The sequence below is a fragment of the Bos taurus genome, chromosome 9 (assembly GCF_002263795.3).
Source record: "Bos taurus isolate L1 Dominette 01449 registration number 42190680 breed Hereford chromosome 9, ARS-UCD2.0, whole genome shotgun sequence".
Classification (NCBI taxonomy): Eukaryota; Metazoa; Chordata; class Mammalia; order Artiodactyla; family Bovidae; genus Bos; species Bos taurus.
Window position 1 is genome coordinate 16,916,665 of NC_037336.1, and position 72,089 is coordinate 16,988,753.

The 72,089-nt window shown below is 37.2% G+C and overlaps 1 long non-coding RNA gene across 1 annotated transcript; it reads right to left on the minus strand.

Moving 5' to 3' along the window:
- Positions 1–12,881: 12,881 nt before the first annotated feature.
- Positions 12,882–48,750, minus strand: LOC132346167 (uncharacterized). The gene is made up of 3 exons (XR_009495926.1): positions 48,581–48,750; positions 36,759–36,844; positions 12,882–12,967 (listed from the first exon to the last, which is right to left on the minus strand). It is a non-coding gene; the product is annotated as an uncharacterized lncRNA (long non-coding RNA).
- Positions 48,751–72,089: the final 23,339 nt, after the last annotated feature.

Below are 72,089 nucleotides of genomic sequence, written 5' to 3' on the forward strand. Positions count from 1 at the left end.
GACATTGACCAAGAGTAACTGAAAATACTGTATCTGGGAAAGTACTCGTGTAAACACAATGAACATTTTGTAAGGTAAAGCTAACTTTATAAAGTACTTCTTGGTCCAGAACAGTCTTGGAACTCTTTGCAGAAATATTCTTACAATATCTAGGAGAAAAAGTTAAAAGATAATAAAATATATAAAAAACATGCCTGTCAAAGGGATGTGATTTACAAAAATACAGCAGTTATCTGAAAAAAAGACAGCTCCTTTTACTGAGAAAGGTGAAGTGGGATCTGCCTCTGATGGATTTATGTATTGGCTAATTGACTTCAGCTAAAATTTCTCAAAATGGTTAATTTATTTTGTTTATATCACAGGCTGACTTTTACCATTTACTTGAATAAATGGTTTTCTTTAGCAAAACATCATTTGTTAAAACTGTATCCTCTCCAAATGATTTTCACAGTTGTCACAGCACCGTCCTCCCATCTCCTCTGATATTTTCTCCAATACTGCCAATTGTTGCCAATACTTTGAAACTATGCTTATTCTGAAATCAAATAATGATGAATATTTCCCTTCAACTAAAACACACAAAACAAAGTGTACAAATGAAATAAATTGGCATTAAAAAAATACGTCTGTCTAAGTATCCTAGCGGAGAAGGCAATGGCACCCACTCTTGCCTAGAAAATCCCAAGGACGGAGGAGCCTGGTGGGCTGCAGTCCATGGGGTCGCGAAGAGTCAGACATGACTGAACGACTTCACTTTCACTTTTCATTTTCATGCATTGGAGAAGTAAATGGCAACCCACTCCAGTGTTCTTGCTTGGAGAATCCCAAGGACGGGGGAGCCTGGTGGGCTGCCGTCTATGGGGTCGCACAGAGTTGGACACAACTGAAGTGACTTAGCAGCAGTAGCAGCAGCAAATATCCTAGGCTGAGGGAAAGAAATGCAGATCATGTCAGAAAACTAGATGTTATAGCCAAATCAATCATGGATAACATCACACAAGCTTGAGAATACACTATCAAGTATGTTTACTTCAATCCACAATAAAGTACAATATATTTTACATGTTTCAGATCTATTTTGCAGTATAATTTCGGGCATTAACAAAGGATTAAAATTGCTATTGTACTTAGTAAGGCACATATAATAACAGCTAATGAAGATGGACTGCTTACAATAAGCTAGGTACTTTGATAAGAGTTTTGCATGTGTTACTTCATAAGCAAACATAATAGACAAGGTACTTTTGTTATCTCTAAAATTCACAAACAAGGATGCTGCAGTTTAAAGTGTGTTATTAACTCGCCCAAGGTCATGGAGCTAGTAAGTAGATGAGCCAAAATTTCAGTCCGGCGTTTGATGAAAGAGCACACCCTTAACTGTTCATGATTATACTAAATTTACCCTGGCTTCATACTCTTTTATCTAATATCCTATGTAACACATTGCCCATATTTGCAGGAGAGTTTATATGATTTGAGGGTATAGAAAGTAGCCAAAAAACAGAATGCATTTCTGGGTGTAGCTAACTAATCTCTTCAGAAATCAAGAATGCAGCACCCTCTTGCTTCCTAAGCTTCCTGGCCTTGACAGTAGGAACAGATGGCATGCCTGAGACTACACAGTAGCCCATAAACATTCTGGCAGAGAATAAATGAGAACATATGAGTAAAAGCAGCATCCCCACCACTTGAGGACCAAATCTACTCTTTTTTCATTTTTTTTAACAATTTATTAGCTACATGAAGACATTATGAATGATACTTTCTGAAGATTTGGCAGATTTTGGCCATAAACACCTTCATAAAGGAATGTGTATTTAGACTGAGATTCAATGAGAACTTGTTTGATGGACCAAGCACTTGTTCTGTGACTTGGCTTTCTATACAGTTTATGAAGTGTACAAAGCACTGAGATAGATTAAGGAGAAAGAATGTAAACCCTTCCTCTCTGGAAATACAGAAAATATATCAATATGATTCTTTGCTAAGGATCAGACATATTCATCCTTTACATGAATATCCATTGGATTATATATATATATATATCCCAACACTAAAATACAAAGGGGCTTCCCTGGTGGCTGCAATGCAAGGGACACAGGAGACATGGGTTCAATCCCTGGGTCAAGAAGATCCCCTGGAGGAGGAAATGGCAACCCAGTCCTATATTCTTACCAGAAAAACCCAAAAACAGAAATCAAAAGGATCTCTTCAGAAATTCCTAGTTCAAGGTCTTGTTCTCTTCTATATTCCACAGCAACCAGTTAATATAAAAAAGGTACTCATTTTCAACTGAAAGTGAAAGTCACTCAGTCGTGTCTGACTCTTTGCAACCCCATGGACTGTATAGTCCATGGAATTCTCTAGGCCAGAATACTGGAGTGGGTAGCCTTTCCCATCTCCAGGGGATCTTCCCAACCCAGGGATCGAACTCAGGTCTCCCATATTGCAAGCGGATTGTTTACCAGCTGAGCCACAAGTGTGTCAGATTGCATTAATTCTTCTAATTCCAGTAATGTGTTCAACATGTTGGAGGAAGCTATATAAAAGTAAGTAATTGCTATACTGAAAGAACAAATAACAATACTTTATTTTTTCATATTTTATCCACCTTTTCTTTCTGCTCAGAACAAATGGTGTTATCCAGTTAATCAGAATCTACTTAATTGTACCCTAGTGTTATTTAACAGTTTCTCAGGGCTCTTGCATCTTTTTTTGTGAAAAGAGGATCAAAACAAAGAGTCAAATTTCAATGAAGATTCTAAAATTTGCACTTCTTTTCCAAGAAGACTTAAAAAATGAACAAGAAGAGGGCAATGCCTAAGTACTCTGGAAGATCTACAGAATACCCACCCACCTCTACAGTAATTAACTGACACTGTGGAATAATAGAATATGAATGAGACATATTAACTTCTTTTCCAGTTCTCTAGCATAAAACTTTGTATTACATGTAACTATATTTCAACTCATTGCTGCATATTTAAGATTTCATTTTATTACTTTAGGTTTCTGAAATGTGCAAGACTATTACACATATATTATTATAAAAATGTGTTGTGATATGATATGTTTTTTCATTTGAAAATTACTAGTATATGAATTAAAGAAAATTGAAGCTAACATCCAAAACCAAAGCTCCTTGGACTGAAACAACTTGGGGACAAATAAAATGCAGACTTGTAATTACTTGGTTAATTGTTAATTTGAGGATCAAAACTCAAATCCAAAATACTGTCTTAACTTCATCAATATATTTACCTTTATCTAATTTTACAAGAAAACATCTAATCATCTCAATAACACTAATTTAACTTAAAGCCAAGTAATCAAGACATAAAAATATCTTCATAGAATTATATAATCATACATTTTAGTAAGAGTGAAGGTAACAGGACATGATAAATGTTTTCAAAAATACCTACTAAAATCAGTGCTAATATTAATTAATCAAAGTATTGCTAGTTTTACACTACTAAGAAAACTGTCTTAAGAATTTCATACATGTGTCACATGTTCTTAAACAATATTCCTGTTTGGCATGGCTTCCCAGCTGGAAACAGTGGTAAAGAAAATCCACCTGCTAATGCAGGAGACACCAGAGATGTGGGTTCAATCCCTGGTTGAGGAAAATCCCATGGAGAAGGAAATGGCAACCCACTCCAGTATTTTTGTCTGGAAAATTCCATGGACAGAGGAGCCTAACGGGCTACAGTCCATGGGATTGCAGTGAGTCAGATATGCACACAAATACTTAAAAAGTAGCACTTTGAAATATGCTTGTAATCATGACTAGGTCATATCCCCAAATTACTCCCTAAATTTAGTGTAATTCTGATCAAATTCTCATTACATTAGACTTGTCTCTGTGCTGTACATGTGATGGTTTTTGATAAATGTATAACTGTTGTTTAGTGCTTAAGTCTTGTCTCTGAGAGAAAAAAAAGGGCTTCCCCAGCTGGCGCTAGTGGTAAAGAATCAGCCTGCAATGCAGGAGATGGCAGAGATGCGAGTTCCATCCCTGGGTCAGGAAGATCCCCTGGAGAAGGAAATAGCAACCGCTCCAGTATTCTTGCCTGGGAAATCCCTTGGACAGAGGAGCCTGGTGGGCTTACAGTCCATGGGGTTGCAAAGAGTCAAACATGATTGAGCAAGCACACATCTACTATTATAGTACTATACCAAACCGAATAGTTTTACAGTCCTAAAAATCTCTTGTGTGACACCTACCCTGCCCCCACAAATCCCTGTCAACCACTGATCTTTTCACTGTCTCCACAGGCTTGCCTTTACCAGAATGTCATATAGTTGGAATCATACAGTACATAGCTTTCTCAGAGTAGATCCTTTTATTAGCAATATATATTTGAGATTCCTCTATGTTTTTTTTTCCCTGAATTGATAGCTTATTTATTTTTATCACTGAATAATAGTTCACTATCTGGGTTTATTTATTCATTCACTTACTGAAGGATATCGCTCTCTTTTATGCTTTGGCAATTATGAATAGAGATGCTATATCCATTCGTACACAGGTTTGTAGGTAGACAAAAGTTTTCAACTCATTTAGGTAAGTACCAGGGAGTGACTGCAGGATCCTATGGTAAAAGTATGATCGCTTTAGTAAGAAAGCACCAAACTATATTCCAGTGACTGTACCAGCTTGTATTCCCAGCAACAGTGAGCTAAAGTTCCTGTTGCTCAACATCCTCACAAGCATTTAGTGTTATTAGTGTTTTAGCCTTTTTGATAGGAATATAATAGCATCTCATTGTTGTTAATTTATAATTCTCTCATAATATATGATGTTAAGCATCTTCTCATATGCTTATTTTCCCCTTAGGTATCTTCTTTCATGAGGTGCTTGTTCAGATCTCCCCACTCTTTAATTGTCACTTTCAATATTTTTTTCATCTTTTTCTTTCTGCAGTTTTATATCGTTGGGTGTTGTTGGTTAAGCATTAAGCTTAAGCATTCAGCTTAAGATTAACTAAGTTTCCTGAATTTATAGACATGCTTTTCACCAAATTTAGGAATTTGGAAGGCATTATCATTTCAAACTGGAAAAGGGCATGGCAACCCACTCCAGTATTCTTGCCTGGAGAACCCCACAGATAGAGGAACCTGGCACGAAACATTCCATAGGGTCACAAAGAGTCGGACATGACCAAGTAACTTAGCACAGCACATTATTTCAAATAATTTTCTCATTCTTTTCTCATTTAATTCAGAGACTCTAGTAATATACATTTATATTTCTGAAACTGGCACATAGGTGCCAGGGTCCAGCCCCAGTGGATCCAGGGAATTTGAAGGGGAGACAGCAGCCGGCATCCATGATCAGGAAACAACAGCTGATTTAAATGTTAATTAAAGATATAAAGAGTGGTTAAATAAGGAAAGCTCAGTGAGGAAATTCAGTGGAGAAAAGAGGCTGAATAATTCAGCCAGAAGGTGAGAGAAAGAACGACATGGGGAGACCAAGTTTCAGTGAACAAGGCCCGCACTTTATTTTCCAAAGTAATTTTTATACTTAAGTTATGCATAGAGGATAATGGGGGAAGGGGTAGAGTCATGCAGCAAGCCAGGTTTTCTTCCTGCAAACTTATCATATGCAGAAGTTTAGGTGATTTGCATCATCTTCTGGCCCGGAGGCCTGTTAACACTTTAAGACCCTTTCTTCAGAAAACTTATTTTTCTCTAAAGGTGATTAGTCAGGCGCCACCCTCCAAAAGCATTAGATAAAGTTGCATTCCTATAGGGCAAGGGTGTGGTGGGCTATAACAAGAAAAAGAATTAACTCAAGGGTCCCAGGTTACAAACATTAAAGCTACTACTTACACCAATTATATTAATCGATATACTGCCAGGGACACAGCAGATAAGGGATATGGAAACTTAGCAGCAAACATTGGCCCAACAAGTGAAAAACCCTTCACCAATACAATTTCTAATCAATCTTTTAACTGCTCAAAGGAATCTGTATTTAGACAGTTTAGAACATCTCATGCCTCTCACAGTTGGGAGGCTCTGAACAATCACATGTGGCCAGAAAAACCTATTCAGGCAGGCTAGAGGACTTCCAAAGGAGTTTTTAGGTTGAAACACTGTCACACCCAGGAATTATTAACTGGAGCTGTAAGTTAACTCTTTTTTCAGAGAGAGGTAGTGGGGGACAGCCCCCCGTAAAGTCAGAGGTGTAGGTGAAAGCACAAAGCAGAAAGTAGGCATACTCTGGTTTTGGGGGTAGATGTTCGAGAGTTTCCAGGGGGACTCTTGAGCCTCCTTCCTCATGACCTTTGCCATGGGCGGAGCTCCTGCTCCCGGCACATAGGATTCTGAATATTTTTAAATTTGTCTCTGCCTTGGCAATTTTTTTCATTATGTCCTGAAATTTATTGCCTTTTTGTTCATCACCAATCTGCTATTAGGTCCATCCAGATATTTATTTCAGATATGACATTTTCTGTTCTAGAATTTCCATTTGTTCTCCATTTAAAGTTTCTATTGATGATCTGAGATTTTCTATCTCTCTCATTTATTAGGGGCAAATTTTCCTTCATACCCATGATCTTAGATGCAATAGCTGCTTTAATAATCCTTGTCAGCTAATACTGCTGTATCATCCCAGTTTTCATTGTCTTTTCTCCAGAATTTAAATAATAATTTCCTATTTCTTTTTATTTGGCAGGGTATATAGTAGATTTTATCCACAGTCTTGTGAAGTATACATTGTATTAATAGACACTCCAGACTTTGTTACATTTCTCCAAAGAAAAACTTTGTGCAGGGAGCTATCTTGTCTTAACTCAGATTCAAATTGGAAATAGTCATGTCTGTAGTGAGTGGTTATTGAAATTTCGCCTCAGATCTTTTAGCTTAACTGGGCTGCTTGAAATATTTCTAGTATCTGTGAGGTTCATGGGTCATACAGAGAGATCTGCATAGAGACTACACAAACAATTTTGGTCTTCCCTTTTTGTCTCCCTCCTTTCCATTATTTCTACCCTCATTTTTCAGTTGCAGTAATTGTCTGAAAGTCTATCCTCTGAACAATGAAAGTTGCTTTTTTTTTTTTTTTTAATGTCTGTGTTGCCCACCTAGGATAACACATACTGTCTGTATGCCTTTTAGACCTGTCTTGGTCTAAAACTCATTAAAGCTCACATGGTACAGTTTCCTTCTTCCCATGTGGAACCCATGCTTGCTTTTGGCCACTTACCAGTGTCCCCAAATGGTTACTTTTTATATTGTGTCCAGAGGAGTTCAAAGTTGTTATCTGTAGGAGACTTGGTCCAATAGGAGTTATTTTGCCATTATATTGAAAACTTTGAAGCAAGATTTTTAGTAGCAGAAAAGCACCAAAAAACAAAGGAAGAATTATTTCCAAGAATGTTTATGTGATTAAAAGTTATAAACACAGCCCCAAACAATATCCACTGCAGCTGCTATTCTCATAATTGACTAGAAGCACCCCCAATCCAATCCACCCCCAACGGTAGTAAGGACTCAAAAACTTAATTGCTTCCAGGAATATCTCTAAGGACTCCAGACCTCTTATTTTATTTTTAAAAGCAATATCATATTATAATGTTTACTACCCGTAAAGGCACCATTATATAAAACTCTTACTACTTCACAAAACAGTCAGAAGAAACTGTTGGCCAACAAAAAATAAAGCACACATCCTACATGATTTTATCTATCATGGTCTCACAGCAAATTAATCTGATTCCAATCTGTTAAGATTTAATTTAGACTCATACATTGGGCACTAGTATAAGAGTTGTGGTAGGATTTGGTCTTCAATCCACATAAAACAACAAGACTCCTCCTCTTAAGATGAGCATTATTCTTCCAAATCTCCATATAAGCTATATCCTGGGATGTTCCATCCTTTGTATTCCCTAAACTTTGGGACTGCCAACTGATCATATGCATTTTTATAGGCATAATTTTAAAACTGCTTAATTATTCCACTTAAAAATTGGTATTTTCTAAAGGCAGACTTGTTTTATTTACAGTCAAAAGTTTTTCAGGTTTCACCCTGTTCAGCAAAGTGGTAAACAATCTGCTTAATAATGCAGGAGACTAAGGTTTGACCCCTGAGTCAGGAAGATCACCTGGAGAACGAAATAACAACCAGCTCCAGTATTCTTGCCTGGAAAATGCCTTTAAATAATGACACTGATTTTCCTCAGCAATTTGTATAGCTATTAAGAAGGCTTTTAACAGACATATTTAACAATGATACTTTGCTAAAATAAAGGACTAATTTCCCAAAATGTTTCCTTTGAAGGACGATATTCCTTAGTGTGTATGTTCTGGCATATTCAGTTTAAAGGAAGATCAATATCATCATTACAGCCGCACATCTGACATTTTTGGATACATGGATGATCAAAGTAGCAATCACACTAAACTTTTTCCCGCCTCCTACTTCTCCCTCACCTTTCTAATCTTCCTGATGCAGATGAATTTCCTGAAAAAAAAAAATAGATTGCTTCAGAAAATGTGGTACTGAAGCTTTGTACTATAGAACACTTCAGTTCATTACTGAACCTATGTGACTTCATATTCTTGATGTTCTCAGGTTTCAGTTTCAAATTAATTCTTTACCCAGAGAAAGGGACTGTATTTAATCAAATCAGCAGAATTCCCAGCATCAGACCATGCACAGGGGATCCCTTTAACAGAGCCTTGTTGAAGAGAAATGTAATGACGTCTACTCAAAAACTTTCAAGTTTGAGTATTCACACTGGAATCAGAGCTCTGACTACAACTAAATGAAGAATAAATACCAGAAATTGAAGTAAAAACTGATTTTGGAAAATTATGGACGCTTGTAAGAGAGACCTCTAATAGCTATGGTGACAAGCACCCCTTCTTTTCAGGAGCTCTCATTAGTGAAGCCACCATGCGCCCCCCGGTTTGGAAAGTCCATCTTCAGAAGGACAGGCAAACCACTCGTGTGTCCTGGTTTCTGTTGGCCTCTGCTCGGTTTTTGGCACGCGGCACACTATAAGTCACATTCCTACTGTTCTTTCATTTATAGGATTTTCTCTCTTGGGACTCGATGAATGTGTCTGGCCTAAAAACATCCATTTCCAGCCTGAAAATTATTTTGCAGGATCTGAAATGGATTGACTGCTTAGAGCTTCATTTGGCATCATCAGTAATAATGTGGGATATGCTATTCCTCATTGCTTTTCTTGCTCTGTTCTGGTTCCATTCATGAGCTTCGTCCAGGAAGTCAGGATTGAACTCAAAGACATTATCTTCCCTGGAAAAAGAAAATCTGTGCCAAAGATCAGAGCCCTGGAAAAGTCCTGCTGCAATTGTCTAGCCAGTGCAGTTTTCCCAGAGCCATGAGGAGGAGGTAGGAGGAGGTAAGGATGTTTCTGAAAGCTGTGGTGGCCCGAGGTGCCCTACGGGTGGGGGTTGGCAGGAGAGGGGAGTGTTTGTGGCCTCTTGTCCATAGAGTGGGGACTGGTTATATGAGTGTTGTGTTCCTTTTCCTGGAGACCCAGACCTCTTATTTCAGCACACACCTGTTCATTTCCAGAAGAAAAAAAGGACCAAGTCCATTTTATAAAATGCTAAATGGAAGAAAAATATAAACCTGAACTGTGTGGAAGAGAAGCAGTAAAATGCTTGACAAAGTAAGCATTTTTTTTTTTTTAAGATCAGGGAATGTAGAAACAAATTGGGGATGTTGTGTAATTGGTAGTTATTATTTAAACACATGGAGAAAGGAAATGGAGATTTAAAACCTTTGGGGATTGTAAAAAGAAAAATATACATTTAAAAATAAACAATGTATTTTGAATGATGAGAGCACAGTAATTTACTTCATTTTAATATAAGGGAAAACACTAGAACAAAAAAATAAATTTCCTTTATAGAGACAAAATGCACGACACATTCACCATGGCTTTGTGCTCAGGTCAGACTCAATTTAATGTCCAACTATTATATAAAAGTAGAGTAGCTATTTAATGGAGAAATGGGAAATGACATCCAACTGGCTCTTGCTTGTGATTTTTAACTAATATCTGTTATCCTCAAAAGGCCAAGATGAAATGGTCTTGGCTAGAGGTTTTCAAAATATGGGAAGCAAAGAATTCTTCCTTCAGGTTAAATCTTATTCCAAAGACCCAAATTTAAAATGGCTAAAATTATTGATCTGTCAGTTAAAGATGATGTATAAGCCACTGGCTATGGTCCTGGATCCCTCTCCCCACATACACCCAGTATCAATTAAGCCTCAGTGTGACTCTGCACAGTCATTCATAAAGGGTGATTGAAATGTGGGTAGAACACGGAAGGAGAGATTGCTGCCTCAAGGCTTTACAAAGATATATATTGATGGTACCTCCCCCTTCTGTTTTTAAAGGTGTTTATGCAAAATATATCTTTATGAATCCGTGATCTCATAATTTGCCTATTTTAAATCATATAATTAGGGTTAGGGTACCTACTTTACTATGTACCAAACTCTAGCCACATGCACTTTACATAAGATTTATGAACTTGCAAGATAGGTATTTCCATTTCTAATTGAAGATTCATAAATGAAAGTTCAGAAAAGTTAAATCTCTTGCCTGAGTCAAAAATAAATAAATAAATAAACAAAGCCAGTGGCAGATCCCTACGCCAAATTTGGACTCTCAGATATAACATGTTGCCTTCTAATGAAATTTTTCTAGAATCACATCTTATCATCTTTAAACATAAAAAATAATCTTATCTAGCATAAATTAATGAAAGGCAGATTTTTTTCCTCTTTTAAGCATTTGAGCAAAGTGATAAATAGCTACTTGCAGTGTCTAAGTTGTTAACATAAAAAATATATATATTTAATTAGTTGATGTCTTCATGAGTGAGATTTTCTTTTCCAATTAAGAATTACTGATGGAAATCCTGCTTAGATATTAACCAAGTGACAGAGGTAAAGGCATAACACTTTTAGAGATAATTGGTAAATCAATATTAAAAGTAGCTTGTTTGGCTGTTTTGTTGACCTGTCAATCCACTGAACAGAATTTTAAATCTTTTCTGTGTATTATGACTGTATAAAAGAAATTTTGGATTTTCTTCATTCCATTTTAAAGTTACATTTAATTAATTCTGTTATGATATCACTTAAATGACAGAATCACATTAATATGATTTCCAGCTTATCCTTTGGAATTAAAATATGATTGATTTCTTAGTAATGAGATGAAAAATAATATTAGTAGTAGGCAAGTTTATTAAAAGCTAGTTGATCTTATAATAATTTCCCCCAGGGTAAGATGTTAGAAGATCATAGAGAACAGAATTGTACACATTAAATCTTGGACATGATTGAAGAAAGATCTTGTTCTAATAACAGAATCTTGAGCTACAGATTTTATCCTGATTTTCCCCAAAAGGTCCAACAGACATTTACAGGAGCACTCATTCACCCCAATTAGAAAAATCCATATATTTCATGGTCAGTTTGGATTATCCCTGTCTCTCTACTAATATCTCTAGGAATCTAGAACACTTTAGTCCATTGGTCAAAGGGGTAACTTATTGAAATCATCTGCTGAATGAAGACTATATTAAGTGTTTATGTGGCCCATTGGCTGTGTGACTAAACAAGTAGTTGTTACTCTGGCTCCTGAATTAAGATGAGAATAAATAAAATCAGCAACTGAGAGAGTTTCATAACTCTCTGTCCTGTGGTTAACATGGTGGAAAAAGCCAAGTAGACGATTATGATCCTCACTTCTCCTATTAGTCAGGATTCTCCAGCTGAACAGAAGATGATAGATACATGCATACACACAGAAATAAGGAGATTTATTATAGGAATTGACTCACATTTGGAGACTGAGAAGTCCTACAGTATCCTGTTCATAAGCCAGAGAATAAGGAAAGTTGATGGTGTACTCAGTATAAGCCTGAAGGCCTGAGAACTGGGGGGAACAATAGAATAATTTCTGGAGTCCTAAGTCTCAGAAGGATTTCCATGGTGGCTCAGTGGTAAGGAATTTGCCTGCGAATGCAGAAAACACAAGAGACACAGGTTGGATCCCTGGGTTGGAAAGATCTCCTGGACTAGGAAAAAGCAACTCACTCCAGCATTATTTCCTGAAAGTTCCATGGACAGAGGAGCCTAGTGGACTATAGTCCATGGGGTCACAAAGAGCTGAACACACACACACACACAAATCCCAAGAATGAGCAGTTTTGATGTCTGAGAACAGGAAAAAATTGATATCTCCGTTCAAAAAGAGAGAAGAAATTTACCCTTTCTTCAAATTTTATCTATTTCAGTCTTCAGTGGATTGTCTGATGCCTACCCACACTGGTAAGGGTGGGTTTTCTTTACTTAGTCTACTCAATCAGAAGCTAATCTCTTCCAGAAACACCCTCACAGAAAAAACACCCTTACATACCCAGAAAAAGTATCTTACCAGGTATCGGGGTATCCCGTTCCCAGTCAAGTTGATAACATAAAATTAACCATCACATATTTCATTTCAAAAAAGTAAAACAAATCACAATATCACATGTCTGGCTGAGTCCTGGAGATTAGTGCCACCAGTGAAGACAATATATATAGAAGCGATCATTCCAAACACATCATGAGTTAATGTACTTGTTGTCTTGAGCAGAAGATAGGTAGATCTTAGAGAATGAGTGGATTGTCATAAACTCAAATACCTAGCAATTCCACTTGCTGATAGTGTTTCATATTATATGCATTATCATTTTGCATTTTATATATTTAAACATTTTATATTTATTTATAAATATGTATTATTTCTCCATCTCAAAGGTCAGTAAACACCAGTCTTTGTGTTAGTTTAATAGGAGTAATATCATATCTTTATTAATTTGCTTTAATGGCTCTTTACCTCTCAAATCCTTTTATCTTCTTCTCAAATCTGTATGAGGCTTTGCAACCTTGACTGCATAAGTCTGATAGAACCTGGTGAATAGAAAACAGTAGGTCTGCAAGATGACATGGTAAGTTCCTATTGCCAGAAGGTGGGAAATGATTCTGATTAAAAGCCAGGGGCCTGACTCCTCAGTAATGTTCTGGGGAATTTAGAAGCCTGGAAATTTCAGGATATTCCTTCTAAAATGAATATAGTCTGAAGCTCCTCATACTCTTTACCACTAAGAATGAGACACCACATATGATATATCCTTTTGTATTTTGCAGGAAAATATAATTGTCTGGGGCGTGCTGCTCTGGTTCACTTATTGAGTAGCTCAAAATTCTACTATTAAGATAAAAATAGAAAACAGTAGGTATTTTAACTGATTTGGGCTGTATGACTATATATGCATTTTTTTTTAAACTGGGACCCTATGACTATGAAATTCAGCATTATTCATAGTACCTGTGGCATACCTGGAAGTTAGGTGGCATTTGTGATGAGCCATGACATGGAGAATTCTATGTTTTTGCGTAAAGCCAGGTAACAAGTAATTCCCCAGTAATTATTTTCCCTTAGAGAAATAATTATTGGCTTGCTGCTGAGCCCTGTAGAGATTGAATGCCTGATTATAGAGCTAGGTACCACAGTAATCTGAGCTGCCCCTCATGAACTGGGAGTTATCAAATGTTACAAAGCAGAAAAATCAGGCATGTTCCTTGAACTAAATCATAAAATGTTATTGTGGGCAGTATCTGAAGGCACAAGCGTGTCACTTTCACGAGCAATTCACGCTCCCACTGTGTTTCCCTTTGCCACATGTCCACTGCTCCTCAAACCACAACTGCTGATAAAGGGACAAGCTGTCAGTAAGAGCCAAAGATTTCCTGAAGACCTTTCATAGCACTCTGGAAACAGGAATTCAAGAGTTGAGGAACTACAGCTCCACTCACAAGTTGAATTATATGGCACCTAATTCTTTTAGCAAAAGAGAAGACGGCTAGAAAAGACAAAGATGAGGATCTACATGAGAAAGTGGTGAATAATTGTTTGGACAGAAAAGAACTTGGAAAAATTGGTATCAGGAGTGGGTTTCTAGGATGTTTTGGAAAGAAGCATATGGATGGAACTTTTGGAATGGATTCCGAGTGTGAGGATGTACCGTGTGAATGTTTACCAAAAGGCTCCCAGTGCAATGGGGACTCTGAATACTCCGGTAGTTTTCAATCACCTCTTTCCCAAGCCTCCTTTCTGCTTGGCCAAAGGATTCCATGACCTTGATGGCAAGGTCAGAGACAGTGTAACAACAAATATTTCCCCACTCCATGGCCCCACTGGGTCCCCTTTCTGCTGAGTATCCAATTTTCCAGCACCAGTAAACGAAAGTAAAGTTATTACTTCCTAGGGAGTTAGCTCAGAGAAGGCAATGGCACCCTGCTCCAGTACTCTTGCCTGGAAAATCCCATGGACAGAGGAGCCTGGTAGGCTGCAATCCATGGGGTAGCTAAGAGTCAGACACGACTGAGCGACTTCACTTTCACTTTTCACTTTCATGCATTGGAGAAGAAAATGGCAACCCACTCCAGTGTTCTTGCCTGGAGAATCCCAGGGACGGAGGAGCCTGGTGGGCTGCCATCTCTGGGGTCGCACAGAGTCGGACACGACTGAAGCGACTTAGCAGCAGCAGCAGCAGCGGCAGCAGGGAGCTAGCTAGCTATCTGATTGTGGACTGAACATTAGACCTTTTCCATCATGAAAGGAAGAATAATTTTCCCTAACTGGACCAAATATATACTCTGGATTAGGTTTTCCTTCCATTTGTGACACCCTTCTCCCACCAACCCCACCTCTGAGTTTGCTGAATGCCTTATTCACAGCATTGTGGCTGATCAAAGAGCTAATTTCATGCAGACAAATTAAGAACTAATTAAGCTAACACTCACGGAATTTACTGCTAACTGTGTATCTTATCACCCCAAATCAGCTGACCTTACAGAAAGTTGAAGCTGTCTGAATGGAAATAAGATAGAAGATAACATCTGATAAAATTAGGGTGCTATCCTATGTGTATATTCCCTGAACCAGATCTGGAATATAAAAAACAAAGACTAGAAGCAGGTTGTACACCTCTCACTCTCATACCTAGTGAACCCCTCAAAGTTCGTGGTTTCCTTTATGGTTTTGTGTCCAACTCTCTTGTCTTAGAATCCCCCCCAGGAGATTTTATAACACACGTTAAGTTCTTCTATCAGGGGTCTCTACAATAGTTTCAATGAAGTGGGGGCTGTTGCTTCCGTTTGTCCAGCTCAAGCTTTTCTTATCATAAGACAAAGATGCAAAATACAGGGTTATTGATCTCTTCAAGGGAAAAGAAGTCTGCTTGAGGTAAGGCTGTAATATTTTTAAAATCCAAAGTCTTCTCTAGGGTTCCTTCTAATATAACAGCAAAACTTATTGGGAGACTCCAGAAAGTTCAGAAAGACCACAGAAACATCATAGAGATAAGACCACCAATTAATTCTCTTCCCCAGAAATGGTTGTTTGCTTCACCTTATGAAAACAATCTCAGTCACCTGAAATACTGGCTGAGAGCAAATGAAATATTTAATGATTCAGAGGGTCAGAAATCATAAATACTAGTGATGGCTTTGTGACAACTGTACGTACATAATGCCTTCATCTGGGTGCCCTCGAAAATATAACTTAAGGAAAACTTCACGTGCTAATATTTTTGGATTGACGTTCAATTCAATGATGCAATAGTAAACTGTACAAACATTTTGAGGCAAATTTCATTGTGTAGGTATATATTTTAAATTTGTTCAGTTGTTATATACTCTAATTCCTTTGTCTTCTCTTGTTTCTCAAGGATTTAATTATTTGAATACAGAATACAAAACAAAGCAAAAATTCAGCTGCTTTACTGCTAGTGTTGCTCAAAGGCATATTTCTACTGTCTTCCTAAATATTTCATCAAAATATGCCTGACTGTATTTTATAGAATATTTTATTTACACTCTGCTGTGGCTGCTTTTTGATTTTTTAAAAAATACACTTTTTCTTCCTTTTTAAGACAATTTATTTTAAAATAATTCTGCTTTTCAAGTTCATTTCATAAAATAATGCTAATTTCGTTTTTAGGATTGTTTACAATTCCCCACCAAGGCAATTCCACTTTGGAATAGCTTTATCCCAGTTTTAAAGCAATCATGAAATGTAGGTTTTTCCCTTGGAAGTCTAGGTTGTTGTTGTTCAGTCACTAAGTCGTGTCCAACTCTCTGTGACGCCATAGACCGCAGCACACCAGGCTTCCCTGTCCTTCACTATCTCCCGGAGTTTGCTCACTCATGTCCATTGAGTCAGTGATGCCATCTAACCACCTCAGATGCTTTACTGAAAGATATCTAAATAAGAAAGAGCAAAATAAGAATGATCCATTCTTTATTAAAGCCAAAATGAGAGAACAAAAAATTACTGTAAGGCAACAAAGTGTGGAATGTGGTGTCTACAATTTAATTGTCAAAGGTGTATATGAATTCAAGCTAGTCAGTAGATCGCACATGTAAATTATCTTCCCACAAGCATCAGGGCAGGGCAATCTAATGGTTAAAGGGAAAGGCACAATAGGTTGGCCCACTTATTTGTGTCATCTTGCCAATCTCTGCCATTGTACTTTTTTTCTCGGTGATGACATGTTACCGTTTTTGCATAAATTGTTTGTTCTGCTTTCCATGGACATTTCCTAACAAACCATTAGCCTGTCTCAGATTTCTAAGTAATACCCCCAAATGAGTAATAGACCATACTCTATCTGCATGGCCTTTTATGATTATTCTTTATTTTAGATGATGGCTGTTGTGTGCATTATTTTAAATTAGAGACGGAAGCAATGTGGAATAAATTAGTGAACATTCCTTTTCTACCAAAACAGCTTTTAATTAAACAAATATTTACTAAGATTCTGCCTTTGCTTTCCAATATTTTAAGCGTCAAAGGTAATAAATCTTATTCTTTGGTTGTCTTTTCACAACTTATATGTCTTTTCACATGTAAGAAATGGAAGATCTTGTAATAAAGGGAAAAAAATAAGGAAGAAATTTCCATTTATTAATCGTCTAAATTAAATCATGTCAAACCTTCTCCCTTGTGAGTTTAAGGACATACTATGTACCTTGCTGGTATCCTTTATCATCAACCCAAGATACTTTGGGGTGTGAAATGGAATGCTTTAATAATTACTCTAGGAAAACCAGGACTATCCCAGGCAAAGCAGGAAATACTGTTACCCCATAATATTTTTTCTTCCAAAAACTTTATTTTGTTCACTTTTTAAGAAATATTGGAAAAAATGGGAAAAAATTCATTCTACTATTCTTTCTTTTCCGTAATTTTTTCCCTTACATGGCTTTGCAACAAAAATTCTTAATGTTCTGTTATTGTTATTCATGGACCACTTCTTTAACATGTTTGAAATGTATAAAATGTATAGAATTATAAATAAAACTGTTTTTATTTTGAGATGCAAGAACTAAAATATTATTAGAAAATGAATTTGTGGTGTAGTGACGTATACACTGTTTTATAAATGCATTCAATTATGAGATAGAGCAGGTAGTTTACAATAACTTTAAAATAGTTATAACAGTATTTTGAGTTTTATATTATAAAAATACTTATAATTTCTTCTGGTAACAAAATCATAGATACCACTAATATTACTGAAATATGTTGCCTAGGTAATAAAGGAAGAGACCTAAATTTCAATTAGGTATTAATGACTATAAATGTGCATTTCTTCCCTTCCAAATTCGAGAATCTCTTAAATAATCTAACACAAGTTAAGGACACTTAGCTTAGAAAGCCAATATAGTAAAATAAACTATTTTACCAGTTGGGCCCTTATAATTATTATGGCCTTACAAATTAACTTTCCTAGAAGTTGTGTCTTCACTTTTTAAATCACAGGAAAAAAAGTAAAAGTTACGTAGACATGAGTTTTACATAACATTTTACTAAGATATTGTATTTATAGCAGTGTTCAAGAGCAACATGATCCTGAAAATTAATTATGTGACATATTCCACTTATAGATTATACCCCTCATTTACCACACTGCAATAAAGTGGATGTTACTTTTCTTTAATCTTTTTTTTTTCCCTTATTGAGCTACAACTATTATATAAGTGGCTAACAATAGGACTCAGATCTGTGTCAATCAGGGTTTCTAATTTTTTATAGTATGGCACATTTTTCTGAACTTAAATGACACAGTGCTTTGCTTTTAGTGAAACTGCATTGTTTATGTCAAATGGTAACGAACTATTAATACAACAGTTCAACTTTGGTTGCATTTCAAATAAAAGTACCCTTGGTACTTCTAAATGGAGTTATTTAAGATCAGAGCTGCTCGTCCTTATTTTCAGAAATGTATTCGGTGCAATTAAAGCATGAAATTAAATCATTCTTGTTCCTTGGAAGAAAAGCTGCGACAAACCTGCTGTTGCTGCTGCTGCTAAGTCGCTTCAGTCGTGTCCGACTCTGTGCGACCCCATAGACGGCAGTCCACCAGGCTCCTCTGTCCCTGGGATTCTCCAGGCAAGAACACCGGAGTGGGTTGCCATTTCCTTCTCCAATATGACAAACCTAGCCAGCATATTAAAAACCAGAGACATCACTTTGCTAACAAAGGTCCTTAGAGTCAGACCTATAGTTTTTCCAGTAGTCATGTATGGATGTGAGAGTTGGACCATAAAGAAAGCTGAGCAGGGAAAAATTGATGCTTTCAAACAGTCTTTCTGGAGAATACTCTTGAGTGTCCCTGGGACAACAAGGAGATCAAACAAGTCAATCCTAAAAGAAATCAACCCTGAATATTAATTGGAAAGACTGATGCTGAAGCTGAAGCTCCAGTACTTTGGTCACCTGATACAAAGAGCAGATCATTGGAAAAGACCCTGATGCTGGGAAAGATTGAAAAGATGAGGAGAAGGGAATGACAGAGGATGAGATGGTTGGATGGCATCACCAACTCAATAGACATGAATCTGAGGAAACTCCAGGAGGTGGTGAAAAACAGGGAAGCCTAGTGTGCTGCAGTTTATGGAGTTGCAAACAGTCAGGCATGTGTTAGCAACTGAACAACAACAGCAAAGGATGAATAAATTCTGTTCATCTAATAAATTTGCTCAGTATTTTTTTATACCATCTTAAACGTCTTCAACCTATCAGCTTTCTAAGAAGCAAAATGATTCACATTTCACTTGATACTCTATAATGAAAGAAGAAGCAGTTAAACTGAATACCCTTTGCCTAAACAGACATGGAGATTGGGATAAAGGAATTGTAGGCTGAAGCAGCTATATAAATGATAAAGCAAACACAGTGTGATACCCATGATATTATTTGGTTTAAAGTGTTCTCTTTCAAATTACCTTTAATATATGCTAAGTACATAGAAAAGGCAAAGAAAGAAATAAAAGCAACAAAAATACTCTCATAATATTTCTCAAAGTCCTAGAATAATTTCCTCCATGGAGTCAATGGAAAAAATTGAAAAACCCACTTTTGGCCAAAGTGCCCTATGTTGTTAGAAAGTGTGCTTTTTAACAGAAAGTAGAATGCATGTCTTTTTATTTTGCTTCCTCACTGTTATTGGGTCATACAATAACCTTTGAGCATACTAAGTTTTAACCAACATGTTATTCTTGAGATTTTTTTTCTAAAGAATTTAGAGGCCTCTTCAACCTCTGCTGCCCCCAGTCAGATGCCCTCTTTTCCTGTTCAGTCTAGAGAATTGACTGGATGGCCAATACAGCTTCAATAAAGTCAGAGAAACAGCTGGAACTCAGGGACATCAGGAGCTCGGGGGCCAAACACCAACAGGACCACATTTTCATCTGTCTCTGGGGCTTTCTGCTTGCCCTATTTCTTCTCTGAGGCTAGCATCTTTTCTGAAGATCTGGAAACATAGGCCTTCACTCTTTCCATAGTTCATAGCTCATATGTCTGTCACTCTAAAACATTTTATGCATCAAATGTCAAAGATTATTATTTAACATTATCTTTTGACACAGTTCTACTCCAAAACTCTCTGTGGAAGGACTCAGGTTAGCCTAGCTTTGGTCAGGGCCAACTGCTGTGCAAAGCAACTCTGACTATCCAGACAAAACACAGGAAATGGCATCCCCATTGGAAAGACACATTTGGAGGGTACAAAGAAGAAATTACCAAAATTTAAAAAGTTACCCTTTTAAAGTGAGCAGTACTTTAAAAGATAGTACAATATGTGCCCACTGTAAGATATGCAATGTAAGAATGATGATGTAATGGTGGTAATTCACGATGTTTTAAAAAGCAGGTTATATTATAGACTATCAAAAACTAGAAAGGACCTATTGTGTAGCAAAAGGAACTGTACTCAGTATCTTGTAATAAAATATAATGGGAAAGAATCTAATACACACACACACACACACATATATCTGGAGAAGAAAATGGCAACCCACTCCAGTGTTCTTGCCTGGGAAATCCCATGGACAGAGGAGCCTGGTGGGCTACAATCTGCTACTGCTGCTGCTAAGTCACTTCAGTCGTGTCCGACTCTGTGCGACCCCATAGACGGCAGCCCACCAGGCTCCCCCGTCCCTGGGATTCTCCAGGCAGGAACACTGGAGTGGGTTGCCATTTCCTTCTCCAATGCATGAAAGTGAAAAGTGAAAGTGAAGTCACTCAGTCATGTCTGACCCTCAGCAACCCCATGGACTGCAGCCTTCCAGGTTCCTCCATCCATGGGATTCTCCAGGCAAGAGTACTGGAGTGGGGTGCCATTGCCTTCTCTGGGCTACAATCTATGGGGTCACAAAAGAGTCAGACATGATTTAGTGACTAAACAAAAACAACAACACAAGTGTATATGTAAAACTGAATCACTTTGTTATATATCTGAAACTAACACAACATTGTAAATCAACTATATTTTAATAACTTTTTAAGTTAGAAAACTAAAATGAGTTTACATTTTCATTTATATTGGCCCACATGCCATGAAAAGGAAGAGTTTATCATGATGTTTAAGAAAGATTACAACTAAATAAAAATGATTCAAATAATGTACTTTAGAAACTCATAGAAAGCAAATAAAATATTAATAGAAAGTTTTGTAAGAGTACTTAAACTACAGTTCAAACAAGTGTGCATAATATGCATGCAATATATGAAATACAAAGAATGCAAATAATATAGTAAACTTGGAAATTCATTTTAAAAAATTAAAGCTTTTCTTTTCAAGCAGTCCCTATGTAAAAAGAATGGATGGCATATTAGGCCACAGGGGTAACACCAGTAATTTCCTGAAAAAGTAAATCATATGAACTATAATATTTCTACACCATACAATAAACCAGAAACAAAGGGATAATAAGCAATTTAAACTCAAGAAAAAACTGTTAAATGCTACTATATTACATAAAGTTCAGAATTATGATTCCAGAATTTTACAGAATAGCTAAAATTAGAATATCATATTAGATCTCATGGGAGATGAAAACACCAAACTTAAAATCATTACTGTCAATATTTTCATTTTTAAACAGAAATAAAGCAAATATACTGAATGTTCAATTCTGAGAAAAACAAAACAAATTTATATAAAGGATAACATAATAAGAACCACAGAGGAAATCAGTAAATTATAAAATGGAGTACAAATATAAATGAATACAATAAATTATACTTATGAGAAGTTAGCAATAACCGCTGGCAATTCCAAATAAGAGAAAAGACAAACACAAGAAAATCAAATTAGGAATGAGATAAAAGATACAATGACCTGCATTGTATAAGATTGCAGATTTTGTAAGAGAATATATGAAATTTATCCCTGTATTTCTCAAGGCACAGTTTTCAGCTCTTCTATTTAAGAATTTCCTGGAATATTAAAGGTACAAAAGTTTAGGTCTATCAGAATTAGAGCTAATGGGTCAGAATATTTGGAGAAGGAGCCAGGAATCTGCATATCTATCAAGTCATACTTATTCATATTAAAGTATGAAAATTACTGCTCTCCTCTAAAAAAGTTAGGTTTCTATTTGTCTATAAAATTGCATTATAAAAACTGAATAAATAATAATGGTTAAGACATGGAAATGCCCCAAGAATTTTATCTTCATAAACTATCTGAGCAAAACAAAGTCTTTTATAAGAAGGTTAAATAAAGTCTAGTTACAAGAAGGTTTCTGATATCAAAACAGGATAAAAACAGTATTGCAAGCTATCCCAACCAAGTTCACTTTAGACTATAACACAAGAACTCTAAATTATTAAGAAATAAAATTCAAAAGCACATTAAAGGAATTAGCCACAACAAAAATGTGGGCCTTGAAAAAGGATTGATCATTTAATAAAATAATATCCTGTGCAGGATAAAAGCAATAGAAAACATCATAAAAGAAAATATTATGAATTTAGCTACATAAGATGGAAAATAAATTAGGGAAAACATGAAGCATAGCTGGGAATATAAATATAGTAAAGATGACAAGAATGGTTTATAGACTCAATAAATATGAAAATTTTAATAGAGAATTCAGGAAACACTGCAATTGAAATTTTGGTGTGGAAAAAACACAAAAATCCAGAGGAAATATACAAATGAAATAATGATAAATGAAAATTTCTCAACTTATATAGTATTCAAAGTATTACATATTTTTAAAAGATAATAAAGCTGTTAAAATATGAAAATCACCATCCAGCTAGCAAAGATTATGAAGATGCTGATTGGTAGTAATATAGTAATCTACCTCAAGCACAAGCTTGAAAGAAAGATTCTGAAAAAAAAAAATGTATCCATCATGTAAAAATTCTTTTATTAGGCACGCCTAGGTGAAACCAGCTCAGAAGGAGTCAACTTACCTGGGCACCTAGCAGAATCTGTTTTCAGGAATGGTGATGGTGGAGCTTTGGAGTCCTATTCACAGCATCATTGGAACTGGTAACGTGTCTGAACTAGGCTAAGCGACCTCCGTGGGGTTTCCTTGCTGAACAAACTCTGTTGTATAGTTAGATTGTTCCTGTTTTCATTTTCTGAGATTAACTATCAGACGTTACTTTTTATCAGAGACAATCTTGAGTGAATTCTGTTTGTTGCAACTAGGAGCACAGATTGATTCAGAAGCTAGTATGATGAACATTGGGGTACATGTGTCTCTTTCAGTTCTGGTTTTCTCAGTGTGTATGCCCAGCAGTAGGATTTCTGGGTTGTATGGCAGTTCTATTTCCAGCTTTTTAAGGAATCTCCATACATTTTAATCAGTTCTGATGAGGTGGATGAAACTGTAGCCTATTATACAGAGTGAAGTAAGCCAGAAAGAAAAACACCAATACAGTATATTAACACATATATATGAAATTTAGAAAGATGGTAACAATGACCCAATATTTGAGACAGCAAAAGAGACACAGATGTAAAGAACAGACTTTTGGACTCTGTGGGACAAGGCGAGGGTAGGATGATCTGTGTGAATAGCACTGAAACATGTATATTATCATATATGAAATAGATCACAAGTCCAGGTTCAATGCATGAGATAGGGTGCTCAAGGCTGGTGCACTGGAATGACCCTGAGGGATGGGAAGCGGAGGGAGGTGGGAGGGGGATTCAGGATGGGGGACACATGTACACCCATGGCTGATGTCAATGTATGGCAAAAACCACTACAAAATATTAATTTACATACAATTTAAAAATGAATTAAAAAAAAAAGCTAGTATGTGTTGCAGACAGCTGAACTTGAAGGAGTATATCTAGGATTATTTTTCCTGTTTGATTGGTTCTGAGGTGGTAAGGTTATAACTTATACTATAAACTGTTAACACTCTCTGGCCCAACAGATGGCTCATTACTCTCACCTGTGGTCACCTGGCATTAAGTGCGCATTGATGGAAAGACTTTGAAGGACCCAGTATCCACTTCTATAAAGCACTATGATGACCATGAAGGCTGTGAGACAGACCAATGGCCTCTAAGTGAATTGGAATGTTCCAGAAATAAAATGACAAATTCAAAGTTCTATTTTTTTTTTCAGGCAGTCAGAAAATCAGGAATTTTCTGTGATTGTGCTAAACAAATTTCTTATTACTGGTAGCCACAGGGCTGAAAGTGCAATACATAAAAGTAAACATGAAATCCTATGACTTGACAATTTATCACATCAGTTGAATTATAACTTGTAATGAATAAGGCACCAAATTGTAATGAAAAAGGCACCAAGAACTGGCATAAGGACTCACGGAAAGCTATACATGGTTTAAAGCAGTAGTTCTCAACCTGAGATGTGGCCAGCCCCAGGGAGTTTCCATAAGAATTTGTAGGTGCTTTCACTGGTGGATGCTACTAGCATTTATCACTTGAGTATGAATGACTTTAAATTCCCTAAAACACGTGGAAAAACCCTGCACACACACACACACACAAATTGTCTCGCCTAAAATATACTTAGCACTCCTATTGAAAAGCACTACATTTGAATGGTAAGTACTCTTCAGTCAACTGAGTCCCCTTTGTCTACAAAAGCATCCCCTGGTCTCCTGGCAGTTATGGTTGAAGTCCACCATATAGTCTTGCTTGAAGACCACCCATGAACAACCCTACCAATATATTCACCTGAAAATATGAAACAGGATCAAGTCTAGCTGTTTTATCAGGAAAAGATATTAGCAGTGCTTTAAAGCCTAATACTCTATCTCACTTAAGAGTATTAAAACATTTAGTGTTAATAGTCCCAAACAGGTAGTCCGAACTTGGAATGGGTCCTCCATAGTCACCAACACACCAGCTCCAACTACCTTTCTAGTTCCCATCTTTAGTGTCCTGTCACATTGTCCTAGTTCTAAAATTCCAGTCAGGAAGAGAATAAGAGTGAACTCCATTCTATAAGGAACTTCTCAGAAAGACCATGCAACTTATGCCTCTCATTGGAAGGACTTGATTATGCAATAAAGCCAGATGAAAATGGAGGGGTATGGTTTTCCTTAAGGCATATGGTTGTTCCTATAAAAAGTGGGTTCTGAGATTAATGTAGAAAGAGAAAATGAGTATCAATGTAGTGGGCTGCAACTAACAATTTCTGCCACACAAAAGGAATTCAATACTTCCATGTCCCTTCCCAAGTTATCCTTTTTCATAGACTCTGGAGTGTAAAGGATTATGCACCAAGCAAAATTCAATGTTACTTCCTAATTGATATCAGTTAGCATTTGTAAAAATGTATGAGAATGGGATCCAATGGTGCTAAATAGAGAGAAACATTGTTACATCTGGCTGAATTTACTGAGATAGATGTATTGACCAGAAATTTTATATTCAGTTTTCTCAATGAGGTACATAGAAGTAGTTTTAACCTCCTCTATCATCTTAGTGAAGTATGTACTTCATGGTATACTAGACTAAACAAGTTTAAAATGCAAGAAATTTCTTTTTATACCAAAGATAAAAGAATCCACAAGTTTATGGAGAAAAATGTTATGTAAATATATTATGTGAAATTTACTGTGATTTTGAAGGTAAGAATACCAAGTTATGACCGAATTGGTACCAGTCATAATCCAGAAGATAATATTTGGCCATAACACAGAAAAATACATTGGATCTGAAAGGCTTCTAAATCTTTGAAAAATATCACAGTGGCTAACTCTTTTATGACAAGAATATTGATAGAATTGCTGGACATTTAAAATGGGCTTGTTAATTTCAAAGATGATGAAGGTATCATGGACTGGCAGAGGTGACATTGTACTACTTAACAGAATTGGGCATGCTTACTGTGATACACTGCAGGGTAGAGTGGTCATCAGAATGATAGAAACAAGAAAAAAGTCAAATAAATAACCTAACTCTACACCTAAAGCAACTAGAAAAGGAAGAAATGAAGAACCCCAGGGTTAGTAAAAGGAAAGAAATCTTAAAAATAGGGCAGAAATAAATGCAAAATAAACAAAAAAGATCATAGCAAAAATCAAAAAAGCCAAAAGCTGGTTATTTGAAAGGATAAATAAGATTGACAAATCATTAGCCAGACTTATCAAGAAACAAAGGGAGAAAAATCAAATCAATAAAATTAGAAATGAAATTGGAGAGATCACAACAGACAACACAGAAATACAAAGGATCATAAGAGACTACTATCAGCAATTATATGCCAATAAAATGGACAACTTGGAAGAAATGGACAAATTCTTAGAAAAGTACAACTTTCCAAAACTGAACCAGGAAGAAATAGAAAATCTTAACAGACCCATCACAAGCACAGAAATTGAAACTGTAATCAGAAATCTTCCAGCAAACAAAAGCCCAGGTCCAGATGGCTTCACAGCTGAATTCTACCAAAAATTTAGAGAAGAGCTAACACCTATCCTACTCAAACTCTTCCAGAAAATTGCAGAGGAAGGTAAACTTCCAAACTCATTCTATGAGGCCACCATCACCCTCACACCAAAACCTGACAAAGATGCCACAAAAAAAGAAAACTACAGGCCAATATCACTGATGAACATAGATGCAAAAATCCTTAACAAAATTCTAGCAATCAGAGTCCAACAACACATTAAAAAGACCATACATCATGACCAAGTGGGCTTTATCCCAGGGATGCAAGGATTCTTCAATATCCGCAAATCAATCACTGTAATACACCACATTAACGAATTGAAAAATAAAAGCCATATGATTATCTCAATAGATGCAGAGAAAGCCTTTGACAAGATCCAACATCCATTTATGATAAAAACCCTCCAGAAAGCAGGAATAGAGGAACATACCTCAACATAATAAAGCCTATATATGACAAACCCACAACAAACATTATCCTTAATGGTGAAAAATTAAAAGCATTTCCCCTAAAGTCAGGAACAAGACAAGGGTGCCCACTTTCACCACTACTATTCAACATAGTTTTGGAAGTTTTGGCCACAGCAATCAGAGCAGAAAAAGAAATAAAAGGAATCCAAATTGGAAAAGAAGAAGTAAAACTCTCACTGTTTGCAGATGACATGATCCTCTACATAGCAAACCCTAAAGACTCCACCAGAAAATTACTAGAGCTAATCAATGAATATAGTAAAGTTGCAGGGTATAAAATCAACATACAGAAATCCCTTGTATTCCTATACACTAATAATGAGAAAATAGAGAAATTAAGGAAACAATTCCATTCACCATTGCAACGGAAAGAATAAAATACTTAGGAATATATCTACCTAAAGAAGCTAAAGACCTATATATAGAAAACTATAAAACACTGGTGAAAGAAATCAAAGAGGACACTAATTGATGGAGAAATATACCATGTTCATGGATCGGAAGAATCAATATAGTGAAAATGAGTATACTACCCAAAGCAATCTATAGATTCAGTGCAATCCCTATCAAGCTACCAACGGTATTTTTCACAGAGCTAGAACAAATAATTTCACAATTTGTATGGAAATACAAAAAACCTCTAATAGCCAAAGCTATCTTGAGAAAGAAGAATGGAACTGGAGGAATCAACCTGTCTGACTTCAGGCTCTACTACAAAGCCACAGTCATCAAGACAGTATGGTACTGGCACAAAGACAGAAATATAGCCGAATGGAACAAAATAGAAAGCCCAGAGATAAATCCACACACCTATGGACACCTTATCTTTGACAAAGGAGGCAAGGATATACAATGGAGAAAAGACAATCTTTTTAACAAGTGGTGCTGGGAAAACTGGTCAACCACTTGTAAAAGAATGAAGCTAGAACACTTTCTAACACCATACACAAAAATAAACTCAAAATGGATTAAAGATCTAAACATAAGACCAGAAACTATAAAACTCCTAGAGGAGAACATAGGCAAAACACTCTCTGACAAACCGCACAGCAGGATCCTCTATGACCCACCTCCCATAATATTGGAAATAAAAGTAAACATAAACAAATGGGATCTAATTAAAATTAAAAGCTCCTGCACAACAAAGGAAACTATAACCAAGGTGAAAAGAAAGCCTTCAGAATGGGAGAAAATAATAGCAAATGAAGCAATGGACAAAGAACTAATCTCAAAAATATACAAGCAACCACTGTAGCTCAATTCCAGAAAAATAAACAACCCAATCCAAAAATGAGCCAAAGAACTAAACAGACATTTCTCCAAAGAAGACATACAGATGGCTAACAAACACATGAAAAGATGCTCAACATCACTCATTATCAGAGAAATGCAAATCAAGACCACAATGAGGTACCACTTCAAGCCAGTCAGAATGGCTGCTATCCAGAAGTCTACAATCAATAAATGCTGGAGAGGGTGTGGAGAAAAGGGAACCCTCTTACACTGTTGATGGGAATGCAAAATAGTACAGCAACTATGGGGAAAAGTGTGGAGATTCCTTAAAAAACTAGAAAGAGAACTGCCTTATGACCCAGCAATCCCACTACTGGGCATACACACAGAGGAAACCAGAATTGAAAGGGACACGTGTACCTCAATGTTCATCGCAGCACTGTTTATAATAGCCAGGACATGGAAGAAACCTAGATGTCCATCAGCAGATGAATGGACAAGAAAGCCATGGTACATATACCAAATGGAGTATTACTCAGCCATTAAAAAGAATACATTTGAATTAGTTCTAATGAGGTGGATGAAACTGTAGCCTATTATACAGAGTGAAGTAAGCCAGAAAGAAAAACACCAATACAGTATACTAACGCATATATATGGAATTTAGAAAGATGGTAACAATAACCCTGTATGTGAGACAGCAAAAGAGACACAGATGTATAGAACAGTCTTTTGGACTCTGTGGGAGAGGGAGAGGGTGGGATGATTTTGGATAATGGCATTGAAACATGTATAATATCATATATTAAATTAATCGCTAGTCCAGGTTCGATGCAGGATACAGGATACTTGGGGCTGGTGCACTGGGATGACCCAGAAGGATGGTACAAGGAGGGAGGTTGGAGGGTGGTTCAGGATGGGGAACATGTATACACCCGTGGCAGATTCATGTTGATGTATGGCAAAATCAATACAATATTGTAAAGTAATTAGCCTCCAATTAAAATAAATAAATTTATATTTAAAAAAAATAATAAAGAAAAATTATTGAATGCATTATTGAACATGAAATGTGTAAGTTCAAATAGATGCAAAGTGAACTAAGGTCTGTGTGCTTTGCATAAACAAATACATTCTAAGTCTAATGACAAAGAGATAACATTAACATCATAGCAAAAGAGCCCGGCCCCTCCCCAATCCCAGATCTGAGTCAGGTAAAGACTGAGAGTCATTTGCATACAGTATGGGAAAGAAGAATTGCAATAATATCCTGGTCTATATGGTAAAATTTTATTATATCCTTTTTCATGCAACTTCTGCCCCTAACTGTGAAATGGGAAATACTTATATTATTCCAAGGGGCTTCATCTTCATGGTTACTGCTCAGAGTACAGCTCATATGAATTGTGTGGTCTATCTGCTTAACTCTGTGAATCATGAGTATGAGAAATACCCACCAAACTCATTTTTTTTTTTTTAAGTAATGAGACGTTTAGGAGGTAGCAGACCAGAGTGTTGTATTTCTGGGCACTAACTTTAGGCAAGAAAAAGAAGGTGGCAAAAGAAAATGTTAGTTGTTTTTTTTTTTTTTTCCAGAAGGCTTTGCCAGATTTTTCTCAGGAAGTAAAGTCCTAACATCTGATTTCCATTAACCAGAACTATGTCACATAGTCATAGCTACAGAAAAGCTAGGAATTTGAGCACAATATGGCCAGTCTCTAGAAGAAAACAGCATGACTGAAGCAGGCGTGAATGGGTATTCAGGCAGGCAAATCTTCTTAGCTCAATTGTAATATGGAAATTGATCAAATTCCATCTCATTTGGGGCCTCATAGGAGTCCATGCCCATCTTGTGATAGCCCTAGTTTCTAAGGATGCAGGTTTAAAAGCTAAATTTAGGAAACACTATTGACTAATGAAGAAAAGGTTACAATTTTAGAGGACTTCCCTGGTGGTTCAATTGGTAAAGAATTTGCCTTCAAAGCAGGAGACCTGGGTTCAATCCCTGAGTTGAGAAGATCCCCTGGAGGAAGTCATGGCAACCTGTTTCAGTATTCTTGCCCGGAGAATCCATGGACAGAGGAACATGGTGGGCTGAAATCCATGGGGTCACAAAGAGTAGGATACCACTGAGCGACTAAGCACACAGCACATGTGAGGCCTCTTGAGGGGGAAGGAATTAGGGGCAAATGAGGAGGTTGGAATTAGCATATATGGGCTTCCCTGGTGGCTCAAATGGTAAAGAATCTGCCTGTAATGTGGGTGACCCAGGTTTGATCCCTCGATTGGGCTGTCCCCTGTAGAAGGGAATGGCAACCCACTCTTGTATTCTTGACTGGAGAATTCCATGGACAGAGGAGCCTGGTGGGTTACAGTCCATGGGGTCACAGCTGAGAGACTAACACTAAGACACTAAGATTAGCATATACACACTGCTACATATAAAATAGATAACCAACAAGGACCTACTATACAGCACAGAGAAATCTCAATATTCTGTAATAATCTATATGAAACAAGAATCTGAAAAAGAAGATAGATAGAGACATAGATACAGGTATATCTGAATCTCTTTGCTGTACACCTGAAACTAACACAATATTGTAAATCAACTATGGTTTAGTCACTAAGTCGTGTCCGACTCTTGCAACTCCATGGACTGTAGCCCTGCAGGTTACTCTGTCCATGGGATTCTCCAGGTAAGAATACTTGAGTGGGTTGCCATTTCCTTCTCCAGGGGATCTTCCCAACCCAGGAATCAAACCCAGGACTCCTGCATTGCAGGCAGATTCTTTACCGACTGAGCTACAAAGGAAGCTGCAAAAATCAACTATACTCCAATTAAAAAAAAAAGAAAAAGAAAGGCCTCTTGAGTGTCCCCTCCTTATCAAAATAATACACCAAAAACAATACCACCTTTTTGGGGGAATCACCACCAAAGACCAAGAAAACAAGATTGATGATTCCTATCATATCACCATTTACCTGGACTGTCCTGTGTAGACAGAGGACTGTTGGAAATAATATTTGATTAGCATAGTTTAATCAGGTGGTGAATGCAATTGCAGCTGCTCTTCCAGATGGAAACTCTTTCTTGGAGCAAATCACCATGGCTCTGAATACCTGGAATATATTTATTGTCTGTTTTTTTTTTTTTTATCACTTCTATCACAGTTATCAGGAAACCCCAGAAGTGATTTACTTTCACATGGACAGCTGCACACATTCAGCATCCCACAGTGGGGCTATGCCAGCTTATCAGCACTGAGACACAATTTAGTCCACGGGAACCTCAGTTACCTCATCACCTCCAAGGCATCATTGTGAATCTACTTAAGTGAGAACACTGTGCTCAAATAACATGGTGAAAATGGAACTTGAGACATCTTTGTAAGACACATGTCTGAAAGCAAGAGATAAATGGTATTTGCCACTTAAGTAATGGGAATGGCCCAGAGCCCCAAGACATGATGGAAGATCCCCTTTTTTCTTAGAAGGTGCTCTCCAAAATGCAGAGCTGGATACAAAAAAAGGTAAGAGTAGTGTATTTGGAAAGTGATTCCAAGAAACAGAAATAAGGGGAATAGGGAGAGTAAAACAGGAAAAAAACAAGAACCAACTTATTGAGTCTTGTCAATTCCACCCAACCTTGTGAATTGCAGAGAACGTACCTCAGAAGTGTCCACCTAAGGGAAGACAAGAGGGTGATTTATTCATCAGCTCCATCTTCCACTAGTCAAAATTTGTAATTTTCTAAACTGTGACTGCATGAACCCTGAATGGGTTTCCACAGAGCCCCATAGGATAGGAAGTAAGAAATATATAGTTAACATTGGACTTTCTGTGTAACAGTACAATATGCCTCAAACTTTTCTGCTTGAGCATGTATTCTGCATTTTTATATGCTGCCCATGGAGCATAATTCCTCTGTACTTCCAGACTGCCCATGCATAAACACCCTGTTAACACCAAGTGAGGTTCTGCGAGTCTCCCACACCAACACATCAGGGGCGCCCAGAGACAAGAAGCAAGGACTGTGCGAATGCGGCTGAGGCAACAGTGTTTGCTGCCACTGGTTGTGAAAGCCATATCAGAAGCAAAATGCAGGCTAAGAGAATGTGAAGTGATGTAATGGAAGTTTTAGATAAATGCTCCACAAAGCATTTGCCTTGCATACTCCAAAGCATAATACTCGAAACTCTTAGGACTTTCACAGTAACAAAAAATCCATTTGGATATGTTATTGCAACCATTGGCTGAATGACCCAAAGGCTGCCAGTTTTAACTATGCCCTGAACAAAAGAAGGCTCTCTGGTATGACTGGTATTACTACACAGATGCACTGTTCTTGAAATATTTATGGCAGATTGTGATGATGGGTAATGACTCTTACAAACCTCAGTAGGAAATTAATAGCAGATGTCTCTAAAGTTTGAAAGTAAATAATTTCCTCTTGAGAGGAAGCTTTTGTCTTCCTTTGAGCTCTAATAAGATCAGAAGGCCTAACTCTAAAATTAAAGACACCATGAGCCTGATCTGCCTTTCATGAACCGAGCAGCATCTGATCAAGCCATAAAATTTGGGGTCAACAGCAGCATGCCAACTGGATTTTGTGTATATGAGATTGAATGTAGGTAGGTGCACAAGTGAGTTCCATAAGCAAGTTTCTCCTGTAAATTTTGGCTCTGCACTTCCTTTACCATCCTGCCTCTACCCTCAGGTCAATCTCGTGGAGTTCTCTACAACCAGATGATTCAGAAGAAAGCGTTTGAGCCTGTTTTCCATATTGCTGAGCAGTACACACTGGCACTTTATTGAAGTAGGTTTTGGGAGAAAGTCCCACTTGTGTGACTCTGAAGGGCATTGGAGATAAGAAGTAGTCATGATAAGCAGAAATTCCAACAGTCATTCTTATGATTCATCGATTCCTTTATAATGGCTACTAGTTTGATGAACAATCAATTGTTCAGAATGAACAAGGTTAGAGGATGGAAGACAAGGATGTTTGAGGACAGCTTATGTAGATAGAATGGGTCTTGAGTGTTAGATTATTTTTACTAATGTGTTTGCTAAAAATGTCTCCACTGCAAATAAAGCTTTCATAATCAAGCTTTCATAATGATCAGCTCTGTGGATGTCAAACTGGCTCATTGTGCAGCCAACTCAATGATTTTTCATTAAGCTTATTAGCAAGGAGTGCATGTTGGTAGGAACAGATGTCATGTGTAGGCTCAATGACATGAATTTTCTCGTTCCAAGACTCACCTGGTTGTTATTAGAATTGAATATTCAATTTGCCAGTGGCTGGATTTGCCCCTGATCCTCTGATAAGTAACAAACCCTAAGGGGATCCTTCGACCAGCTTGTGGAAGATTAATTATACTAGACACATTTTACTTTCATAAATGAGGTAGTAATTTGTCCTCCCTGCAACAGACGCTTCATATAGATTTGGATTTTTTTCTTCTTGACTTACCAATCTTCTGACAGTAATACCATCTGTGGGTTTTATTTAGTTCTGCATCAAACATCATAACATCCTAATGCATCATCTTTAGAGCCTAGGAACTTATTTTTCAGCAAAACAAGTAACTAATTAAGATATATATATATATAATATATTTTATATATATTACATATATTTATTTATATATTATATATATATATACATATTTCACTGCTTTTAATGTTCAAATTGTATTTTCTCCCTAGAAAACATCTTTGCTATCTTTTCAAGAGATTTTTTCTGAATTTCAATATGTTGCTTAACCAAATATACAGATATGATAAAGGTACAGAGAATGTTAAAATATATGTTAAATTTCCTTGGCCCATTGAAAAGTTATCTTTACAAAGGTAATGAAATGTAAAATGATAGGATTGTAGGATGTCCCAGAAAACTCTTAGCTATCTCCAAACACCAGGATATTGTAAATTTCCCACTGGGATTCTGATGCATAGGCATGAGTCTCCTCCATGGTCACAAGCATCTTTTGAACACCATTTCCTTAAGATGGTTTCTATGGTAATGTAACGGAGAGAGCAATAGAGTGATATAGATGCTGTTAAATGCATTTTTTAATGGTGGCACATCTGATACTATTAAAATAAACAGCTTCAATGTTATCACTTAAAGAGACACAAAACTTGGCCTCATTGGCTTAGAACACTGCAAACATGTAAGGCAACATTACAAGCTGGGGAACACCCATGTTAATTAAAGTCTATTATTTTATTTTAGATAATATTAATTAACTATATTGCTAAAAAGGAGAAATAAAAGTATTCCATTTTCTCTCTCTCCTCTCTGAAGAGTATGCAGCAGGGGTGGGCATGGTAAGTCAAAAAAGGTGAAAATTATTTGTGCCATCTGTTGGTGAAAAATGTTGATTTGATTGCAAAGTCTATTCCTTTCAAACTTCTAATGGCAAAAACTTGGAATTGTTCATTCTTTCATAATGATTTTACACTTTTATGACTATAGCCTGCTGTTTATATGCTTTAACTATATCTAAGCTTTCTATACTATTTAGAAAACCACCAGATGCCTTTGAAGCATATATTAATAAAAGCAGAGTAGGATTATTCATATTCACAAGCTAAAAAACTGAATAAGCTTAATTGTTTTCTCATAAAACACTTGATTCAGTCCATTTAACACACGTTTACCTAGCCAAGTGTCTGGTACTTCCCAAGATTCTATTGGTTGTTTTGTTAATTTATCCAAAAGCAGCTCTCAAATTGGTTACTGGTTCACTAAATAAATGATTCTATTTCCTTCTCCAGATCATCCACATAACAAAAAAAAACCACCATACCATTTTCTGAAAGGAGCCAGAACTGGACGTGACTGGTTGAGATGGAGAGGAGTAGCTAGAAAGTGGGGGGAAAAAAAACTAGATAATCTTTCTGCACTAGATTATAAAACTCCCAGAGTAGTAGGTGATCCTGTCAGATTAGGGTTTCAATCCAAGCTCTGCCAAAACTTACTTTCTTGAGGTTGGGAAGATGTTTATCCTTTTGGACAACTAGAATGTATCTTTATATGGAATATAATGAATCTCAGCCCATCAGCTAAGGTAAACAAAATAATAATACATGTATTAGGTCCTAATACACATGCATGCATCAGTTAATGGAGCAAAAATCATTGGATTGAAATTCTACACGTTGATGTTTGAGGTTGATATCACTGTCATTCCCTTTGATAGTAACCCTTACAAGTATTTGACTACTCTGTCATTAGATTCCAGGGATATTGTATTGACATTTTGGACCAAACAATTCTTCGTTTTGAGAGGTCTACTCTGTCCATTGTAGAAATTTAGCATCATCTCTGGCTTCTACTCAACAGATGCATGTAAAAGAGAAAGAATAAGAGGAGCTGAGAATGATCTTGATGGTTTCTAAGCTGGGGAATTACTATTACCTGACACAGAATTCCTATTTACCAAAGATATCTTGTTGACTAATCTCCTCTTGAAAAATGACAAGTACTTGGGATTGGAGAGAAAATAGCAATCTATGTGTTCTGGAGTGGTGACAAGAAGTTAAAATATTAAGAGATACACTTAGTGTCTTAGCTATCATCTAAGAGTCAAGGTGTGGAAAATTCTGAAAGAGATGGGAATACCAGACCACCTGACCTGCCTCTTGAGAAACCTATATGCAGGTCAGGAAGCAACAGTTAGAACTGGACATGGAACAACAGACTGGTTCCCAATAGGAAAAGGAGTATGTCAAGGCTGTATACTGTCACCCTGCTTATTAAACTTATATGCAGAGTACATCATGAGAAACGCTGGGCTGGAAGAAGCACAAGCTGGAATCAAGATTGCCAGGAGAAATATCAATAACCTCAGATATGCAGATGACACCACCCTTATGGCAGAAAGTGAAGAGGAACTAAAAAGCCTCTTGATGAAAGTGAAAGTGGAGAGTGAAAAAGTTGGCTTAAAGCTCAAGATTGAGAAAACTAAGATCATGGTATCTGGTCCCATCACTTCATGGGAAATAGATGGGGAAACAGTGGCAGACTTTATTTTGGGGGGCTCCAAAATCACTGCAGATAGTGTCTGTAGCCATGAAATTAAAAGATGCTTACTCCTTGGAAGGAGAGTTATGACCGATCTAGATAGCATACTGAAAAGCAGAGACATTACTTTGCCAACACATGTTCATCTAGTCAAGGCTATGGTTTTTCCTGTGGTCATGTATGGATGTGAGAGTTGGACTGCGAAGAAAGCTGAGCGCCGAAGAATTGATGCTTTTGAACTGTTTTGTTGGAGAAGACGCTTGAGAGTCCTTGGACTGCAAGGAGATCCAACCAGTCCATTCTAAAGGAGATCAGTCCTGGGTGTTCTTTGGAAGGACTGATGCTGAAGCTGAAACTCCAATATTTTGGCCACCTCATGAGTTGACTCATTGGAAAAGACTCTTATGCTGGGAGGGATTGGGGGCAGGAGGAGAAGGGGACAACAGAGGATGAGATGGCTGGATGGTATCACCGACTCGATGCACATGAGTTTGAGTGAACTCCGAGAGTTGGTGATGGACAGGGAGGCCTGGCGTGCTGCAATTCATGGGGTCACAAAGAGTCAGACACAACTGAGCAACTGAACTGAACTGAATTGAGTAGTCAAGGTAGTTATGCTTTGACTGCAGACCATTCTCTGGTCTACAGTGGGGTATAGAGATCAATATCTCTCAAGGTGTACTTGCACCTTGAGAAGATTTGTGATTTTACTGACCTTGAATGACAGAAGACTCATGTCCAGTTGGAACAGATACTAAAAGTCATGTGATTTCTTATTGTTGTTGTTTTAAGGAATCCTTCCTGGAAACCAGAAAAAAGAAGCTTGTCATTTCATCATTATGGCCTCTTGACTTTAGAGATGGGGGTTCAACCTGCCTGAAGACATACATTCAAGCCCATCTCTCTGCCAAACCCCTCATCATGCCCTATATGCACTTATAGTCACTCTGCCCATATCACAGGTGGGTTTTCCATTCTCCCTCCCAAAACAGAGGTTATATCAACAAGTTCTGACTGTTTCCACTCTTGGGACTCTCTTGTCACTTCTATCTTCATCATTTCCCATCTTATTTTCCTCTATAGTTTGTTCTATAGTTAAATGCCAGCTCCAAGATAAATTCCCAATTGTCCTAAACTTTGATCAACATCCTCTAAAATATTCTTGAATGAAATAGAAATTGACCATTTTCTAGAATTCACTATATTCCAGTACATCTCTTACCTTTACTCAAGAAAGACTCAAGCTTTTCCAATGGCTCCAACTCTCTAAGAGATGAGGAAAATACAATTTCTTGCCCCAGTAAACCTTTCAGATGAAAAGCTGTCTTTTTGTACAGAGATGCTGAAGAAAGGGACAGAGCACTACTCACGCCAACCATTTTTTGTTTACCTTCTTCTTGGTCTCTCCTACCTACTTTTCATCGCATTTTCCACTGTATCTCTTATAAAATTTCTTTTTCATGCAATACATACATATTTCCTTACCTTCTTAATCTCAGTGAATTATCTCACTTAATGTTTTCTAGATACATGACATATACATACATAAATATTTTTGAATCATTCATACCTGAGAAATGCATTTTAAAAAAAAAATAACTTGCTGCAGAACAAAATATATATTTTCAAAAAATTTACAGTGGGAATTGTTGACTAAAAAATATATTCACATTCTAAAGTTGAGATCTATATTTTATTTGGCAGGAATTTTTAGGACTTCTAGCCTGAAAGGCAGCATCTTCAGTCACCCTGAGTGAACTGTTCCAAGGAGGCAATGGGGGAAACCAAGATATATAGCATTTTTGTAACAGAAGTCAGGTAGTCTAAACATCAAAAGATTATTGTTAATGAAAGAAAACAAAATATCTCAAGGAATTTAGCACATTTTTATGTGTGCAAAGATTCAAGAGTCAGGGTTCACTGAAATCATTCCTTTGATATGCGCCTTAGACATGTCAGGCCGCTGTTCTGTTTTCACATCCTGAGTTTTTTCAGAGCTCACTGTTGGGGTTGGCTGCAGTTCTGATGGCTGCTAGATGGCAAACATTCTTTACTTTCTTTTGTTTTCTCGGGGCTCACCAGCTCATCATGGTTATGGCTGCAATTGCTGATAACTCTGAAATTCTTTGCTTACTGATATGGCACCAATAATCCATTTCTCAAGCTCAGTTCAATTCAGTTCAGAGTCACTCAGTCTTGTCCGACTCTTTGCCATGCCATGAACCACAGCATGCCAGGCCTCCCTGTCTCAGGCTAAAGACAGCTCGTTATAACATACTCAACTATTGACACAGAGCCTGAGATTGAGCAGGTAATCAGTAATTGTCTTCTCAGGGAGACTAGATGGGAGAGGGGTGGTGAATAAACTCACAAGCCACTGAAAACATGAAGTAAGGTAATTTTCAAGGACATAATGAAACCAAAAACACTCTAACCTTCAATTTGCCCATTAATTTTCAGAAATTTGGCCATAGTCAAGGGAAATTAAGACTCTACTTCTTAATGAGCAAAAGGAAATGAGTAAAGAACAACTTTTCATGGAGGACTTCTCAGAAAAAGTTAAGATCCAGGCCCCTGCTGGAAAAACAAAGCATACAAATAGGATGCCCCTCATCATTGTCAGACAGATGCATATCATGTAACTGCTTGCACATAACTATGATCTTGACTGATCAAGAAAATAAACCATTTAGAGTGTGTTATGCCTAGCGTGGGTCCAATTAGAATATACTCCACTATTCACACATATTCTATATCTTATTACTCAAAATATTCATTTTCATTTCTTAAAAAATAAGACAAATGAACTATTAAATGAAAGTAAGTAAAGGGAATGCCCACTCATTAATATCACACGTGGCTTTAACTTGAGAGTTACAGGACCCTTAGGTGAACTTCACTAAAAAAGTCTGACAAGCTTCCATGTAGATCTTTTGACTCTCCAATTTTATGATCATTTTCATAGCAAAATGTTATGTATTAAAAATGCAACAGCACTCTAAAATTTTACTACTTAAAACAAATTTTATATTACTATTCAGGGTAGCTGAAATGTATAAATATGTCACTTTGTAAACAAAGATTAAGCAAAATTTTTAAACTAACTACTAAGTGACAGAGAAGGTTCTACAACAAACAAAATAAATAAAACCCTTGCTTCTTTCATTCTAATTTAGAGAGACAACCAAGCTTCAAATATATAAGTATATACATTTTTTAGCTAATAGATAATACTACAGGTTCTCTTTTACTTCTGATATTTTTGACTCAGCTCTCTTTTTTTTTCTTAGCCTAAGATTTTTCTTCACATAAACAAATGAAAAAAGTAAAACAAACACACACACACAACTCTTAGTTTCACTGATTTTTCTATTGTTCTTCTGTTCTCTAGTTCATTTATTTATTCTCTAATTTTTATTATTATTTTTTCCTTTTGCTAACTTTAGGCTTACTTTGTTATTTTTATAATTTCCTCAAACATGAATCTATGTGGTTTACTTGAGAAATGCAATTTAAAAAGAAAATTTTAATTTTTAAGTAAATGTTTGTTGTTATCAACTTTCCTCCTATTATTGCCTTTGTTGCGTCCTACAAGTTTTACTAGGTTGCATTTTCACTTTTGTCTGTTCTCAGGTATTTTTAAAATTCTCTTTTGATTTTCTCTTTGATGCAATGGTTTTTAGAGTGTGTTGTGTAGTTTCCATGTGCTTGTGATTTTAGTTTTCTTTCTGTTATTGATTTCTAGCTTCATTCCACTGTCGTCACAAGTTCCTTGATATATTTCAAACTTCTTTACTTTTCTGTGATTTATTTTATGGCCTATTATGTAATCTATCCTGAAGATTTTTAAGTGTATGTTTGAAAACAGTGTATATTCTGCTCCTAGAAAGTTCTAGGAACAGAATACACACACATACATATATGTGTGTATATATGTTATGGACATATCAGTTATGTCCATTTGGTCTATAGTGTTGTTTAATGTCAGTTTCATGATTGGCTTTCTGCTTGGATATTCTATACAGCATTGTAAGTATTGAGGACTTCCCTGGTGGCTCACATGGTGAAGCATCTGTGTGCAACGAGGGAGACCCAGGTTCAATCCCTGGGTTGGGAAGATTCGCTGGAGAAGGAAATGGCAACCCACTCCAGTACTATTGCCTGGAAAATCCCATGGTTGGAGGAGCCTGATAGACTACAGTCCTTGGGGTCGCAAAGAGTTGGACACAACTGAGCAACTTCACTCACTTCACTATTAATTGTTCCCTTTGATTTTTTGTATTTGTTATATATATTTAGGAGTTCTGACATGGGGTATGTATATATTTAAAATTGTTATATGTTCTTTGAATTAACTCTTTTTATAAATATATAGTGAATTTCTTTGTCTCTAGTGACAGTTTAATTCTTAGAGTCCCTTCTGTGTAATATAATTATATTCACCTTCTTTTTGTGAATTATCATATTCATAGAATTTTTTTTTACCCTTCCACTTTCAGTCTATATATCTGCAGTACATCTTTATATCTGCAGTGACTCTCTAGAAGACATGATAGCAATAGATTATTTTAATCCGTTCAGCTACTCTATGTCTTTTAATTGGGGATTTTAATTCATTTACATTTAAAGCAATTATTGATTGATAAGGACTTACAATTGTCTTTTTCTTAAGTGTCATCTTTTATACAGATCTTTTGTTCTTGCATTCCTCTCTTAATGTCTTCTTTTGTTTTTTGATATTTTTAGTGGCAATTTTGTTTGATTCTTTTCTCTTTATTTTTTTGCATAGTTTTTCCTTTGTGGTTGCCATGAAAGCACAGAAATTAAAATTGAACGGTTGTGAAAAATTATTCACCAAAAAAATGATATCTTGGGAGAATGGATATATTCCTAGAGATAGACAATCTGCCAAGACTGAAACAAGAAGAAATAGACTGCCTGAACAATCGAATAGTAACAAGGATACTGGATAATAATAAAAAGTCTTCCAACAAAGAAAACCAAAGGACTGGATGGCTACATGTTTATATTCTACTAAACATCTCAAAAAGAACTAATAACATTTAACTCTTTCAAAATAAAAGAACACCCCCCAAACTCAATTCATTAGGAAAATATAACCCTGATTCCAAAGCCAGTCAAAAAACACAAGAAAAGTACATTCCAGTATCCCTGATAAATATTGATATAAAAATCCTCAATAAAATACTAGCATATTGAATTCAACAGTACTTTAAAAGGATCATACACTGATCAAGTGGGGTTTATCCCTGGAATGCAAGTATGGTTCAACCTATGCAAATCAATAAGCATGATAAACCACATTAACAGAATTCAAAACAAAAACATACAATCATTTCAATAGATGCATAGAAAGGATTTGAAAGAAATTCAATATCCTTTAATGATACAAAAAAATCAACAAAATAGATATATAAGGAACATTCCTTAATACAATAAAGGCAACATGTGAAAAATCCAGAGCTAACATCATAATCAATGAGGAAAAACCGAAAATTTATCCTCTAAGGTCCAGAACAAGGCAAGAATACCCACTATCACAACTTCTATTCAACACATTACTGAAAGTCATAGAGTAATTAGACAAGAAAAAGAAAAAGGGTATCTTAATCAAAAGAGAAGTAAAATCATTTCTGTTTGCTTATCTCATGATTATATATGTAGAAAATCCAAGACTCCTTCAAGTCCAAGACTCCTTTATCACCCAAAAAAGTGATAAAACTAAATAAATAAATTAAACAAAGTTACAGGATACAAAATCAACATGCAAAAATCAGTGGTGTTACTATGTACTGCCAATAAACAATCAGAAAGAGAAATTAAGAAAACAACTTCATTTGTATTACCAATAAAAAAATGCTTAGGAATTAACTTAACCAAAAAGGTGAAAAAATTATATACTAAGGATTGTAAAAGAATGTTGAAGGAAATTTTAAAAGAGACATATAAATAAGGAAAAAATAAAACATGCTTATGACTTTGAAGAATTAGTATTGTTAAAATATCAATAGTACCAAAACCTATCAACAAATTCAGTGCAATCCCTACCAAAATCCTAATGACTTTTTTTGCAAGAATATATAGAAAAAAAAAAAAACTAAAATTTATAAGAACCACAAAAGATCCCAAATAATCAAGGAGCAGGAAAAACAGAGTTGGAATCACCACAAGTCCTTTCTTCAAACTATACTGCAAAGCTATAATAATCAAAATAGTATGGCACCAACATAAAAACCAGCCTAAGTACAGACTAATGAAACAGAAAACTCAGAAATAAAGCTACATATTTATTGTCAATTAATTTTCATCAAGATACCAAGAACACACAAGGGTAAAGGATAGGCACTTCAAAATTGTCCTTGGGAAAACAGGATGGCCACAAGCAAACTAATAAAATTAGGTCTCAGTGTCACACCATATAGAAAAATTGCCTCACTCAAAATGAAAGGTTAGAGTTTTACAAAGGAGTTGCAAAGCTCCTAGAAAAAACTGGGAAAATATTCTTGACATTGGTATTGGAAATAATATTTTGGATATGACACCAAAAACATAAGCAAAAAAAAAAAAAGAAAAAAATAGACAAGTGAGATTATAACAAGCTAAGAAGCTTCTGTGAAAGTGAAAGTGAATTCGCTCAGTCATGTCCGACTCTTTGCCACCCCATGGACTGTAACCTACCAGGCTCCTATGTCTGTGGGATTTTCCAGGCAAGAATACTGAAGTGGTTTGCCATTGCCTTCTCCAGGAGATCTTCCCCACCCAGGGATTGAACTCGGGTCTCCAGCATTGCAAGCAGAGGTACAGCAAAGGAAATAATGAAATTAAAAGCAACTGGTAGAATGAAAGAAAATATTTGCAAACTATACATAAGATGGAGGATTTATATCCAAAATATGTTAGGAATTTAAACAACTCAATACCCAAAATACAAACAACTCAATTTAAAAATGGGCAAAGGAACTAAGTAGACACCTCTTGAAAGAAGAAATTCAAATGGGTACCAGTATGTGAAAAGATTCTCAACATCTTTAACCAGAGAAATGCAAATCAACACCATAATGAGATAACACCTCGCACCAGTCAGAATGGCTACATCAAAAAAGACAAAAATAACAACTTTGGAGACAATGTGGAGAAAAGGAAACCCTATACATTGCTCATAGGAAAGTAGATTAGTGCAACCACCATGGAAAATAGTATGGAAATTCCTCAAAACATTTATGCAGCAATCACATCTCAAGGTATATATGTAAAGGGAATAAAATCACTATCTTCAAAAGATATCTGCACTCCTATGTTCACTGCAGCATTATTCATGAGGCAATATGTGCAAACAATTTTGGCATCTGTCTATAGATGTTGTTCAACCACTAGGTTATGTCCAACTCTTTGCAACGCCACCAACTGCAGCACGCCAGGCTTCCTTGTCCTTCATCATCTCCCAGAGATTGCTCAAAGTCATGTCCATTAAGTCAGTGAGGTCATCAAACCATCTTGTTCTCTGTCATCCCCTACTTCTCCTGCCTCTATCTTTCCCAGAATCAGGGTCTTTTCCAATGAGTTGGCTTTTTGCATCAGATGGCCAAAGTATTGGAGCTTCAGCTTCTGCATCAGTCCTTCCAATGATTATTCAGGGTAATTTCCTTTAGGATTGACTGGTTTGATCCCCTTGCAGTGCAAGGTATTCTCAAGAGTCTTCTCAACACTACAATTCAAAAGCATCAATTCTTTGGTGCTCAGCCTTCTTTATGGTTCAACTCTCACATCCATACATGACTACAGGAAAAACCATAATTTTGACTATACAGAACTTGGTTGGCAAAGTAATGTCTCAGGCTTTTAATATGCTCTCTAGGTTAATCATAGCTTTTCTTCCAAGGAGCAAATGTCTTAATTTCATGACGGCTGTCACCATCCTCAGTGATTTTGGAGCCCAGGAAAATAGAGTCTTTCCTGTTTCCATTGTTTCCTTGTCAATTTGCCATGAAGTGATGGGACTGGATGCCATGATCTTGGTTTTGTGAATGTTGAGTTTTAAGCCAGGTTTTTCACTCTCCTTCACCTTCATCAAGATGCTCTTTAGTTCCTCTTCATTTTCTGCTATAAGGGTGGTGTCATCTTTATATCTAAGGTTATTGATATTTCTCCTGGCAATCTTTATTCCATCATGTTATTCATCCAGCCAGCATTTCACAAGATGTATACTCTGCATATTCATACACATACATAAGTTAAATAAATAGGGTGGCAATATACAGCCTTGATGCACTCCTTTCCCAGTTTGGGGCCAGTCTGTTTTTCCATGTTCAGTTTTAACTGTTGCTTCTTGACATGCATACAGGTTTCTCAGGAGGCAGGTAAGGTGGTCTGGTATTCCCATCTCTTGAAGAATTTTCCACAGTTTATTGTGGTCCACACAGTCAAAGGCTTTGGCATAGTCAGTAAAGACGAAGTAGGTATTTTTCTGGAATTCCCTTGCTTTTTCTATGATCCATCAGATGTTGGCAATATGATCTCTGGTACTTCTGCCTTTTCTAAATCCAGCTTATAAATCTGGAAATTCTCAGTACATGTGCTTTTGAAACCTATCTTGGAGGATTTTGAGCATGACCTTGCTAGCATGTGAAATGAATGCAGTTGTGCAGAAGTTTGAACAGTCTTTGACATTGCCCTTGTTTGGAATTAGAATGAAAACTGATCTTTTCCAGTCTTGTGGCCACTGCTGAGTTTTCCAAATTTACTGACATATGGACTGCAGCATTTTAACAGCATCATCTTTTAGAACTTGCAGTAGCTCAGCTGGAATTCATGAGTTTGAGCAAGCTCCAGGGAAGCCTGGCATGCTGCAGTCCATGGGGTTGCAAAGAGTCAGACATGACTGAGCGACTGAACAACAACAGCTGGAATTCCATCACCTCCACTAGCTTTGTTCATAGTGATGTTTTCTAAGGCCCATTGAGTTCACACTCCAGGATACCTGGCTCTAGTGTGAGTGATCACACTATCGTGGTTATCTGGGTCATCAAAATCTTTTTTGTATGGTTCTTCTGTGTATTCTTGACACCCCTTCTTAATATTTTCTGCTTCTGTTAGGTCCATATCATTTCTGTCCTTTGTTGTGCCCATCTTTGCATGAAATGTTCCCTTGGTATCTCTAAAGTTCTTGAAGAGATCTCTAATCTTTCCCATTCTACAGTTTTCCTCTATTTCTTTGCATTGTTCACTTAGGAAGCCTTTCTTATCTCTCCTTGCTATTTCTTGGAACTCTGCATTCAGATGGGTCTATCTTTCCTTTTCTCCTTTGCCTTTCATGTCCCTTCTCTTCTCAGCTATTTGTAAGGGCTCCTCAGACAACCATTTTGACTTTTTTCATTTCTTTTTCTTGGGAATGGTTTTGATCACTGACTCCTATACAATGTTACAAACCTCCATCCATGGTTCTTCAGGCACTCTGTCTATCAGATCTAATCCCTGAAATCTATTTGTTTTCTGCCATATAATCGTAAGGGGTTTGATTTAGGTCATACCTGAATGGCCTAGTTGTTTCCCTACTTTCTTAAACTGAAATCTGAATTTTGCAATAAGGAGTTTAGGATCTGAGCCACAGTTAATACCCAGTCTTTTCTTTCTTTTTTTCCTTTTTTTTTTTTTTTTTTTTGCTGACTGTATAGAGCTTCTCCAACTTTGGCTGCAAAAAAATATAATCAATCTTATTTCAATATTGGTGGTATCCATGTATAGAGTCATCTCATGTTGTTGGAAGAGTGTTTTCTATTACCAGTTCGTTCTCTTGGCAAAACTCTGTTAGCCTTTGCTAACATTTTGTACTTTGCTACTTCATTTTGTACTCCAAGGCCAGACTTGCCTGTTATTCCAGGTATCTCTTGACTTCCTACTAAGTATCTCTTAGTACTTCCTACTACTTCCTACCCATTCCAGTCCCCTATAGATTTCAAGTATGGGGACTGGATAAAAAAAAAGAAAAATACATCTATTTACCCATCTCTCTATGGACCTAACAGAAGCAGAAGATATTAAGAAGAGATGGCAAGAATACACAGAAGAACTGTACAAAAAAGATCTTCATGACCCAGATAATCACAATGGTGTGATCACTGACCTAGAGCCAGACATTCTGGAATGTGAAGTCAAGTGGGCCTTAGGAAGCATCACTACAAACAAAGCTAGTGGAGGTGATGGAATTCCAGTTGAGCTATTCCAAATCCTGAAAGATGATGCTGTGAAAGTGCTGCCCTCAATATGCCAGCAAATTTGGAAAACTCAGCAGTGGCCACAGGACTGGAAAAGGTCAGTTTTCATTCCAATCCCAAAGAAAGGCAATGCCAAAGAATGCTCAAACTACCGCACAATTGCACTCATCTCACACGCTAGTAAAGTAATGCTCAAAATTCTCCAAGCCAGGCTTCAGCAATATGTGAACTGTGAACCTCCTGATGTTCAAGTGGTTTTAGAAAAGGCAGAGGAACCAGAGATCAAATTGCCAACATCCGCTGGATCATCGAAAAAGCAAGAGAGTTCCAGAAAAACATCTATTTCTGCTTTATTGACATGCCAAAGCCTTTGACTGTGTGGATCACAATAAACTGTGGAAAATTCTTCAAGAGATGGGAATACCAGAACACCTGACCTGCCTCTTGAGAAATTTGTATGCAGGTCAGGAAGCAACAGTTAGAACTGGACATGAAACAACAGACTGGTTCCAAATAGGAAAAGGAGTTCATCAAGGCTGTATGTTGTCACCCTGTTTATTTAACTTATATGCAGAGTACATCATGAGAAATGCTGAACTGGAAAAAACACAAGCTGGAATCAAGATTGCCGGGAGAAATATCAATAACCTCAGATATGCAGATGACACCACCCTTATGGCAGAAAGTGAAGAGGAACTCAAAAGCCTCTTGATGAAAGTGAAAGTGGAGAGTGAAAAAGTTGGCTTAAAGCTCAACATTCAGAAAGCTAAGATCATGGCATCCGGTCCCACCACTTCATGGGAAATAGATGGGGAAACAGTGGAAACAGTGTCAGACTTTATTTTTCTGGGCTCCAAAATCACTACAGATGGTGACTGCAGCCATGAAATTAAAAGACGCTTACTCCTTGGAAGGAAAGTTATGACCAACCTAGATAGCATATTCATAAGTAGAGACATTACTTTGCCAACAAAGGTCCGTCTAGTCAAGGCTATGGTTTTTCCAGTGGTCATGTATGGATGTGAGAGTTGGACTGTGAAGAAGGCTGAGCACCGAAGAACTGATGCTTTTGAACTGTGGTGTTGGAGAAGACTCTTGAGAGTCCCTTGGACTGCAAGGAGATCCAACCAGTCCATTCTGAAGGAGATCAGCCCTGGGATTTCTTTGGAAGGAATGATGCTAAAGCTGAAACTCCCGTACTCTGGCCACCTCATGCAAAGAGTTGACTCATTGGAAAAGACTCTGATGCTGGGAGGGATTGGGGGCAGGAGGAGAAGGGGATGACAGAGGATGAGATGGCTGGATGGCATCGCTGATTTGATGGACGTGAGTCTGAGTGAACTCCAGGAGTTGGTGATGGATAGGGAGGCCTGGCGTGCTGCAATTCATGGGGTTGCAAGGAGTCGGACACGACTGAGCGACTGATCTGATCTGATCTGATCTATGCACAGTGAAATACTATTCAGCCTTAAGAACGAAGAAAATCCTGCTGTTTGAAATAACATGATGAACCTGTAGGACACTATGCTAAACAAAATACCTGTACACAGAAAGAGAAATATAGCATGATCTAACTTATATGTGGAATCTAAATTAGCTAATCTCATAGAGGCAGAGAATAAAATGGTGGTTCGTAGGATCTGGAATTAAGAGGAAATTGATGATTTGGTCAAAGGTTACAAAGTTTCAGTTATACAAGATTAATAAATTATACAAATCTGCTGTAGGCACTGGGAGCTTAACTCAGCACTCTGTGATGACCTAGAGGGGTGGGATGATGGGCATGAGAGAGAGGCAGAAACTAATACAACATTGTAAAGCAATTATATTCCAATTCAAATAATCTAATGTACAACATGGTGAGAATAGTTAACAATATATCATTCCATACTTGAAATTTAGAAAGATGGCTGATCTTATATTAAATCTCAACACACACATACACGCACAGTGATAACTATGTAGGGGTAATGGAGATGACATTTAATCAATATGTTATGATTATGGTGATCTTTTCATAATATATATGTTTCAAAGCATGAAGTTGTACTCTTTAGACACAATTTTTATGTGTCAAAATATCTCAATAAAGCTGTTTTTTATTAAAAACCAAAATTATATTAAAATTTTATTGGTAAACCAGGAATGAAAAGGTACTATGGAAAAAAATAAAGCAAGAGGGTTAGTGTGTAACATGATCCTAAATATTGTGCTGTATGAACAACAAAAGAGAGTCATTTATGCCAAAGAGACCGAAAATGGGGCCAGGAGGCCATCAGCAAAGTATAACTCACACAATCCATACCCGGATGCTGTGTAAACTTTTGACCTGGCCATCCACAGACCACCTGGAACTCAATTTTCTTTACTCCATGGAAACTGCAGCTTAGCAACAATCTGATGCTGTTAAGTAACTGAATGCCCGCTGACACCAATCACAGTTCTGTAAAACAATCCATGTAACTTCTGGAATGTCTTTGTCTGTTTTCTTTATACACCCTCACAATTTTCTGCTTCCTTTGGAGAACACTTGAGTTTCAACTCAAATCAGTACCTCCCAAATTGCAATTCTTAAAATTTCAAATAAACTACTCTTTTATTTGAAGCCTTCTGCATTTTTTCAGTCAAAATTACTAAGTTAATCTATAGTTTGGAGTCCAGATTTATTGCAGCTAGAAACTTTGAAAAAGCTTTACCTTTTTTCCTGTTTTGATATTATGTTTCTATTGCATGATATGATTGCTTCATCAGCTTAAAAAGTGAAATACCAAGATTATATATTTCAGTCATTAAGAAATTGCTAGCAAAATACCTAGACCTAATGCATTGGAGAAGGAAAGGGCAACCCACTCCAGTACTCTTGCCTGGAGAATCCCAGGAATGGGGGAGCCTGGTGGGCTGCCATCTGTGGGGTCGCACAGAGTTGGACACGACTGAAGTGACTTAGCAGCAGCAGCAGCAACATAAATTGGCCAAATAGTTTAACAACTGCTCTTTTTAAAACTTTGCTCTTTCACCCCAGTCTGAATTCAATTTGCCATTAATTGCAATCTGTCAACCTTTGAATTGGATCAGGTAGCCTTTATTTTGTGAGCCAGGGTGCTATTTTGTGATACTGTGTGCTGCTTACTACTTGCTAACTTCTACCCTAAAGGCAACTGCGGTATCAGGAATGAGTTAACATATCAATTAATTGATATTCAAAGTATAAAGTCCTTTGAGTATTTGAATCCAGTTGCTATCCTTACTGAGCAAGTCAATAGACAGTCTATCTGGAAAACAGGACCATAGTTTACAGAAAAAATGAGAAACTTGACTTCATTGTAGACTGTAAAATAACTGTAGTCTCCAGGCTAAACTCTCCTGACCGGATATCTTCTCAGAGGAAAGAATCCCCAGTGCCTTCCGCTGATAAGTCTGGGAGGAGAAGCACTGCTATACCTGGCTAACGCATCCATGGGAAGACCATGAGTCTCTGCTTATATGACTGTGCTCTGTATATTCTGGCCCAAGAATTAAAAAACTAGGAACACATTGTACCCCAAATCAGAAGTTAAGCTTGGAAAGAATATAAAGCTCATCTGGTTTAATCTCTGTGTAACAGATGTTTTGTACTATCTTGACCCAGTTTGAGGCCCTGGGCTAGAGGCCAGACAGTCCCCTTTCTTGAGCACCTGCTTAAGTCCACATCGCACAATACCAACCACATCCCTTGTGGGGGCTTGCACACTCTAGGCCACTGTACAGTCATCTTAATGACCCCAGGACTAGGTACCAGATGACTAAAACAGTGCCCCAGAGCCTGCTAAAATTTGTATTAGTCAATCCTGAACTTGCTAACCCTTCCTTACCCTTCCTTCCCACAGAAAATACAATAAAAGCATTTGCCCAAGCTCCCCCTCTCCCCGTGCTTGTGAATGACCCCCCAACTCCACCCTGAGCTTCCCCTGAGTGGCCCTGAATGGCGTCCTGTGTTATACCCAGGGAGCTGTGCGGAACAGAACCTTAAAAATCTGGTTCCTCCCTCGTGAGCAGCATCTAGTCTCACTACACCTCACGCTAGTTAATATGACTAAAACAATCTCCTTATCTTCCCAAAGAGAAAAGAAATGTATGAAAAAGAGAGATAAATCACCTGGATTTTCACCAATTTATTAAACTTGGGTCCAAAATTCAGGTTGTTGACCACAGTCTTCTAATCCACAATGTCTTTCTTCAAATTTAACATGAAAAGCAGAGATTACCAGAGAATAACAATATAATAAAATAATCATAATATTCCTAATGTACTGAGCAGCTAACTACCAAAATATTACTGTGTTTGGCAGTATACATACACAGTAGGTCTTCAGGGTATATATTAAAAAACTCAATTTGCACTTGAGAAAACTGATACTCAGAAAGGGAATTGGTTCAGAACAATTGGCTCTGCTTCATCACATATGAGGCAATTCACAGTCATAATTCAAATGTTGAAACTTCCAAATCAATGCACTAGTCATCACCTTTCACAAAGGATGAGATATTAGAATCAAAGATTCCTCTTCCTTCACTGCTGGAAAAGGAAAAATCAAGGCAGGAAGGAGATAAAAGATAGCTGTGAGTTTTTAATGAAAGCACAAAGGGAAATTAGCATAATCTTTAGTGAGGAGACTATGTACTTTCTACCCCTTCCTATATTCCTTTATTTAGACATTTCCTACACTCTAGGTTTTTTTCATCTTTTTTGAGTGCCTATAATGTACCAGACACTGTTCCAAGTATTTTACATACAATTCTCACAACAACTCAGTGATATATTTTAATTAACCCATTTTACAGATGAGAAAATTGAGGTACTCAGCTACTAATCCAGCCAATATGGCTCCAGATTCTACCATCCCTGCCACTGTACTAAACTTCTTTTTTCATATGATGCATGCTCATAAATCTGCTGTACTTGTGCATTTTCCCCAGTAAATAGATCCATCTGAAATATTCAGGAAAGCCTATTATTCATCCCTTGGTATCTGAGGAGGGGTGGGGCATAGGTTTCAGGACCTCCCCTTAAAAATCAGAATCTCCAGATGCTCAAGTCCTTATACAAAATAGAATAGTATTTGTATATAACATATACACATTCTCCCATATACTTCACATCATCTCTAGATTACTTAGGCAGTTAGTACAATGTAACTTCTATGCAAATAATTTTCAGCCTGAGGCAAACTCAAGTTTTGGTTTCTGGAACTTTCTAGAATTTTTTTTTTTTTTGATCCAAGATTGGTTGGATCTGCAGATACAAAATCCACAGATAAGGATGTTTGACTGTATACACAATTCTACCACATTTACCCCTTATATCTTATCATAGCCCCAAGGTATGTTCTGCATTCTGAGGGGCAGGATGGAAACAAGGCACTTCATGAGCTATTATTAGAATCTGGGCTATAACTAAAGTGGAAACCAAGGGATTTTTTTTGTAGAACCAGATTTCCTGGAGGAATGGGGAAGCTAACTTTGCATTAATGAATTTTCTCTGCTTTAACTCTGGAAGGACTATATTGCACATTCCAAGATCAAACTGTATATTTGTATAGATTGGATTGTGGCAGATTGGCGGGTATTTGACTTTTCATGGGAGACTTAATGAAGACAGGAGGAAGGCGTGTGGTATGATGGGAATCAGGAGCCAGATTTGGTGTGTCCACTTAGCTTTACTTTTTCAGCTTCACCTCACTTATGTAAGCGGCTGTTTTCTCCTCTGAGTATTTAAATTATTAAGACACAATAAATCATAGAGCATCTGGAAGACTGAAAGGCAAAGAACCCACTATGGAACCTAATGGCTATTGGAAGTATCTTTTTGGCCTAAAGGAGAAATGGAATTGTGCCAGACAGAAAAACAAGATGATGAATACCAAGACAAGGAGGGAATATTCTCTCAAGCAACATCAAAGACACTTTCCAAGGATTATTGCTTTGACCCAGCTGCATGCAATGCCCAATCAGTTAAGGGTGGAACATCTCATGAAGCCAACTCTTCTATAGGTAGATGTCAGATATATTGTGAGTTCAGTTCCAGACCATAGCAATAAATATCAAAATAAAGCAAGTTACATGGACCTTTTGGTTTCCCAGTGCATATAAAAGTCATGTTTATACTATCAGTTCAGTTCAGTCACTCAGTAGTGCCTGACTCTTTGCGAACCCATGGACTGCAGCTTGCCAGGCCTCCCTGTCCATCACCAACTCCCAGAGTTTACTCAAACTCATGTCCATTGAGTCGATGATGTCATCCAACCATCTCATCCTCTGTCATCCTCTTTTCCTACCACCTTCAATCTTTCCCAGCATCAGGGTCTTTTCAAATGAGTCAATTCTTTGCATCAGGTGGCCAAAGTATTGGAGTTTCAGCTTTAACATCAGTCCTTCCAATGAATATTTAGGACTGATTTCCTTTAGGATGAACTGGTTGGATCTCCTTGCAGTCCAAGGGACTCTCAAGAGTCTTCTCCAACACCACAGTTCAAAAGCATGAATTATTCGGTGCTCAGCTTTCTTTATAGTCCAACTCTCATTATCTATACATGACTACTGGAAAAACCAAAGCTTTGACTAGATGGACTTTTGTTGGCAAAGTAATATCTCTGCTTTTTCATAGGCTGTCTAGGTTTGTCATAACTTTTCTTCCAAGGAGCAAGCGTCTTTTAATTTCATGGCTGCAATCACCATCTGCAGTGATTTCGGAGCCCCCAAAAATAAAGTCTCTCACTGTTTCCATTGTTACCCCTTTTATTTGCCATGAAATGATGGGACTGGATGCCATGATCTTAGTTTTCTGAATGTTGAGTTTTAAACCAATTTTTTTCACTCTCTTCTTTCACTTTCATCAAGACATGCTTTAGTTGTTCTTGGCTTTCTGCCATAAATGTGGTGTTATCTGTGTATATGAGGTTATTGATATTTCTCCCAGCAATCTTGATTCCAGCTATTGCTTTATCCAGTCCAGCATTTCTCATTACTTACTCTGCATATAAGTTAAATAAGCAAGGTGACAATATTGTAGTTTAAAAGTGTACAATAGCACTATGTCTAAAAAACACTGTATATAACTTAATTTAAAAATACTTTATTCCTAAAACATCTAACCATCACCTGAGCCTTTAGGGAGTCATAATCTTCCTTCTGGTGGAGGGTCTTGCCTCAATGCCGATGGCTGCTGACTGATCAGGGTGGTGGTTAGTGAAGACTGAGATGGCTGTGGTAATTTCCTTAAATAAGAACCCAGCAAATTTTACTATATTGATTGACTCTTCCTTTCATAAAAATTAAAGCATTCCTCTGTAGCATGGAGAGCTATTTGATAGCATTTTATCCAAGTAGAACTTCATTAAAAATTGGAGTCAATTGTCTCAAATCTTGCTGTTGCTTTATCAGCTAAGTTTATGTAATACTCTAAATCCTTTCTTATCATCTCAACAATCTTCATTGAATCTTCATCAGGAGTAGACTCAATTTCAAGAATTGGAATTCTTTGCTCATCCCTATGAATCAAGTCCTCATCCATTCAAGTTTTATCATATTTTTACAGCAATTCAGATATATCTTCAGGCTCCAGCTCTAATTCTCTTTCTATTTCCACCACATCTGCAGTTACTTCTTCCACTAAAGCCTGGAAACCTTTAAAATGATCCATGAAACTTTAAATTACTTTCTTCCAAACTCTTGTCAATGTTGACGGCTTGACTCCTTTTCAAGAACCACAAATGTGTTTCATGGCATCTAGAACAGTGAGTACTTTGCAGAGGTTTTCAATTTATTTTGCCCAGATATATGAGAGAAATCACTATCTATGGTAGCTATGGCCTTAAGAAATGCATTTCTTAAATAATAAGACTTGAAATTTGAAATTACCCTTTGATCTGTGGACAGCAGAATGGATGTTATATTTACAGCATGAAAACAATGTTAATTTCATTATACATTTCTATCAGTACTCTTGAGTGATGAGGTTCATTGTCAGTAAGCAGTAATATTTTGAAAGGAATCATATTTTCTGAGCAATAGATCTCAATATTGGACAAAAATTTTTAAGTAAATCGTGTTGAAAAAAAAAATGTGCTGCAAGCTAGGCTTTGTTGTTGCATATATAGAGCACAGGCAAAGTAGATTCAACATAATTCTTAAGGGTCCAGGACTTTTGGAGTGGTAAGTGAGCATTGGCTTCTACTGAAAAGTTACCAGCTGCATTAACCCCTAATAAGAGAGTCAGCCTATTCTTTGAAGCTTTGAAGCAGGGCATTCACTCCTCCTCTCTGCCTATGAACGTACTAGATGGCAACTTCTTTCAAGAGAAGACATAAGAACTTGTTTAGTGTACCCACTTTCATTAATTATCTTAGCTAAATTTTCTGAATAATATGCTGTAGCTTCTACATCAGTCTCTGGAGAAGATCCACTCCAGCACTCTTGCCTGGAAAATCCCATGGACAGAGGAGCCTGATAGGCTACAGTCCATGGGGTCGCAAAGAGTCGGACATGACTGAGCGACTTCACTTCTACATCAGCACTTACTGCCTCAGCTTGCAGTTTGGTATTATGATGATGGCTCAAGAACCTACCTCTGTTAGCTTCAAACTTTTCTTCTGAAGCATCTTCTTCCCTCTCAGCCTTCATAGAATTCCAAAGAGTTAGAGTCTTGCTCTGGATTAGGCTTTGGTTTAAGGGAAATTTATGGCTGGCTTGATCTCCTATTCAGACCACTAAATTTTTCCAAATATCAGCAATAAGATTGTTTCATTTTATTATCATTCATGTGTTCACTGGAGTATCTATCCTTTTAATTTCCTTCAAAACTTTTCCTTTGCATTCATAACTTGACTCTTTGGCACAAGATACCTAGCTTTTGGCCTGTTTCAGCTTTTGATCTGTCTTCCTTGCTAATCATTTCTACCTTTTAAAAATTTAAAATTGGTGACATGAAATTCTTTCCTTCACTGGAACACTTCCAGATCACTCTAGAGTTATTAACTGACCTAATTTCAATATTCTTGTGTCTCAGTTAATAGGGGGGTCTGAGGAGAGGGAGTGAGGTGAGGGAATGGCTGGTTGATGGAGCAATCACATCACACACAGCATTTATCAATTAAGTCTGGGGTCTTACATGGGAATGTTTTTGTGGTGCCCCCAAATAATTGCAATAGTAACATTAAAGATCATTGATCACCAAAACAAATATAATAATGAAGAATTTTTAATTATTGTCAGAATTAACAAAATGTAGCACAAAGACACAAAGTGAGCAAATTCTGTAGGAAAATAGCACCAATAGACTTGCTCAATGCAGGGTGACCATAAACCTTCAATTTGTAAAAAATGTAATATATAATGCATATATACAATATAAAACAAAGTGTGAAAAAGCAAGATATGCCTGTACAAATGCCATTGATTTTTTTCCTCTACAGTTTTTAGTCCTTTGAGGGGCTAAAAGGAGTATCCTAATATCAAATGACTCCTCCCCATCAATAAAAAGAAAACACTTTTATGTAAAAATATTTTAGTTCTGCCTACCTCAAATATATCTCCAAGGCAGAAGTCTGCAAACTACATCCCACAGACCAGAACAAACCACTACTTATTTTGGTATATAAAAGAAATCCATGCATAGCAACACCTATTTAGTTATCAATTGCTTCTTCTGACAGCAAAGTTGAGAAGTTGAAACAGAAACAATATGGGTCATGGAACAAAAGTACTTACTTTCTGGCCGTTTTCAGTATAGATTTGCTGATTCCTGTTTCAAAGAGTCTTAAAGTTCAGAAGATGTCTGCAAAACCTGACCTCCTAAGCCACAGAAATTCAAGCATGTTTATTTCTCCATAGTTCAAGGGTATCTTCAAGATCAAGTATACCTCAAGGGAACTGATGTTCTTTCCACTACATCAGGCTTCTAACAAGCACATCGGTGGATAACTTTCTCCTTGCAGTATGCCACATAGTTCTTACATCAAGATCACCTCAGTACTGGTGAGGGATGCAAGAACTAGATTTATAAAAAGCACATTATCACAAAAATATCCCCAATGAGTCCCAGGATAGCACAAAAAATCATGTAAACTTTCTTAAACATCTCAGATAACTCATTTTAACTACTTTAAAGCAATTTGTTATATGCAAAGTAACAAAAATTTCCAGAATTTCACTCAACAAGCAGTGTTGTGACAAAATTGTATCAAGTGGTTTAATTACCAGATGTTATTATATAACAATGGAGCAAATTTTAGGCAAGTACACTAAATGTAGACATTAAGAATTCCTAAGGAACCAAGGATAAGGGACCCCTTTATATCATACAAGCTACTGGCTGATAAATTCATTTTCTATTGGTTATACTCTCTGTTTCCTAGGACTCCACCTCAGACACAAGATCTTAGAAGAAACTAAGGATTCTTTCAGTTCTTCCTTAATCAAGCATGCATTTCTTCTCTGCTCTTTAACAATACTATTCATTTTTCTCCACCCATTTCCGTGTTAGCTAAGATTTCCCTGGAAAGCAATTGAACTGGGACTTGATGTTCCTTACCTACAGGCTCTCAAACTCCAGGACAAGGAGAATTCCAGAAACTCATCCTGATTTCTTTGGCAAATCTACACAAAATCTCTTTTATTATGAACAGTTACCATCTTGTCTTTTCTATTCCTTTTTCAATATTTTATCTTCTATGGAATGTTATGGTGTAGTCAAGTCCCAGATGTTTCTTTCATGAAGTATTTTTTTAAGTTCTCTATTAATATCCAACTAGTTAAGGCATAACATCCATTTAACTGATCAAAATAAGCTTTTTTTAAAATAGAATGAAATTTAATTGATACAAATAATGCAGATAAGAAAAGACAATGTTATAGTTCATCACACTTATACAGATAACACACAGTTATCTATATCACTGTACATGTATATATGTTACATTTTTATATGCTATATATATAGTATAATACTGTAATAATGAACTTTCTGTCTGTGTGTGTGTATACACACACACACACACACATATATATATATATATACCACAATGTAAAACAAATTTCTGTGGGCTAACACACACAAAAAATTGTAAACTACTGTTTAAATGTCTTTCCTGTGTTCCCTACCCCATCTTTCAAAGTTCTTCCTTTAGTAAATGATTGCATTTGTAATTGTAAATGATTTATCTTTAAGAATGCATACAATTTTTGACAGCCAAAAGAACCTTCTAAGTTTGCTTTTCTAATTCTTTGTTTAATTGTCCCATCAGCTCAATTTAGCTCAACAATTGTTATCTCTGGTTTTGGCCCAAATGCAGGAGGAAATTTTTACAGTGTGAAAAAAAAAAAAAAAAGCCATTGTAGGACTAGAAATGTTATTACTAATTTATGCATTTATTTATATCTGCAAATTGATTAAATCTTATTTATTATAAATCTGAAAGTGAAATTGTTTTAACATTTATAAATTTCTCTAATTCATTATACACAGGCATATTTAGATCATTGCTTTTAAATATCTCAGTAAATTGTTCTTTGAAACTGAAGTAATATATCTGAGGAAAAAAATAAACAAATAAAATTCCATGAAAATGAAAACAAGCACTATTCCCACTGAAGCGGACATCTGCCCTCAGTCTCAGCTACTGTAAACAATGGCAATGACAATCTCCCTCAAATAAATTTCATTACACCCTGGGGAGAAGGTAACATGTAGTTTATGAAGCAATGCACAACTGAGACCCTGGCTTTTATTAATATTTTTTATCATTTGCTCTTATAACTCCACCAATTAACTGACTTGGTAAAACTGTATTTTTAAAAAAGTCATCAGTATTCATTTTCTACCAATTTAAAGAGCCCGTTTTGTTTTGGTTTTTTTCTTTTTCAAATAGTTCATAATATAACCATGACTTTTATCTTTGTATTTTCAAGACGTATGCTCGTCATTCATCAGTGGTGGTAATGAATCTCATCCTCTTTGAATGTGAGTTGAACTAGATGACTTCCAGGGGTTTTTTCAGCTTTAAAAATCCTTACTCTGGTCCATAAGACACTGTATCAAGAGGTTTCACCTGTCTCATGAACAGTATCTGATGCTGTACCCCACCTGGTTCATGATGCTCTAGTCTCACAGGTGGGCCACCAGCCCCCAAAGAGATCAAGATGTTCCCTAACTGAGGTTCTTGCCCATGTTCTTCTGTTGAACATTCTTTCTCTGCTGCAGTTTCTAGATCCATCAGATCTCATCCAAAAACCCCCTCCTAAGGGATACTTTCCTAATAGTCTTTGGGAACACTCTACTCTCCATCATAAGACCCCGACAATTGTTTCCTTGCACATATCACTATACAGATATGTTGTATCTCTTCTTATTTAATTTTCTCACTCGATTAGAAATTCCATGAGGACAAGACATTCTCTATACTGTCCTACATTATCCTTTATATTTTCACCAGAAGGCACAGCTTTTAGTAAAAAGAATATTCATGTGTTTTTGTTTGAATAAGTGATTGAAAGAATCACTGAGTTCTTTTAACCCAGTCTGTTAAGCTTTTGAAAAATATTGCTTTAATTGGTTATTCTAACATGCTTGTCTGCTGCTCTGAGACTCAGACTGGATGCTTTATAATAAGCCATGGTATAGGAAAAGGATTTTGAAAATTGTCTCTCTGTCTTATAACATCCAAGGATCCAATGTCAAGAGCTGACTTCATCACCATTCATTTCCCAGTCACATTCTCATTTTTCTCCTTCTCTCATCAGTTCATTTGTAATCTTTTCATTAATACATTTATTTATTCATATAATTGGTGAGCACTTGCCAGCAATAACTATAGCAGCTGGGAAACCAGACAAAAGCCCTGTCTTCATAAGGTTCCACTCAAGTAAATTCCTACACATAAAATTTACTTCAAGAATAAGAGTACATTTCTTTCACCTTTATTTTCATCAAAGCATCTGATATAATGCCTTTCTTTCACAAAATGAGTGATCAAGAACTGCTTTTAAATTAAAATTACCAACTGTAACAAAACAAAACCAAGGACAACATTAATCTTACAGAAGGAACTGGCCACTCTCAAATGGGGCTTAGAAGGTGATGGCTTAGAAAAGCCATCACTCTTTTTGACTTTTCCTGTCACCACTCCACTCTGAAATCACCTCTTTCCTATACACAGAAATTACACATCTTTTCAAATACAGAGTCCTAGACATTCATCTTCCACTATGACTGTCTTTCTTCATTCTGAACATGGCCTCCCATTCTCACTATCTCAATAGCAATGATGTCCATCTGCCTAATTCTTTCCCTTCCCAATCTGTGTTGCCAGATTTGTTTCTGAGTCCTACTGTTAATTATTTCAGTAGCTTCCCAAAATGCCTTTAGTATCTTTCCACTGCTCAACAAATTGTGTGTACATCTTACTCTGTTGGACAACAAGCCCTACAGTATAATCTGAAATGAATTTAATTTATACCCCACCATTTTACTTGGGAATTTTGATTATCCAGCTAAGTAGAACTGCTTTCCCCAGACCTCTAAGAGCTGAATTCTGATGGCACACATCCTTATACACATACATATTGCTTTAAATCTCTATTGAAAAAACAGTAACTGTGCTCATTAAGAAGACAGATATCTGTGCTGCACTGTTGAGTTAATAACTTAGCTCCGCTTAATACTACCTGTGTGGCCTTTGTCAAGTTAGTAAATCTTTCTGAATTTAAGGTTCCTCTCCTATTGCATGGGATAAAAATAATACTTTCTTCATAGAATTGTAATTAGGATTAAATGGATTTGTATATGCAAAGGTCCTAGAACAGTGAGTAGCAAAATATATATATATATTCTCAAAAATCAATGTGCTTGCATGGCCAATCACTTCAGTTATGTTTGACCCTTTGCCACCCTACAGATTGTAGCCTGCCAGGCTTCTATGTCCATGGGATTCTCCAGGTAAGAATACTGGAGTGGGTTGCCATGCCCTCCTAAAGGGGATCTTCCTGACCCAGGGATCAAATGCAGGTCCCCTGCATCTGCTGCATCGCAGGTGGATTATTTACTACTGAACCACTGGGGAAGTCCACCAAAATCAATACTTAGTACCAAAATTCTACTTTCTCAGAAATAGAAAACCTTTTGAGACTCCCAAAGTTAACTTGATCTTTCTTTCCTTTGCACTTTTTCTGGCATTCTGCTGACATTTTTCTCTTACCTTATATCATGTCTCACACTTTCAAGATACTTGTAAGTATATCTGAGTTTCATCTATTAAAATGATTTGCCCCTTCAGTTCAGTTCAGTTCAGTCCAGTCACTCAGTCGTGTCCGACTCTTTGCGACCCCATAAATCACAGCACGCCAGGACTCTCTGTCCATCACAAACTCCTGGAGTTCACTCAGAATCAAGTCCATCGAGTCAGTGATGCCATCCAACCATCTCATCCTCTGTCGTCCCCTTCTCCTCCTGCCCCCAATCCCTCCCAGCATCAGAGTCTTTTCCAGTGAGTCAACTCTTCGCATGAGGTGGCCAAAGTACTGGAGTTTCAGCTTTAGCATCATTCCTTCCAAAGAAATCCCAGGACTGATCTCCTTCAGAATGGACTGGTTGGATCTCCTTGCAGTCCAAGGGACTCTCAAGAGTCTTCTCCAACACCACAGTTCAAAAGCATCAGTTCTTCGGCACTCAGCTTTCTTCACAGTCCAACTCTCACATCCATACATGACCTCAGGAAAAACCAAAGCCTTGACTAGACAGACCTTTGTTGGCAAAGTAATGTCTCTGCTTTTGAATATGCTATCTAGGTTGGTCATAATTTTCTTCCAAGAAGTAAGTGTCTTTTAATTTCATGGCTGCAGTCACCATCTGCAGTGATTTTGGAGCCCCCCAAAATAAAGTCTGACACTGTTTCCACTGTTTCCCCATCTATTTCCCATGAAGTGATGGGACCAGATGCCATGATCTTCATTTTCTGAATGTTGAGCTTTAAGCCAACTTTTTCACTCTCCACTTTCACTTTCATCAAGAGGCTTTTGAGTTCCTCTTCACTTTCTGCCATAAGGGTGGTGTCATCTGCATATCTGAGGTTATTGATATTTCTCCTGGCCCCTTAAAAGTAGATAATCTATGTAACTCGTTTTTTACAACTGATTTCTGAAATAGTGGCTGGACACATACTTGGAGCCTAGAACTGAATTTTTTGGTTAGCTTCACTGTAACTGGACAAAACAAACTAGTAAACATATTAAAAAGTAAAGTCATCACTTTGCCTACAAAGGTCCAGATAGTCAAAGCTTTGGTTTTTCCACCAGCTGAATACATTTGTGAAAGTTGGACCATAAAGAAGGTTGAGCATTGAAGAATTTATGCTTTTGAATTGTGATGATGGAGAAGGCTCTAAAGGATCCTTTGGCCTGTGAGGAGGTCAAACCAGTCAATCTTAAAGGAAATCAATTTTAAAAATTCATTGGAAGAACTGTTGTTAAAGCTAAAGTTCCAGTACTTTGGCCACCTGATGCAATGAGCCAACTCATTGGAAAAGATCCTAATGCTGGGAAAGATTGAAGGCAAAAGGAGAAAGGGGTGACAGAGGATGAGATGGTTAGATGGCATACTGACTCAATGGACATGGATTTGAGCAAACTCCAGGAGATAGAGGAGGATAGGGAAGCCCAGCATACTGCAGTCCATGGGATCACAAGTTATAGGAAATGACTTAACGACTGTAATGCCAGAGACCTTGGTTCAATTCCTGGGTCAGGAAGATCCACCTGTGAAGAGATAGGTTACCCACTCCAGTGTTCTTGGGCTTCCCTTGTGGCTCAGCTGGTAAAGAATCCTCCTGCAATGCAGGAGACCTGGGTTCCATTCCTGGGTTGGGAAGATCCCCTGGAGAAGGGAAAGGCTACCCACTCTAGTATTCTGGCCTGGAGAATTCCCTGGACCGTATAGTCCATGCAATCTCAAAGAATTGGATATGACTGAGCAGGTTTCCCTTCATTTCACTTCACTCAATGGTTGAATAACTACACGTACTTGGAGATAAAAACTGAATTTTTTGGTAAATGTCAATGCAACTGGACAAAACAAACTTGCTTTACTTGTTAATAAATTTTCTTTTTCCTATACCATATCTACAAATATTTTAAATCAGTGTTTATAAAACTTTGGACTAGGGATTCTTAAAACAAAAACTATTCTCATAATGATACCAAGGCATTTACTTTTTTATTCTCATTCTCTTACAAGTATACAGTAGAGTTTTCCTATGACTTAAGGACATGTGATAGCATGACAAAACAATACACTGATTGCAGAAGCAGATATAAGAATCCAACAGTCTTCTTTTAAACCAAAGGTTTGAAGAAACCTTTATATCTTGTGAAAAAAAAAAAAAAGCACAGCTCCAGAGAGAACACAGTTCTCTAACTTGGATAATTTAGTGGCCTGAAAACCCATCTTCTGGTAATTACTGTTGATAAAACAAGCCTTGAAGACAAAGTTGAGCAGAGAGAGTAGTGCTCAAAGAATTTACTCAGGAAAGGTGTTCTTTAGTCACAGGTAAAGGAAGAGGAACACTTCAAAGAAACAAAACTGTGAAAAATAATCAGTGTCATTTCAAAATGCTCTGTTTGTAGTCAAGTTTTATGTCTGTAAGTCATTTTAACTCAAATTCTCTAAGACATTGTGTACAATGTAAATGCAATGAGTTTAAAGTCAGAAGGTGCAAGTTTGAACCTTGGTTCTATATAGTGATCAAGCCCATAATAATCTTCAACTCTGTAAGTTCTATTGGTAATTTGAAGCAATAATAATAACTGCTACTATTCATAGAGTGTTTACCATCTACTAAAAGCATTAGTATTCATTTGATCATTAAAACTCCCCAAAATAAGACACAAATTACTATTCATTTGAAATTTACAAATAAGGAAATTTAGTTTAAAAAAAAAAAGTAAGGTGCAAAATATTAAAAAATTAATAAACACAAAAACTTAATTAGGGTTGGGAGCCCAGAAGTGGGAAAACTCATAACTTACAAGTATAGCAGGGCCGAGCAGGAAGGAGAAAGACTCTTTTCCTGGCAAGGGCTCAGCCAATGAAAGGACATGGGCCCTTTGTTTATTAAAGCTCTCCCAGAAAAAAGCAACCAAGATGGCAGAGGAGTAGGTGGACGTGGACTACATCTCTCTCCACGGATACATTAGGAATACACCTTCAGACACAGAAGTACATGCAGAGCACCAGCTGAGAATGGACAGGGGTACCTGACCAGTGGAAAAAAATATTGAGAACTACACAAAACTCGATAAGACAAAGGAACTAGGGGGGGAAACAGAAGTGTTACTGGGATTGGACCTGTCCTCAGCGGGTGGGGAAACTGAAGCAGGAGTCTGATCCCCACATCAGGGCAATTGTCTGAGTCAGAAGAGAAACAGTTAAGGCTGAAAGTGAAATAGTTGATCTGTGGCAGCCTAAATGGAATGGGAATCAGATAGCCCTTGCCGCAGCCATATATATCTGGACAGGGAGGCAGGTCCCCTGGAAGATGCAGAGGATAGAAGCTGGAATTTAGAGATTGTGGAGCAATCCCAGGACAAGAGCTGCTATTGACTGCAGAGAGACGGATCAAGGGGATGTGAGGGAGGAGACTGTGGTGCAAAATGCCAGTGGAGGAAAGCCAGGCAGCCATGGAAGCAAGGAGATACTGCTGAGTCACACGTGGGGTGTAGAGCCATCACCATAGCTTCTCTCTCCCCATACGCCAGCGTCAGCAGCTGAACAATAGAGAGGCTGGCCCATCAAACACCTGATGCACTGAACTACTGAGTAGGACCCCTACCCAGAGAGCTTCTTTAAGTGACTATTGTGCCAAACTACAGAGTAGGACCCACCTAGGGAACCCATTTAAGTGCCTGATGTGCCAATCTACAGAGTAAAATCCCAGCCAGGATGGGCCTCTCTATGTGCCTGACATGCCTAACAACAGAGAAGGACCTGAGGCAAGGGAGCCCTCTAAGTGCCAGAATGGGCAGAGCTATGGAGAAAGACTGGCCAAAGAGGCCTTCTGATCACCAGCTACAAGAGGCTCGACAAAAAGACTCTGAGAGGGCCGTAACTCCTGGGGTGGAGGCAGTCCGTGTCCCTGCACACTTGGCGCCACCAGTGTCCCTGCCAGCCAAGCAGCTGCTGCACCTTCACCATCTACTCTCACTGGGGCAGAGCTGCCACAGGCAAAAAAAATATTTCATTTATACCCACAGGGTAGCTTTGGTCATTTCTGGACTCTTTGTGACCCTGTAGACTGGCCTGCCAGGCTTCTCTGCAAGTAGGGGTTCTCCAGGCAAGAATACTGGTGTGTATGGGCCAATACTAGATGCCATACTTTCTAGAGCACTGTATTTCCTGCTCCCCTAGCCGCCAACTCCCCTGAGTACCTGGTGCTGCCAGAACCCCTGTGACCCAAGCAGCTGCACCACCTCCACACCTGGCCTTCACAGGGACAAACCCAAGTCCTCCAGGGCAGCCTCGGGAGCAAACCCCAGTGGACAACCCACATGCAGAGGTGGAAATAAAACCACAGTTGAAACCCAGGGGCAGTGTGGCTGAGGAAAAAGACTCAAAACCCTCCTACCATCTGTACAAGATGCAGATTAAAACCACATGATCAACTAGGCAGCCTCTGTGTCTATGGAATATACAAAAGGGCACTGAGAGCTCCCACAAAAGATAAAGCACTAGTTCTGATAGCTGTGGACATTGGAGGAAAGAACACAGAGGAGTAGGACCAGTTAGAATCTCAGCTGCCTCCACAACAGGTCCAGAGATCAGAACAGTATAAAAGGGCATCACAGGGAAATGAGGTGGACTGTGACTCCCAGTGAGGGAAAGGACCCTGACAGCAGTGGCTCAAGAAAAACATTTATTATTCTTATGTTTTTACTTGTTCTATGAATCAAGGCAAATTGGAAGTGGTCAAACAAGAGGTAGCAAGAGTGAATGTCGACATTCTAGGAATCAGTGAACGGAAATGGACTGGAATGGGTGAATTTAACTCAGATGACCATTATATCTACTACTGCGGGCAGGAATCCCTCAGAAGAAATGCAGTAGCCATCATGGTCAACAAAAGAGTCTGAAATGCAGTAATGGATGCAATCTCAAAAATGACAGAATGATCTCTGTTCGTTTCCAAGGCAAACCATTCAATATCACAGTAATCCAAGTCTATGCTCCAACCACTAACGCTGAAGAAGCTGAAGTTGAATGGTTCTTTGAAGACCTACAAGACCTCTTACAACTAACACCCCCCCAAAAATGTCCTTTTCATTATAGGGGACTGGAATGCAAAAGTAGGAAGTCAAGAAACACCTGGAGTAACAGGCAAATTTGGCCTTGGAATACGGAATGAAGCAGGGCAAAGACTAATAGAGTTTTGCCAAGAAAATGCACTGGTCATAACAAACACCCTCTTCCAACAACACAAAAGACTCTACACATGGACATCATCAGATGGTCAACACCGAAATCAGATTGATTCTATTCTTTTCAGCCAAAGATGGAGAAGCTCTATACAGTCAGCAAAAACAAGACCAGGAGCTGACTGTGGCTCAGACCAGGAACTCCTTATTGCCAAATTCAGACTTAAATTGAAGAAAGTAGGGAAAACCACTAGATCATTCAGGTATGACCTAAATCAAATCCCTTATGATTATACAGTGGAAGTGAGAAATAGATTTAAGGGCCTAGATTTGATAGATAGAGTGCCTGATGAGCTATGGAATGAGGTTCGTGACATTGTACAGGAGATTAGGGATCAAGATCGTCCCCATGGAAAAGAAATGCAAAAAAGCAGAATGGCTGTCTGGGGAGGCCTTACTATGTAAAAGGAAGAAGCTGTGAAAAGAAGAGAAGTGAAAAGCAAAGGAGAAAAGGAAAGATATAAAAATCTGAATGCAGAGTTCCAAAGAATAGCAAGAAGAGATAAGAAAGCCTTCCCCAGCGATCAGTGCAAAGAAATAGAGGAAAACAACAGAATGGGAAAGACTAGGGATCTCTTCAAGAAAATCAGAGATACCAAAGGAATATTTCATGCAAAGATGGGCTCGATAAAGGACAGAAATGATATGGACCTAACAGAAGCAGAAGATATTAAGAAGAGATGGCAAGAATACACAGAAGAACTCTACAAAAAAGATCTTCATGACCCAGATAATCACAATGGTGTGATCACTGACCTAGAGCCAGACATTCTGGAATGTGAAGTCAAGTGGGCCTTAGAAAGCATCACTACGAACAAAGCTAGTGGAGGTGATGGAATTCCAGTTGAGCTATTCCAAATCCTGAAAGATGATGCTGTGAAAGTGCTGCCCTCAATATGCCAGCAAATTTGGAAAACTCAGCAGTGGCCACAGGACTGGAAAAGTTCAGTTTTCATTCCAATCCCAAAGAAAGGCAATGCCAAAGAATGCTCAAACTACCACACAATTGCACTCATTTCACATGCTAGTAAAGTAATGCTTAAAATTCTCCAAGCCAGGCTTCCGCAATATGTGAACCATGAACTTCCTGATGTTCAAGTGGTTTTAGAAAAGGCAGAGGAACCAGAGATCAAATTGCCAACATCCACTGGACCATAGAAAAAGCAGGAGAGTTCCAGAAACATCTTTTCTGCTTTATTGACTATGCCAAAGCCTTTGACTGTGTGGATCACAATAAACTGGAAAATTCTGAAAGAGATGGCAATACCAGACCACCTGACCTGCCTCTTGAGAAATCTGTATGCAGGTCAGGAAGCAACAGTTAGAACTGGACATGGAACAACAGACTGGTTCCAAATAGGAAAAGGAGTACGTCAAGGCTGTATATTGTCACCCTATTTATTTAACTTATATGCAGAGTACATCATGAGAAACGCTGGACTGGAAGAAACCCAAGCTGGAATCAAGATTGCTGGGAGAAATATCAATAACCTCAGATATGCAGATGACACCACCCTTATGGCAGAAAGTGAAGAGGAACTCAAAAGCCTCTTGATGAAGGTGAAGGTGAAAGTGGAGAGGGAAAAAGTTGGCTTAAAGCTCCACATTCAGAAAACGAAGATCATGGCATCCGGTCCCATCATTTCATGGGAAATAGATGGGGAAACAGTGGAAACAGTGTCAGACTTTATTTTGGGGGGCTCCAAAATCACTGCAGATGGTGACTGCAGCCATGAAATTAAAAGAGGCTTACTCCTTGGAAGGAAAGTTATGACCAACCTAGATAGCATATTCAAAAGCAGAGACATTACTTTGCCAACAACGGTCCATCTAGTCAAGGCTATGGTTTTTCCTGTGGTCATGTATGGATGTGAGAGTTGGACTGTGAAGAAGGCTGAGTGCAGAAGAATTGATGCTTTTGAACTGTGGTGTTGGAGAAGACTCTTGAGAGTCCCTTGGACTGCAAGGAGATCCAACCAGTCCATTCTAAAGGAGATCAGCACTGGGATTTCTTTGGAAGGAATGATGCTAAAGCTGAAACTCCAGTACTTTGGCTGCCTCATGCGAAGAGTTGACTCCTTGGAAAAGACTCTGATGCTAGGAGGGATTGGGGGCAAGAGGAGAAGGGGACGACAGAGGATGAGATGGCTGGATGGCATCGCTGACTCAATGGACGTGAGTCTCAGTGAACTCCGGGAGTTGATGATGGACAGGGAGGCCTGGCGTGCTGTGATTCATGGGGTCGCAAAGAGTCAGACACAACTGAGCAACTGATCTGATCTGATCTGATAGATACTTTTCGATTTTTTTTTCTTTTCTTTTCCCCCTCTGTTGTAGTTGTTGCTTATAATGGCACTATAACATCTAATTAAGCTTTGAGCTATTTTTTAAATAAATTACATTTTTTACTGTTGTCATAAACTTCTGCTTCTATCTCAGGCTTCTGTAGTTCTGTGGAGTTTTCCTTTTTTCCTTTTTTAATTTTAATTTTTAAGTATTTAAACATATTATTATTTTTTCTACATTTATTTCTTTGCTTGCCTTTCCTACTATTCTTTTCCCCTTGCAGCTGATCTTAATGTATATAAACTTTCTTTATCTACCTCTATTTAACTTTGGGTAGCTATTCTTCTTTTCTTTTCTTTTTTCTTTCCTTTACTTTCAACATATTTGTTAGCTTTATTTTCATTGCTTTATTCCCCACTTGGCACCTTGCTTTAGTTTTGTTTTCCAGTTTGTTCTTTAGTTAGTTTTGTTCTTAAATAGTAAATGTAATTTTTAGTTTCCTTTGATTGCTGGGTCAAAGTGTTGTATGTTATTTTTGTTTGTTTTGATTTTGCTTATGGGTTTATATGTATATGTGTGTATTCATTCACACTTTTTATTGTTGTTAAACCTCTGTCTCTGCATTGGGCTTTTGTACTTCTGTGGAATTTTCCTTTTTTTTTTTTTCCCTTTCTTCCTTTTTTTTCTTTTCTCTTTTTTATAATTTTAATTTTTTAAACTTATTGTATTTTTTCCTACATTTATTCCTGTGTTTCCTTTCCTACTCTTCTTCTCCCCTTGCAGGTAATCTTTAATGTATATATATCTATTTTTGCTTTCTTGTCTTTCTTTCCTTTCCTCTCATCATATTTGTTAGTTTTGTTTTCATTGCTTCATTCCCCACTTTGCATCTTGTTTTAGTTTTGTTTTCTGGTTTGTGCTTTGGCTATTTTTGTTCTTAACTGGTAAATATAATTTTTTATTTCCTTTGTTCACCGGGTCAGTCTACTGTACTTTATTTTTGTGGGACTGTTTTGATTTTGCCTATGGGAGCATATGTATATGTGTATATTCCATTATTTCAATTATCATTTGCCTGATTTTGTAACTGCCATTTGTCTGAGGTTCATCTTTGGATTTTTGTTTTAATCTCACTTAATGCCATAACAAACCACTTGTGGAATCTTCATTCCTGATCAGAGATCAAGCCCTGAGCCTTTGGAGTGGGAGCACTGACTCCAAGACCCTAAACTACCAGAGAGCTAACCCCACAGAGTATCAGACAGTGAGAACTCACACAAAGGAAACCACTTGAATACAAGACCCAGCATCACCCAACCACCAGTAGCACTCTGTGCAGGATGCTTCATCTAAACAACAAACAAGAGTACAAACCAAATTACCAGGAGACAGGATTGCCACCTCACTCAGCTTTGCCCTCGAACAAAAAAACAACAACAGTAAAAAACAAACAACAAACAAACAAAAAAACAACAACAGTAAAAAAATCTCAGCACAAATCTCACCCTATCTGAACTTATACAAGTCACTGGACCAACCTTAGGAGGGCAGAAACCAAAAGGAAAAAAGAATTCAATTTTGAAGCCTGAAAAGGCAGAGAAATACTACCCCAATGAAGGAACAAATTAGAAACACAGAAGTCCCAATAATGAAGAGGAAATAGGCAAAATACCTAAAAAATAATTCAGAATAATGATAGTAAATATGATCAAAAATCTTGAAAACAAAATGCAAAAAATGCAAGAATCAATTAACAAAGACCTAGGAGAATTAAAGAATAAACCTACAGAGACAAACAACACTGTTTCTCTGTTTTATTTTTTTTTCTCTGTTTTATTTTTACTGAAATTAAAAATATTCTAGAAGGAATCAATAGCAGAATACCTGAAGCAGAAGAACGAATCAGTGAGCTGGAAGATAAAATGGTGGAAATAACTTCTGAAGTACGAAATAAGGTAAAAAGAATGACAAGAACTGAGGATAGTCTCAGAGACCTCTAGGGCAATATCAAGCACACAAACATTCTAATTATAGGGGTCCCAGAAGAAGAAAAGAAAAGAGGAAAAAAAAAAAAAGAGGTATGAGAAAAATTTTAAAGAGATTATAGTTTTAAATTTCCCCAGCATGGAACAAGAAAGAGTCAATCACATCCAAGAGGCACAAAGAGTCCCATACAGGATTAATCCAAGGAGAAACACACCAAGATACATACTAATCAAACTAACAAAGACTAAACACAATGACAGAAAATTAAAAGCAGCAAAAGAGAACCAACAAGTAACATACAAGGGAAACCCCATACGTTTAACAGCCGATCTTTTAGCAGAAACTCTGCAGGCCAGAAGGGAATGGCAGGATATATTTAAAGTACTGAATGAGAAAAATCTACAACCAAGATTACCATACACAGAAAGGATCTCGTTCAAAATTGATGGAAAAATAAAAAACTTTTCAGACAATCAAAAGTTAAAAGAATTCAGTACCACAAAATCAGCTTTACAACAAACGTTAAATGGACTTGTATAGTCAAGAAATACAAGAGAAGGAAAAATCTACAAAATCAACCCCAAACAATTAAGAAAATGGCAATAGAACATATACATCAATGATTACTTTAAATGTAAATAGATAAAATGCTCCAACCAAAAGACACAGACTGGCTGAAGGCATGCAAAAACAAGACCCTTATATATGCTGTCTACAAGAAACCCTCTTCAGACCTAAAGACACATATAGACTCAAAGTGAGAGGATGGAAAAATATGTTTCATACAAATGGAAAGCAAAAGAAAGCTGGAGTAGCAATCCTCATATCAGACAAAACAGACAATAAAATAATGAAGATTCCAAGAGACAAGGAAGGATTATCATTTATATAGTGATAATGATTACAGGACCAATTTAAGAGAAAGACATAACAATTGTACATAACCATGCACCCAACATAGGAGCACCTCAATACCTAAGACAAATACATGCATAAAAGGAGAAATTGACAGTAACACAATAATAGTAGGAGACTTTAACACCCCACTCACACCAATGGACAGATCATCAAAATACAAAATAAATAAGGAAACACAGTCTTAAATGGTACATTAGATAAGATGGTTCTCATTGATATCTTCAAGACATTCCATCCAAATGCAGAAGAATCCACCTTCTTCTCAAGTGCACATGGACTATGCTCCAAGATAGACCACATCTTGGGTCACAAATCTAACATCAGTAAATTTAAAAAAATGAAATCATATCAAGCATCTTCTCTGACCACAATGCTATGAGACTAGATATCAATTACAAGAAAAAAAACTGAAAGAAATAGAAAATACATGTAGATTAAACAACATGTTTCTAAATAACCAGTAGGTTACTGAAGAAATCAAAAAGGAAATCAAAAAATTTCTAGAAAGAAATGGCCATGAAAACACAACTCAAAACCCATGGGATGCAGCAAAAGCAGTCCTAAGGGGGAAGTTTATAGCAATACAATCCTACACCAAGAAACAAGAAAAACATCAAATAGACAACCTAACTTTATACCTAAAACAACTGGAAAAAAAAAGAACACACACATACACAAAAAAATAGTAGAAGGAAAGAAAGTATAAAGATCTGAGCAGAAATAAATGAAAAAGAAATGAAACAAACAATAGTAAAGATTAGTAAAACTAAAAGCTGGTTCATTGAGAAAATAAACAAAATCAACAAACTTTTAGTCAGACTCATCAATAAGAAAAGAGAGAAGAATCAAATCAACAAAATTAGAAATGAAAGTGGAGAGGTTACAACAGACAAGGCAGAAATACCAAGGATTATAAGAGAATATTATGAATCACTATATGGCAATAAAATGGATAACCTGGAAGAATCGGAGAAATTCTTAGAAAAGTTCAATCGTCGAGGATTGAACCAGAAAGAAATAGCAATTATTAACAAGCACTGTATCAGTTAAATACAAGCACTGAAATTGAAACTGTGATCAAAAATCTCCTAAAATCAAAAGCCAAGAACCAGACAGCTTCACAGGAGAAT